The sequence below is a fragment of the Hemitrygon akajei genome, unplaced genomic scaffold, assembly GCF_048418815.1.
Source record: "Hemitrygon akajei unplaced genomic scaffold, sHemAka1.3 Scf000111, whole genome shotgun sequence".
NCBI classification, from domain to species: Eukaryota; Metazoa; Chordata; class Chondrichthyes; order Myliobatiformes; family Dasyatidae; genus Hemitrygon; species Hemitrygon akajei.
In genome coordinates this window covers 2216251-2288076 of record NW_027331997.1, presented here as the reverse complement: position 1 = coordinate 2288076, position 71826 = coordinate 2216251, and the positions used below count along the sequence as shown (strand labels likewise).

Sequence of the window (71826 nt, the reverse complement as noted above, 5' to 3'; positions counted from 1 at the left end):
ATGAGACTCACCAAACTTCCTCCTCACTGACTCACTGGGAACTCCAAGTCAGCTGATTCAGAGTTGTTCTCTCCAGTTCATGCTCTCAGTCCTCGGGCCAGTTCACTTGTTGCTATTCCCACATCTTTAGCCATGGTTTGCTTCTAGTTGGGGTTTTTCTTCCAATAAACCTCTCACCGCAGGTCTAACATTAACCAGAGAGATAATGAAGCACATAACAATGAAAAGGAGAACCAAACATTTCTGCTCAATGTTACTAAGAACAAAACCCACTGAAATTTAAACGTTGAAGCCAAATATAATAATCTCAGTGAACAATCTTTTATTGCCCCTCACACATCACAAAACAATATGGGATAAGAAGGAGCCATCATTCTGTCATGGTAATACATAAGACACAGGAACAGGATTAGGTGATTTGATCCATCTGGGCTATAAACGTGCAGGAGCAATGTGTGGTTAAGTGCCATGCTCAAGGATACAACGCACTGCCTGGCCTGAGGCTCAAACTCATGACCTTCAGATTGCTAAACCACTCGGCCACATACACATCACAGAAACCACTCTCCCCCCTAGACTTCCCAGTCCCTCGGTGAAGCAGGCAGTGAAATCAAAGATCCCCAAAACCTGGGATGTTCTCCTTTCTCACGCACCCCAGTCCGGGAGAAGACACAACAGCCAGAAAGCTCAAGGACAAATGTGAGCAGCCTCAGGAAATGAGGCGAGTTGGGGGAAGTTAACAGGACTCAGTGACCAACGTCAGATCCCCCAACACAACATAGAGGAAGCATCCTGACCCATCCGGGGACTCTGAGCACACACCACGTCATCTTGCATCACAAAGTGAAGGGTAGGGCAGATCTGCAGTAAACAGCCTCACGTGACCTGTTGGTGGGTCTCCCATTTCAACTCTGCGGAAATAGACTGCTTGGGCTCCAGGTTTGGATCATTCAATGCAGATTAAGCAAAGTCTACACATTTTTGACCAGCCCGGATAATCGGAAAATAAATGAGTAATTGGTCCTCAGTTTGGGGCTCACGGCCCACATCGGAACACCCTGCTTGGGATCGGTCTCAATACTCACCGATGGGAACGCGATATCTTCGGCCCACAGACAGTGATCCCGACCCCTAGCTCCCCCACCCAGGAGGTGAGGACCCTTCCCTCGATCCTACAGATGATGCACTTCAGCACTGAGCGGAAAAGAAAACACCGCCCGGCCGGAGACAGTGAACATGCGCAAAGTGAGTGTCACATCATCCAGAGGGCAGGGCCTCGGAAACAGATGCACAGGTGCTGCCCATCTGCTGTTAAATGGGAGGGGCAAACGGGATCACGTGACCAGTCGGGTCTCCCACCCCAGGCAGAGTTTTCCAGCTACCCACCGTTCTGTGTAAAGAAACAAACATGCTGCTTACATCTCCTCTCACCTTAAATATATTAGACATTTCAACCCCCAGGAAAAATAGATTGTCTGTCCACTCAGAATCAGAATCAGGTTTATTATCACCGGTGTGTGTCATGAAATTTGAAAACCGTGCAGCAGCAGTTCAATGCAATACATATTATAGAAGGAAAAAAAAACAAAATAATAAAAATAAACAACTAAATCATTTATAGTGTATCTGGGACCATTACTCTTTGTGATTTTGATAAATGACCTGGATGAGGAAGTGGAGGGATGGGTTAGCAAGTTTGCTGATGACACAAAGGTTGGGGGAGTTGTGGATAGTGTGGAGGGCTATCAGAGCTTACAGCGGGACATTGATAGGATGCAAAAATGGGCTGAAAAGTGGCAGATGGAGTTCAACCAAGATAAGTGTGAAGTGGTTCATTTTGTTAGGTCAAACATGATGGCAGAATATAACATTAATGGTAAGACTCTTGGCAGTGTGGAGGATCAGAGGGATCCTGGGGTCCCAGTCCATAGGACACTCAAAGTTGCTACGCAGGTTGACTCTGTGGTTAAGAAGCCATATGATACATTGACCTTCATCAATCGTGGGATTGAATTTAGGAGCCAAGAGGTAATGTTGCAGCTATATGTGATGCTGGTCACACCCCACTGTGCTCAATTCTGGTTGCCTCACTACACGAAGCATGTGGAAACCATAGAAATGGTGCAGAGGATATTTACACAGATGTTGCCTGGATTGGGGAGCATGCCTTATTAGAATAGTTTGAGTGAACTCGGCCTTTTCTACTTGGAGCAACGGAGGATGAAAGGTGACCTGATAGAAGTGTATAAGATGATGAGGCATTGATCGTGTGGATAGTCAGAGACTTTTTCCCAGGTCTGAAATGGTTATGAAAAGACAGCACAGGTTTAAGGTGCTGGGGAGTAGTTGCAGAGGAAATGTTATGGATAAGTTTTTTTACTCAGAGAGTGGTGAGTGTGTGGAATTGGCTACCAGCAACGGTGGTAGAGGTGGGTAGAATATGGTCTTTTGGATAGGTACTTGGAGACACTGGAGAAAAATAAAGAAATTCTAGCTTAGAAAAATAGAGGGCTATGGGTAACCATAGTAATTCCTAAGGTATGGACATGTTGGCACAACTTTGTGGGCCGAAGGTTTTGTATTGTGCTGTAGGTTTTCTATGTTTCTGTGAATAAATAAAAAATCGTGCAACAAACAGAAATACTATATATTTTAAATGTGAGGTAGTGTTCAAGGGTTCAATATCCATTTAGCAATCGGATGGCAGAGGGGAAGAAACTGTTCCTGAATCACTGAGTGTGAGCCTTCAGACTTCTGCACCTCCTTACCTGCTGGTAACATTGAGAAAACCACATGCCCTGGGTGCTGGAGGTCCTTGCTAATGGACGCTGCCTTTCTGAGACATGGCTTCTAATCCTCTGTTAATCTTATAAACGTCTATCCAGTCTCACCCCAGCCGGCAAGGCTCCGGAGAAAACGACACAATTTTGTCCAACCTCTCGTTATAGCTCAGGCCCTCTAATCCAGGCAATATCCAGGTAAACCTTTCTGCGCCCACTCCAAAGCCCCGATATCCTTCCGAGAATGGGAGCGACCAGAACTGTATGAAACACTCCAGATGTGGTCTATCTAGTTTTATAAAGCTGCAACGCAACTTCCCGACTTTTGAACTCAATGCTTCAACTAATAAAGACAACCATGCCATTTGCCTTCTTAACCACCCGATCAATCTGTGCTGTCTCTTTCAGGGAGCGATGAACTTGGAGTCTAAGATCCCTCTGATTATCAACACTGTTCATGGTTTTGCATTTAACAGTGTACTGTCTCATACATTCGACCTACCGAGCTGCCAAGATGATCATCACTAATCAAATCTCACCGAGATTTCTCAGGTCCTGTTGAATTTATTGCCAAGTGCACAAGTACGGGAAGGTACAGGTACAGAGAAACACTGACTTGTGGCAGCATCAAAGGCAAGTATATTCAGATAACACACGGGACACAAATTATACAATTCTTTGTCAGTAACAAGATAGAAACATGTTTTACTTCCTCCGGCTAATAGGACCAGAACAACAGGGGCTGAGCAGCGGCTCATCTCAGACGGTTCGGTGTGAAGGTCTCACAACCCGGACCGACCCCGGCAGATTCTGTGAAGGAAGCGAGGCGAGGCCGCCAGTTCGGGAAAGTTCATCCCCTCCCCCTTCAGGTTTCACCGATCTCCTTGTGTTTCTCTCTCCCTTCCCCACCCCCACCTTTTATTCTCCAGTCCTGCCGAAGGGTTTCGGCCGCTAATGTCGACTGTTCTCTTTTCCTGGATTCTGCCCGGCCTACTGAGTTCCTCCAGCATTTTGTGCGCGTTGCTCGCATTTCCAGCATCTGCAGATTTTCTCTTGTTTGAGTTCGGGAAAGTTAACTCACTACTCAACGTCAGACCTCCCCGCTCGCGACCGGCTTCAATACTCACCGAAGGAAATTGTTGATGTCGCCCCGCAGAGAATAATCCGTCTCCGGCTCCCCGTCCAAGGGGGTGAGGACCCCCTCCCGATCCCGATCCCGATCCCGAACCCGGACCCGCCGCTGACCCACTTCCACAAAGAACGAAAAAAACATCACTGCCTGGCTCGGGCCTGTGCGCACGCGCAATGTGCTTCTTTTTGCGTCACAGGCGGTGGGCGGGGCCACGGAAACAACCCCGCAAATGCTGCCGATCTGCGGTAAAACATCATCACGTTTCGCTGGAGGGTCTCCCATGTGACCGGTAACTGTTGCTCGCCCTTCACATATTGCCCTACCTACCGCCACATTTCCCACATTATTTCATTATTTCCCTATATCATTTCCATACGTATTTAGATTTTCCGTCCATATCTTCCTCGATCCCTTTCCCTCCAGCCCCACGTCACAGAGTTCTCAGAGTTATAGTTTCGATTCACTTCCCATCCCGACACACAATTCAGACCCACACAGAAAATGAGCAGGTTTCTTTTAAATCCGTCAACACACACAACATGCTGGTGGAACGCAGCAGGTCAGACAGCATCTATAGGGAGAAGCACTGCCGACGCTTCGGGCCGAGACCCTTCGACAGTCCTGAAACGTTCCGAAACGTGGACAGCGCTTCTCCCTATAGATGCTGCCTAACCTGCTGCGTTCCACCGGCATTTTGTGTGTGTTGCTTGAATTTCCAGCATCTGCAAATTTCCTCGTGTTTGTCATTTAAATCAGTCTATGTTCATAAACACTCATTTCTATTCACATTCCTCTGGCCTCACTGGACAGGAACACTGAAACATTAAGTGAGAAACAACAGGAAGAGGCCATTCGGCCCCTCCAACCATCAGCAAGATGGAGGCTACTCTCCCATCTCAGCCACATGCTTCTACCGATCCTCATTTTCTCGATCCCTTGTGTCTCCACAAATCTGCCAGCCTCTGTTTTATGTGAGGACGATCACCGAGTCATCACCGCCCTCTGTGGTGTGGATTTACAGACATTCACCACCCTCGGCGTGGAGACATTTCCCCTCATCTCAGTCCCGACATTTTCACTGCCATCATATTTGACCTACCAAAATAAACCACTTCACACTTACCTGGGCTGAACTCCATCTGCCACTTCTCAGCCCTGTTCTGCATCCTATCAATGTCCTGCTGTAAACTCTGACAGCCATCCACACTATCCACAAAACATCCAACCTTTGTGTCATCAGCAAACTTACCAACCCATCCCTCCACTTCTTCATCCAGGTCATTTAAAAAATCACAAATCGGTAAGGGTCCCAGAACAGATCCCTGAGACACTCCACTGGTCACCGGCCTCCATGCAGAATATGACCCGTCTACAACCATTCGTTGCCTTCAGTGGGCAAGCCAGTTCTGGATCCACAAAGCAATGTTCCCTTGGATCCCATGCCTCCTTACTTAGTAAGCCTTTCATGGGTTACCTTATCAAATGCCTTGCTGAAATCCATATACACTACATCGACTGTTCTTCCTTCATCAATGTGCTCAGTCATATCGTCAAAAAATTCAATCGGGCTCGTAAGGCACGACCTGTCCTTGACAAAGTCATGCTGACTATTACTAGTCATATTATACCTCTCCAAGTGTTCATAAATTCTGCCTCTCAGGAACTTCTCCATCAACTTACCAACCACTGAGGTAAGAATCACTGGTCTATAATTTCCTGGGCTATCTCTATACCCTTTCTTGAATAAAGGAACAACATCCGCAACCCTCCAATCCTCCGGAAACTCTCTGGTCCCCATTGATGATGCAACGATGATTGCCAGAGGCTCAGCAATCTCCCCCCTCGTCCCCCACAGTAGTCCGGGGTACATCTCATCCAGTCCCGGCGACTTATCCAACTTGATGCTTTCCAAAAGCTGCAGCACATCCTCTTTCTTAATATCTACATGCTCAAGCTTTTCAGTCTGCTGCAAGTCATCACTACAATCACTAAGATCCTTTTCCATAGTGAATACTGAAGTAAAGTATACATTAGGTACCTCTGCTCTTTCCACCGGTTCAATACACACTTTCCCACTCTCACACTTGATATTTCAGGGTGAAAGGTGAAATACTCTTGGGGAATCTGAAGGGGGATTCTTCACTCAGAGGTTGGTGCGAGTGTGGCATGAGCTGCCAGTGGAAGTGGTGGATGTGGGTTCAAGTTAGACACTAAAGAGAAATTTGGGTAAGGACATGGATGGGAGGTGTATGCGGGTAGTTGGTAGTAAAAACAAAAACGGGTCGGTATTGACTAGAAGGGCCGAAATGCCTGTTTCAGTGCTGCTGGGCTCTGTGACTCTAATAATATTCTGATTTGTAATTTCCACAGTCAGTGCTTTGCTGCTAATTACCGAAACCGGTAATTTATAGAATGGGTGTAGAGGCTGCCCAGTGACTGTTCCTGTGTTCACCCCAACCCCTTACTGTCTTCCCTCTCTGCCCCATCCTCCCTCTCACCGTGACATTGGACATACGTTCAGGGTGAAAGTGAATTATTTTGGGGAATATGAAGGGGGATTCTTCACTCAGAGGTTGGTGAGAGTGTAGAATGAGCTGCCAGTGGAAGTGGAGGATGTGGGTTTGATTTAGACACTAAAGAGGAATTTGGGTGAGGACGTGGATGGGAGGTGTATGCAGGCTCTGGTGCAGGTAGTTGGAACTAGGCAGTAACAACAAAACAGGTCAGTATTGACTAGAAGGGCCGAAGGGCCTGTTTCATTGCTGCTACTCTCTGTGACTCTAATGGTAATTTCCACATTAGTACTTTGCTGTTTATGACTGAACCCAGACATTTACCCAACCAAGAATTGAAAGACTCTTGGCTGGCTACAGAAAGCGTTTACAAGCTGTGATACTTGCCAAAGGAGGTGTTACTAAGTACTGACCATGCAGGGTGCACAAACTTTTGCTTTGGGCCCTTTTCCTTTTTTGTTATTTTGAAACTGTAAAGGATGGAAATTAAAATGTAATCTTGCTTAAAATATTAAAGAAATGTGTCATCTTTGACTTTATGCCTTTTGGAAATCAGGTCATCTTTTACTTGCTGAGCTATTCACAGTAACAGAAATTTTGACCAGGGGTGCCCAAACCTTTGCATGCCACTGCTGGACTAAGTGTGTAAATGTAGGACGGGACCACGTTGGGGAAAAAATGTGCTCGGTTTTCTAAAATTGACTCCTTCCACCTGAGGCCACGGACATATCAATCACCCCTCCTATATATTTTTATCAAAACATGAAGAGGATTCAGCACTCCATGTGTGTATATGCAATTTCGATAAGAAATACAGACCAGAACACGTACATGAGAGGCCAACTCAGAAAAATGAATCATCACTCTGGAAGAAAACATGAACCAGTGGAATGAGTATGACCCTCCATGTGAGACATCCCAACAATCTGAGCAGACGAGACGGTGACAAATGAGCCCTGAATAAGGACGTTCACTCCCAATGTCATTCTTCCGCAGCCAGAGATCTGAGGGGCGAAGAACATCTCAGACTGAACTGCAGTCAGCTCAACTTCTTCAGGAAATTCAAGGGACACCTCTTCACCCAGATTGATGACAATTTGGAACCCATCACCACAGGGAGAGTGAGAGGTGAACAACAGGGGAGGATTTGAAAGATCTGTTGTGGAACAGAATCAGGTCCAGCCGGCCTGAGTTGACTCTCTACTGTACACTAGGTGTGTTATAAATTCACTAAGTACCAGAGACAGTGTTTAAAGTAGAGCTGATTTATTTGTCACAGATCTAGTCCCATTAAAGGTGAATATGCAGCAGAAGAAACTCCTTCTCTGCCCAGTGACCAGGGTGCAGAACTGGGTGTGGTGAGCAGCAGCGATAAATGCAGAGTTCAGCACTGACAACTGCTACGAAGGATGAACAGCTCTGATGGGCAGAAGGGTGCAGAGTTGCCCATGTCCCCCCCCGGGGAGAATCACAAACTGTTACTGTTACCACGCTGCTAATGAGAGAGAAAGAGAGACAAAGGGAAAACATACTGGGACTGGAACATCTGCTTCAGATAAGGGAGAGATAACACCGGGAGAGAGAGACGTGACCCACCATATTATGACTCCTGTAAGACTTATGGCTCTGGAGACGGCTGTTTACTTGGTACCATTCTGTTAATTAAAATTCCTCAGTGGACAGCCGGAGTGGGCTGGTTTGATGGGCTAAGCCATTCAAAATTGATTGACACCTGAGACCCAGTGAGTAGGGATAAAAGTGAGGCCTGGGGAGACACACCAGGAGGCACACTAGTGAGCACTGCTTGAGTGTTGGAACCCACGAGAAGGTGTGGGGCATCGGGGACCGAACAAAGGATCGGTCAGTTGAACTCAGTTTATAGCAGGGCTGGTGGGGGCTTGTGTGTGTGTCCACCCTTGCCTGGGTGACGAGTCCACCACAGAAGAACGGTCTAGCTAAAGGACAGAGGGGTCATACCTGAATGGCCACAACACATCGACGGATCAAGAATGTAAAGGAAGGTTTGACTGACTGTTGTTATCACTGTTCGCTCGCTCTCTCTCTCCAATGATTAAAACACAAGAACCAACAACTACCTCAGCACGTATGAACTGAACTGAACTTTATATTCACATAGATAGATAGATAGATACTTTATTCATCCCCATGGGGAAATTCAACATTTTTTCCAATGTCCCATACACTTGTTGTAGCAAAAACTCATTACATACAATACTTAACTCAGTAATAATATATGCATCTAAAATCACTAACTCAAAAAAGCATTAACAATAGCTTTAGAAAAAGTTCTTAAGTCCTGGCAGCTGAATTGTAAAGCCTAATGGCATTGGGGAGTATTGACCTCTTCATCCTGTCTGAGGAGCATATGACAATTCATTATCCCCTAGACATCGATAGAGCTTGTTTATTATTGATTATTATTATATCCACACTTTTAGGTTTAGTATTGCTAACATGTATTATCTATATATTTGCATTGTTGATATTGATTTGTATATTTTTACTAATAAACACTGTTTGAAAATAGTACCACCAGACTCCAAAGGATTCTTCTATCTTTGCTGGTCAGACACCCAGTTACGGAGTACGTAACACAACCACTCTCGACATTGCATTCAGCAACGGTGATGGACAAATATCCAGCATGCAGCTCATTGAAACTTTCTCCCCAGTGTGAACCCGGTAGTGTGTCACAAGTGTAACACGCTGTAAGGTTTCACTGCTGATGCAGTGGACTCTCTGCAATGTTTCACTGCTGAGGTAATGGCTTCTCTGCAGCAGCAGTGTTTAGGGTAAGACTAGAGATAACAGGGTTTTGGAGTGCTGGGCTATCCAATGACAGAAATGTTCTTCCTTGTGAGTCTGGAAGCGAGACTTTTGTGGTCTTTTGCTGGGGAGAGATGAGAAGAAGAGAGAGTGGGCCCTTTTTCTTTCTTTTTCATTACTTCCCTAACCATCTAGTCAAAGTATGAATTATACATCTTAGTCGTTTAATCACATGTTGTGTATCGTTTGTTACTGCGGGTGTACTGATTTGTAACAGGGGATACATCACACAGCATCCACCCAAACAAGATTTCTTAAGTTTGGCTGGGCTGGGGGGTTAACACCCCCTATATTTAGCTGCTAGCCGAAGCAAGAGTTGCATAGGGTTAGATTACTGAGTGAATTGCTTCTGAAATACACAGCAGGTGAACGGTCTCTCCCCAGTGTGAACTCAATGCTGCACATTAGGTTGATTTTGCTGAAGGAATATCTTCCCAAAGTCTGAGCATGAGATCGGTCTGTCCCCAGTGTGAACTCGCTGGTGTCTCTGCAGTTGAGATGTCCGAGTGAATCCCTTCCCACACACTGAAGCCTGAATTATGCTTCACCGTGTAAGCTACGCCGTACGCTCTGCGTAGCCATGTACCCGACGTGGCACCCTAGGCCATACCGTATGCCATAGCCTAATGCGCACCTTACGAAAAAGTAACTGTGCGTCACAGACCGCGAGAACTGTAATCGGTCTGCTTGTTAGCAGCACATTTCCTCCGAGGGATTTCCTGTTGCTTCGAAGTTGGAAAATGGAGGAGAGGAGAGGTTAAGTGAGGAAGTCAGAAAATATCTACATTTCTAGGACTCTTCATTGGTATACTATAAAGTCTTGCAAATGACATGAAATTTGTGCAAAGAAATTTCCACAAACATCGGTTTGGACGTCACGGACTGCACAAAGAAATGGAAAAACTTCTCTCTTTTCTGCGCTGCAGTAATTTCAATAAAAGTAACTCTTGTTCAACATCAATTAGCTCCAACTCCAACAAGATGTACTCAGCAGTCGCCATCGTTCCCAACTCCACTCGAGACAATTCAACACAGTGCCATAGAACCTCAACACCAACTAGCGGTTTGCCAGAGCAACGCAGACACACAAACTCACAAGTAAAAATGCACACAACGGTAGAGGCCACTTGCGTGGGCTACTGTGTATGCTACACTGTAGCGTCTACACAGAGGGATAATTCAGGCTTGAGTCTGCCTCTCCCCAGTGTGAACTCGCTGGTGACTCTGTAGGTGGGATGACTGAGTGAATCCCTTCCCACAGTCTAAGCAGGTGAATGGCCTCTCTCCAGTGTGAAGTCGCTGATGCACCTTCAGTTGAGATGACTTAGTGAATCCCTTCCCACAGTCTGAACAGGTGAATGGCCGCTCCCCTGTGTGAACTCGCTGGTGTGCCAATAGGTGGGATGACTGAGTGAATCGCTTCCCACAGTCTGAGCATGTGAATGGCCGCTCCCCTGTGTGAACTCGCTGATGTATCTTCAGTTGGGATGAGTAGGTGAATCCCTTCCCACAGTCTGAGCATCTGAACGGCTGTTCCCCAGTGTGAACTCGCTGATGTATCTTCAGTTGGGATGAGTAGGTGAATCCCTTCCCACAGTCTGAGCATGTGAACGGCCGTTCCCCAGTGTGAACTCTCTGATGTACCTTCAGGTCAGGTGAACAAGTGAATCCCATCCCACAGACGGAGCAGGTGAACGGCCGCTCCCCAGTGTGAACTCGCTGGTGAGCCATTAGGGTGGATGACTGAGTGAATCCCTTCCCACACACTGAGCAGTTGAATGGCCACTCCCCAGTGTGAACTGACTGGTGTCTCAGTAGCTGCGATGACAAAGTGAATCCCTCCCCACAGTATGAGCAGGTGAACGGCCTCTCCCCAGTGTGAACTCGCTGATGTACCTTCAGTTTAGATGACAGAGTGAATCCCTTCCCACAGACTGAGCAGGTGAACGGCCTCTCCCCAGTGTGAACTCTCTGATGTACCTTCACTTGAGATGACCGAGTGAATCCCTTACCACAGTCTGAACAGGTGAATGGTCTCTCTCCAGTGTGAATTCGCTGGTGTGCCAATAGGTTGGATGACCGAGTGAATCCCTTACCACAGTCTGAGCATGTGAACGGCCGCTCCCCAGTGTGAGCTCGCTGATGAGCCATTAGGAGAGATGACTGAGTGAATCCCTTCCCACAGTCTGAGCAGGTGAACGGCCGCTCCCCAGTGTGAACTGACTGGTGTCTCAGTAGCTGCGATGACAAAGTGAATCCCTCCCCACAGTATGAGCAGGTGAAAGGCCACTCCCCAGTGTGAACTGACCTGTGTGCTTGTAGCTGGGCTGACTGAGTGAATCCTTTCCCACAGTCCAAGCAGGTAAATGGTCTCTCCCCAGTGTGAACTCTCTGATGTAGCTTCAGTTTAGATGACTTCGTGAATCCCTTCCCACAGTCTGAGCAGGTGAACGGCCACTCCTCAGTGTGGACTTGCTGGTGAACCATTTGGTCAGATGACCGAGTAAAACCTTCCACACAAACTCAGTAAATGACCAGCCTTTGCCCCAGTGTGAACTAACTGGTGTGTCCACAGGTGGGAAGACCAACTGAATCCTTTCTCACACACAGAACGGGTGGATGGCCTTGTCCCAGTGTGAACTTATTGATGTCCCTTCAGTTGAAATGTCCATCTGAATCCATTCCCACTGTCTGAGCAGATGAATGGGCACCCCCTACCCGTTCAAAATGACAGGTTTGCCAGTCGATCAGATGATAGAGTGAATCCCTCTCCACAGTCTGAGCAGGAATGATGATCGAGTGAATCGCTTGCTCCACTTCTTAAATATCTGGACAGAGACAGCAAAACTGGTGTGTTGTGTTTTAGATTCCCGTAGAGAAATTCCTTGTGATTTGTAACCTGTAAAAAGATATACAAAATCCATTAGAGGGTGTAGGACAACATTTCAGATGAGATCACTGAGTTGTCAAGGTGTGATCTGACATCACACTGTTACAGTGAGGTTCAACACAAGTTGGAGAGAGAGATCATCTTCTAACTGGGCACAATGCAGGTATCTGGAATGACCCTCAAACTCTCTGATGCTCTTCCTGTCTCTATAAGAATGGAGCATTTCTGCCATCTCCAATCTGTGACCTGGCTCAGTTTGACTCTCTCCATTGGTATTATTCCCTGTTCCCACTGAGCTGCATGGGTCCCTGGCCCCACAGTAACTGAAACACGCTCACCAAAAAAGCCAGCAGTGCATTCCACACATTTCAGCCCTGGGAAAACAAACCTCTGGCTATGCACACGATCAATGCCCCTCATCATCTTATACACCTAAAAAAGGCTCTAAACATAAACAAGGAAATTATACATTGCTTTGAGAATTTGTCAGAAGTCTACAAAATCATGAGGGAGAAGATTGGGTAAATAAATGCAAGCAGCTTTTTCCACTGAGTTTGGGTGACAACTAGACGGCATGGGTAAGTGGGGAAGGTGAAAATTTAACGGGAACATTTGGAAAAGCTCTTTACTGAAATGGTTGTGAGAGTGTGGAATGAGATGCCAGCACAAGTGGTGAATATGAGCTCGGTTTCACCATTTAAAAGAAGTTTGGATGGGAGCCTGGATAGTAAAGGATATTGGGGACTCAGTTCACCACAACCACAAACTGTTCCTGCTGCTACCATCCAGGAAACGGTACCACAGCAAAAGGAGCAACAGGCTCCGGGACATCACCTTCCACCAGGCCATCAGACTGATTAATTGATTTCTGTTTCCTTGACTGTCCTATGTACAAACTAAATATCATAAGTTAATTTCAATTACACATTGCACATTTAGACAGTAATGTAAATATTTCTACTCCTCATCCATATGAAGGATATTTGTAATAAAGTCAATTCAATTCAATTCACCCTCTCCACTATCTGTTCTGTCAATCTAGCTCCCATTCCCCCTACAACTTATTTAAACCACATCACCCCCCCCCCCCCCGCACTACCTCTAGCAAGCCTTATCACTGGGATATTAGTTGCCTGTTGGTCTGTTCCCCTAACTAACAAATCTCCTATCACCCCTTTGACTTTCCTCTGTCAGGTAATTGCCCCCAACAGTGTCTAAAGTGGTCCACCTGCTGTTGTGCGGGATAGCAACAAAGTACTCTGCGATGGCTATTTAACCTCATTCACCTGCCTGACTCTCACACTGTTTCCTGTGTCCTGCACCTTGGGTGTAACTCACCTCTCTTCATGTCATATCTATCACCCCCTCCAACTGCTGGATGATCCAAAATTCATCCATTTCAAGTTCCAACTCGTTAAAGTGCCGGGTTACAAGCTGCAGCTGGATGCACATCTTGTAGGTGAGGGCATCAGGGACACTGGAGGTCTCCCCTCCTTCCCTCCAATATCCCCTCTAATTTGTAATATCCAGTGTGCAGATAAATATTGTACTGTGCATTTTTTACCCAGTGACAAGATGTGCACAATGAATTTTATATAGAGAGGTATTCATTTTCACAGCTAGCAAATCACGGTCAATAGGAACTTTGATCTCCTCTGGGTTCGTAATGGGTAATGAAGGATTTTCTCACCAAAGCTTTTGCACATTGTCCATATGTGATTTGCTTGCTAAACTATGCTTTAAAAAGTCTGATTTCCAAATATCACTTCACTTCTTCCCACTTGCAAATTCTCCAGCAACTTTTGCATCACCACAATACACACAGGTAACACCAGTTTCTGTATTCTACATAATTATTCCCCCTGAACCCTCCCCCAATGACTGACGGTGGTGAACTCAGTGAATGCAATGCCAATGAATATGAAGGGAAGGGCAGTAGTCTGTCTCATTGGAGTCTGGCACATTTGTGATCTGAAAGCTACTTGTTGCCCAGGGCAAAAGTGTTTGATATCACTAGGTACCTAGACAGAATTGGACAAAACATGTTCTCACCGCTAGAAAAGTCCATTACAAGAACACACACAAAATGCTGGAGGAACTCAGCAGGCCAGGCATCATCTATGGAACAGAGTACTAATGCTGAGTTCCGCCGGCATTTTGTGTATGTTGCTTGGATTTCCAGCATCTGCAGATGTTCTCTTGTTTGTGATTGGTAATAGAACAAACGTGATTTTCTCAACTGGTGATATAAACGATTTTGTTCCCTTTCTCCGAGTTCCTAATCCTTGCATTTAGATAGCTGGAGCTCAGCTCTGTCTGAGAGATCCATCGGTTCCCATTCCCTCATCAGCCGGAAGCTCCCCGGGGCCCGTGTACGGATCGCGGGGCTGAGAGAGAGGGGAGAGAGCAGGACGGTCCCGGGATTGCGGACTACGGTGCCCGCAGTTCACAGGAATCGTCCCTCAGTCGGTGTTTAAGATAAAAACACAGAGAATCGATCTTACCTGCAGACGCTATTTCCAAGGCCTTCTGTGTACTGTGCGCATGCGTGATACCTGGGGACGTCATCAGCCCTAACGCCTGCGCATCTGTTCGGTGCTTCAGCGCCAGCGAAATTTTAAACGCACGGCCTTATGGGTAATCACGGTGCCATTAAATATTTCTGCAGACTCTGTTTCAATATTCATACCTCATTTTTTTCGTGTGTGTATAGAAAAATCTGCAGCTGTTTTAACGCCGAAAGCTCCCATAAACAGTATACTCGATATCAACGTGTATCCAATGCCAAAGTAAAATGCAGATATAAAACACATGAGATTCTGCAGTTGCTGGGAATACAGAGACGCACACACACAAAATGCTACATTTTCGAGTGGATTTACAAACCTCTCCTCTCACTCACTTATTCCGTGGATTACTGAACTTTTCCACTTTACCATCTTACGACTTTAAGCATTGTTTCCCAAGCTTGATAGTTTGGGAGCTATATATATGCACAACACTTTGAACTTCTGTTTATTTCGTTTAATCTTTTATATTTGGAGTAGATACAGATAAAGCTAGTGGTTTTCACATCGAAACCAGACTCCATTAATGATCTATTGCTGCTGGTACGTAACAATTGCAACAACATATCTGTCTGAGCCACAGTCCTTTAAAATTGGTGAAAATGACCCAAAACGTTGAAAAGAGCGGAGAAGAAGGAGTTTAACCAACTTCGTCCAGAACCCTGAAGAACGTCACAACCACAGTGAGCTCATCGTCTTATTCAGTCTGGAGAAATTCATGCAGGTGTATAAGATGATGAGAGGCATTGGTCGTGTGGATAGCCAGAGGCTTTTTCCCAGGGCAGAAACGGCTAACACGAGGGGGAATAGGTTTAAGCTGCTTGAAAGTAGGTACAGAGGAGAAGTCAGAGCTAAGTTTTTTTTAAGTAAAGAGTGATATGTGTGTGGAACGCACTGCCAGCTACGGTGGTAGAGGCGGATACAATAGAGTCTTTTAAGAGACTCTTAGATAGGTACAGGGAGCTCAGGAAAATAGGTGGCTATGCGGTAGGGTAATTCTAAGCAGTTTCTAGAGTAAGTTACATGGTCGGCACAACATTGTGGGCCAAAGGGTCTGTAATGTGTTGTAGATTTCTATGATTCTATGGAATTCAAGGGAAATCTCCTATCCCACGGAGTGGTGACTAGTTGCAACCTGTCATCTCAGGGAGAGTGATAGGGGAATGGTAGGGATAGATTTTGATATTTGATATGGAACAGAAACATGGGCCAGGACCAGATGGGCCGAGTGGCCTCTCTAGCGTACACAGTGAGTGTGGTAGAGACTGAAAGTACCTGACACACGGGATTTGATACAGACTGCTTTATGTTTCACATATACACAATATTAAGCACTAGTCCAGTTTAAGGCTAACATCAGCAGAACAGACTCCTCCAATGCTCAGTGACCAGGGTTCAGCCTGGGTGCGATGAGCAGCCGCAAGAACGGCAGAATCTGACAGTAACAGTCCCTCATGAACCTGCAGCTCCCTTCAGTCACCGTGATGGTTAAACATTTAACACGGAGCTGATTTGAACTTCCTCCCTGATGTGAAGTTGCTGGTGTTGCAGCAGCTGGGATGATTGAGTAAAACTCTTTGCTCACTCCGGACAGAAATGTAGCCTCTATTTATTGTGAACTCACCGGAGCATCACAAGGTGGGTTAACTGAATGAGTCTCTTCGCACACACGGACAGGTGAACGGCCGCTTCCCAGTGCGAAGCTTTTAGTGTATCTGCGATAGCCGATTGAATCCCTTCCAAAATCAGAGCCAGTGAATGACGTCACACTACTATCAACGTCATGGCAGTGTATCCAATCAGATCACGGACATGGACACATGTTCGTGCTCTCCTTGTCGCAAGAGGGACCGTTGTCTTCTCCGCCATCTCCGCCTCCACCTTCAAGGATTGGCGGCATTCAAGCACTGGAGAACTGACAGATACAGCGGAACTAACGTGCTGTTGTGTTTGTGATTCCCATAGACAAATCCTTTGACTTTTCAACACTGTTAAAAGTTTACAAACCACTCAGATTACTTAGCTTCCATGGTGCCTTCTGAGAAAAACACTGTCACAACTCAAAACAATTTGGGGGGACAAGACTTCATCTTCTAACTGGCCACAGTTCCGGCATCAGGCACAATATCAAACTCTCTGCTTCCCTCTCTGTGTCAAAATGGATCATTCCTCCCCTTCATCAGACTGTGACTTGGCTCAGTTTGTCTGTCTCCTTCGCATTCTGAGCAAGCGCCACACACCTACTGAGATCACATTTTATTTACACGGCTGTGACTAGAGACTTTCTGATTATTATGTCCCTCCCGGCATTTGACGGTGGTAAACTCAGAGTCAGCAATGGTATTGATCCTCAGGATTAGGTGATTAGGCTTTTTCGTTGGAGATCGATAAACTGCCGGTAGTGTGTGTCTGGATGAGTGGGTCGTTTTCAGACTGGAGGTAGGTAGCGTTTGGAGTACCCCAGAGATCAGTCCCTGACCACAGTTGTTCACAGTTTAATGTCCTGGCGGAGGCAGCGAGATGTGAGATGCCCCAGTCTGCTGGTGACGCAGAAAGAGTGGAGTTGGGGGAGGGGAGGCTATTCACATGCAATTTCGTAGCTTTGCAATCAGTACATAGTGCACTGTGGGGCTGCAGTGGCGGGTTCCAATCTGCTAATTAGATTTGCTGACGGCACTACATTGATCCACCGGATCCCAAATAATAACGAGGCAGCCTACAGAGTAGAAGTCATCACCCGACACAGCGGTGTCAAGAGAACAACCTCTCACTCATTCCGTCAAAAACAAAGGAGCTGGTTGTGGATTAAGGAGGAATGGAGACAGGGACCAAATTCAACATTTCCAAGACTGTTATTGACACAAAACGCACATTTTAATATTGATCATGACACAATGTATTTTTCATACCGTTAATGACATAAAACATATTTATGGATTGTTACTGACAGAGAATAGTATAACTTGTGTTCCGTGTGTTATCTGAATGTACTTGCCTGTGATGCTGCCACAAGTCAGTGTTTCTCTGTCCCTGTACGTTCCCCTACTTGTGCACTTGGCAATAAATTCAACAGGACCTGATAAATCTCAGTGAGATTTGATTAGTGATGATCATCTTGGCAGCTCGGTAGGTCGAATGTATGCGACAGTACACTGTTAAATGCAAAACCCTGAACAGTGTTGATGATCAGAGGGATCTTAGACTCCAAGTTCATCGCTCACTGAGAGGGACTGCACAGATTGATCGGGTGGTTAAGAAGGCAAATAGCATGGTTATCTTTATTAGTTGAAGCATTGAGTTCAAAAGTCGGGAAGTTGTGTTGCGGCTGTTACGAGCCTGCGGTCGTACTGTGACTGTTTCTTTAAGAGCGCCGGCGTGAGGAGGCGGGGCTATGACGTCAGTCACAGAATGACAGCGGTAACTGTTGACTGAACCATAAGAGAGAGAGAGCGATCTAGATAGATACTTTATTCATCCCCATGGGGAAATTCTACATTTTTTTCCAATGTCCCATACACTTGTTGTAGCAAAACTAATTACATACAATACTTAACTCAGTAAAAATATGATATGCATCTAAATCACTCTCTCAAAAAGCATTAATAATAGCTTTTAAAAAGTCCTTAAGTAGTTTACTTAAATACATTGAGTCTTAGCCCGGCACTTTAACATATCTTACTCCTGGCGGTTGAATTGTAAAGCCGAATGGCCTTGGGGAGTATTGATCTCTTCATCCTGTCTGAGGAGCATTGCATCGATAGCAACCTGTCGCTGAAACTGCTTCTCTGTCTCTGGATGGTGCTATGTAGAGGATGTTCAGGGTTTTCCATAATTGACCGTAGCCTACTCAGCGGCCTTCGCTCTGCTACCGATGTTATACTCTCCAGTACTTTGCCCACGACAGAGCCCGCCCTCCTTACCAGCTTATTAAGACGTGAGGCATCCCTCTTCTTAAAGCTGCCTCCCCAACACGCCACCACAAAGAAGAGGGCGCTCTCCACAACTGACCTATAGAACATCTTCAGCATCTCACTACAGACATTGAATGACACCAACCTTCTAAGGAAGTACAGTCGACTCTGTGCCTTCCTGCACAAGGCATCTGTGTTGGCAGTCCAGTCTAGCTTCTCGTCTAACTGTACTCCCAGATACTTGTAGGTCTTAACCTGCTCCACACATTCTCCATTAATGATCACTGGCTCCATATGAGGCCTAGATCTCCTAAAGTCCACCACCATCTCCTTGGTATTGGTGATTTTGAGACGCAGGTAGTTTGAGTTGCACCATATCACAAAGTCCTGTATCAGTTTCCTATACTCTTCCTCCTGTCCATTCCTGACACACCCCACTATGGCCGTGTCATCAGCGAACTTCTGCACATGGCAGGACTCCGAGTTGTATTGGAAGTCTGATGTGTACAGGGTGAACAGGACCGGAGAGAGCACGGTCCCCTGCGGCGCTCCTGTGCTGCTGACCACCGTGTCAGACCTACAGTCTCCCAACCGCACATACTGAGGTCTATCTGTCAAGTAGTCCACTATTCAATCCACCATGTGAGAGTCTACTCCCATCTCCGTTAGTTTGTGCCTTAAGATCTTGGGCTGGATGGTGTTAAAGGCACTAGAGAAGTCCAGGAATGTAATCCTCACAGCACCACTGACCCCATCTAGGTGAGAGAGGGATTTGTGCAGCAAATACGTGATAGCATCCTCCACTCCCACCTTCTCCTTATACGCAAACTGAAGAGGATCCCGGGCGTGCCTGGTTTGTGGCCTCAGATTCTGTATTATCAGCCGCTCCATGGTCTTCATCACGTGCGACGTCAAGGCAACAGGTCTGAAGTCATTCAACTCCTTTGGTTGTGGTTTCTTCGGTACCGGGACAATACAGGATGTTTTCCACTGTCTGGGTACTCTTCTCTGCTCCAGGCTCATGTTGAAGATGCGCTGTAGTGGTTCTCCCAGCTCAGTCGCACAGGCCCTCAGTAATCGTGGGGAAACTCCATCCGGTCCAGCCGCCTTGCTGGTACAGATCTTCCTCAGTTGACCTTCCACCTGTGCAGCCGTAATCCTGGGCGTGGGCAAGGTCTCCTGTGAGTGGCTATTTTCCTGTGAGGGAAGTAAGAGGGAGGACGAGTAGAAAGACAAGCCTGGTGTGGAGTTCTGCGGTGAGGATGAGATTGTGCTGTCGAACCTATTGAAGAAGTTGTTCAGCTGGTTCGCTTTCTCCACATCTCCACTTATGTTTACCCCCGCTTTGCACCGCATCCGGTGATGATCTTCATCCCATCCCACACCTCCTTCATGCTTTTTTTCTGCAGCTTTTGTTCTAGCTTCAGACAGGCAGTCGGACAGTCTAAAGAGAGAGAGAGAGAGACTGGAAAAGCTGATAACTTCAGTTAGTCGCAGCTGAGGCTTGGAACTCTCCTATGCCCACAAGAGAGGGTTGATCATCGGTACACGGAACCACAACGAATGTGTGTGGCTGTCACTTCGTATAATCCATAGGAATGGATTTTGGAATATCTTGTGTTAACCCTTGCCTGTGTATGTTGTGTGGTAACCCCTGGGAGACGGTATTCCTGTGACAGGTCACTTTCGCTGATAACTCGTATGTGGACGGATTCAACGGATAAGAACTTCGTCGACGGTTATTTTGATGTAACGACCTTTTCTCTACGTTTCACCCTGGATTACAAATATCTCTCTCCCATCATTTATTCCGTGTATTACTGAACTTTCCTACTTTACCATCTCAAGATTCTGAGCTTTGTTCCGTCAGGCTCGATAGTCTGGGAGCAATATTTACACAAATATACACTTAACACTGCTAACTTTCCTTTATTTCGTTAAGTTACTATGTTATAAGTAGAGACCAATAAAGAGAGTGGTATTAACATCAAAACCAGACTCCAGTGTGAACTCTATTGCTGCTGGTTCATTTCTAAAACGTTACAGTTCGTAACACAGTTTTATAAAACTATTTAGACCACATCTGGAGTGTTTCATACAGTTCTGGTCGCCCCCATTCTCGGAAGGATGTCGGGGCTTTGGAGAGGGCGGGGAAGAGGTTTACCAGGACACTGCCTGGATTAGAGGGCATGAGCTATAACGAGAGGCTGGACAAACTTGTGTTGTTTTCTCCAGAGCGGTGGAGGCTGGGGTGAGACTGGATGGATGTTTTTCAGATTACGAGAGGAGTAGACCGAGTGGACAGACAATATATTTTTCCTGGGGGTTGAAATGTCTAATACATTTAAGGTGAGAGGAGATGTGAGCGGCAAGTTTGCTTCTTTCCACAAAGTGGTGGGTAACTGGACATCTGGCTGGGGGTCACGTGATCCAGTTAACACACCCCCCCCCCATTAAACCGCAGGAGGGCAACATCGCGCAACCGTTTCTGAGGCCCCGCCCTCTTGATGACGTAACACACAATTCGCGCATGCTCACTGTCTCCGGGTGTGTGCTGTTTTCCCTAACGCTCAGTGCTGAAGTCTGCGGGATCGAGAAAGGCTTCGCGTCTCCTATATTGGGGAGCCGGGGATCCCGATTACTGTCTCCAGGCTAAAGATATCACTTTTCTATTTGTGAGTATTGAGACCGATCCCGAGCGGGGAGATCCGATGTTGGCCGAGAGCCCCGAACTGAGGGCCAGTTACTCATTTATTTTCCAGTTAAATGGGCTCGGCATAAATGTGTCGACTTCACTTAATCTGCATTGAACGATTCAAACCAGGAGTCCAGGCTGTCTATTTCCGCAGGGTTGAAATGGGAGACCCACGAACAGGTCACGTAAGGCTGTGTGCCGGAGATCTTCCCCGCCCTCCGCTTTGTGACGCAAGATCACGTGGCGTGTTGATAACAAGGTTGACATGAATAATATCAGGAACGATCGGCTTTATGTATGAGGAGCATTTGATGGCTCCGGACCTGTGCTCGATGGAGTTCAGAGGGACGGTGGGGGGATGTGGGGCGGATGTATGGTTAGGTAAGCCTACCGAATGCTGAAAAGCCTGGATACAGTGGACATGGAGAGGTGTTTCTATTAAACGGAGAGTCTGTGATCTAACAGCATGGTCTCAGAATACAAATGCTTCCTGTTAAAATTCAGTTGAGAAAAATCTTTTGGCCAAAAGGTGTCTGAAGTGTGGAATTTGTTGCCGCAGAGTTTGGTTGAGGCTGCCGTTTGGATATATTTATGACGGAGATTAATACATTCAAGATTGCTAAGTAGCTACAGGGTTACAGGAGGAAGGCAGGAATATGGTGTCGGAATAAAAATCAGCCATGGTTGAATGGTGGAGCAGATCAGATGGATTGAATCATCTGATTCTGTTGCTTATGTCTCACCATGACTGAATGATGGCTCCTTCTTATCCCATATCGTTTTGTGACGTGTGTGGGACAATAAACGATTGTTCATTGAGATCATTACTGTATGTTTGCCTTCAATATTTAAATTTCAGTGAATTTTGTTCTTAATAACATTAAGCAGAAATGTTTGGTTCTCTTTTTTGTTGTTAATTTGCGTCATTATCTTTCAATTTAAAGTTAGACCTGCAGTGAGAGATTTATTGGAAGAAAAACCCCAACTGGAAGCAAACCACGACTGAAGACGAGGGAACAGCAACAAGTGAACCAACCCGTGGATTGTGAGCATCAACTGGAGAGAACTCAACTGGCTTGGAGATTCCAGTGATTCAGTCAGGAGAAAGTTTGGTGAGTCTCATTTACTGTTCTTTAGACATTACATACCTGTACAAAGGAAGGTAGGAAATAGCTGGGGTGAGACTGAACATGCCCAGAAGAACCAGTTATGCCTCTGTCAGACCCAGTTGCAATCACTCCAGGTCTGGTAATGTGCATCCAGCAGCCCAGCCCTTTGAAACCACTCCCATTATGTGGAAGTCGAATCCGGATAAAGTCACTGAGAGACTGTATAAGTACAAACTCTTTATTCCAAGCATCGGGCTTACTCAGTTAGTCGCTCAAACAGGCACAGTCGATGACTGTTCCCGCCCAATCCACTAACTGACTAACAATTCCCCTTACACCACAGATATATCCGTTCAGATACCCCCCACACAAGACAGGTTGGAGCTAAAGTTATTTACTACATGACAAGCTGGAGCCCCTAAAGACAGATTACAAAACAGTCATAATGGCTTACACACACAGAACAGACCGAAGCTATCCTATCTCTAGATGTGAATGCGCAAGGAGATAAGCATCTTGAAACCCTAGCTAGCTACCCGCAAGAAGAAATATGGCTCAGCATGGCTTAGAACATCTGTTGATTATCAGCAGTTTCTTTCAGAAAAACAGGCTGCTATTTTTTAACAAAGTGTTAACCCTTTTACACATTTTATCATACCCTCCTTTTGATCATTACATAATCAACAAAGCAGTAATTTTTTGCAGGGAAAGCAAACGAGTACTACATTGACTTAACAGTGGGAAAAAAACAGTGTACAACAGTATTTATAACAATGTTATGGACAATTATTAGGCCGTAATGCAATATCCTGCTCCATGTATTACTGAACTGACCTACAAAGACCACCATTTTAACCCTTCAGTGAACCGGTGTAAATCCTGCCCTACTTTCTAGATGCTGTCAATCTCCTAGGCAGTGTGCTTGGAGAGGGATGTAACGTTAGTAGCCTCATCAGGGATATAGGTGCAGCATTCTGTGTCAATAATACCACAGGTTCCCCCTTTCTCAGCTAGGATAAAATCTAAAGCCATACAATTCTGCATGACTGTTTGCCAGATTGCAATCATTTCAGTAGATATTTCTGTTACTTGGGCCTGTGTTTCTGTCAGGGCCCCTGCAGTGTTGTGGCCAGCTCCTCAAGTGCTGTAGCCAAATTGATTATCTCTCGTGAATTCCTGGCTACTCCATAGGAGAGAAAAGTGATTATCCAAAAGCACTCAATCTGTTATTCCTCTCCGCTGCTGGGCACCTTGCAAGTAAGACCAGGATGCATGTTTCCCAGTGTAGGAAGTTCCATTTGATGGGAACTTGAGATACCATCCCTCAAAACACTGACAGTCACAGTCATCTCTGACTGGACCACAGTTACTCACCTCACTTCCCTGGATGTTATTTGAGAAAGCCCAGGCTGAGAGTTCCTCACTCTGGTTGAGCGGGATTACTGACATTGGAATCATAGTTTTATCATGCTGTGCAATTGCAGCACAAACCCAGCAGGCCCCTAGTTCTGCCTGTTTGGCATAGGTGTGACAGAGAGACAGAAAGGTGTAAACATGGGGGCCCACGGATGTTGTTTGAGCAATAAGACAAAACACAAAGACCACTATCAACGAATACATTTTCCTTAAGTCCAAGAGAGCCCTTCTACTCAGTTCCTTCTGTAACACATTTTCAGTCTGTTCATTGTATCCATCGAGATTGCCCCTTCGGTTTCACAGCTGTGAGAGTGGTCAGTAACACCTGATATGTTCCTCTCCACTGAGGTCAGAGTTTCCCTCAATCCCAGTTCTGGATTAGGACAAAATTCCCATGTTTTGTGGTGGGATAGTCACTCCTCTCTGCGGGGTAGTTCTCTTCCTTGTAAGCCTGTCGTACCTATGAATTTAATGCTTGGAAAATTTTGGTTAGTTGGCATACATATTTCCCAATCTCTTCCCTTCGGGTATGCATATCCAATTTTGCTGGTAGACTTTCTGGGAGCAATGGTACACAAGGTCTTAGTCCCCAGGGTGTCTTCATGGGCCGTCCAGAAATGATTTCAGCTGGTGACAACCCTGTTTTCCCCTGTGGGGTAACCCTCATGTGGAATCGGGCCAATGGTCGGACCTTCAACCAAGTGAGTCCAGTCTCCGCTGTTAGTCTGGCCAGTTTACTCTTCAGAATGCCATTGACTCTTTCCACTCTGCCTGCGGCCCGTGGGTGGTGTACACAATGGAATTGTTGCTTGATAGCTAGTTTGTTACGTACCCCTTTGTTTACTTTCACCACAAAGTGTGGGCCATTGTGAGAGCTCAGCTTCTTTGGCAGGCCGTACATGGGAAATATTTCCCATAATAATAACTTCACAACAGACATAGCAGTATTATTTGTAGTTGCAATAGCTTCAGTCCATCTACTAAACACATCGATAATAACTAAGCAGTATCTATAGCAATGTACTCTAGGCAATTCAATAAAATCAACTTGTAGACACAAAAAGGGTCCACCTGGCAAGGAGTCTTACCCGATGTGCAGGGTACAGGTTACCAACTACTCCCTCCTTTCCCAGGTGTGTTAAATCATGTATATGATTGACCAATATTGGTAAAAACTGTGTAGGAACACAAACCTGTCCCGCTGGGTAATCCAAAAAGCTAGGTTGGGTTCTTTCTGGCACCCCATCTGGGACCACAATTTGCGCTCCTCCTCAGAGACGTCCCCCTGAAAAGTACGTACCTCCCACATGTCCGGCAAACCCGTTCTGCATAAGTCACGGAGGGTTGCTTGACGGGAACCCGAGGGGACTACAACTACTGAGGATTGTGACGCACTTTTCGCTGTCTCATCCACTAAAGCATTGCATTTAGTGACTCAGTCGACATGTGGGTGTGGGCTGCTCATTTAATAATAGCCAAAACTCGAGGAGGCTGTAGAGCGCTGTGTAGGTTGTTTACAAAGGTGGCATTACTAATGGGGTGGCCAGAAGAAGTCAGGAATCCCCATGTTCCCAGAGAGCCCCGTAGTCATGTACAATTCCAAATGCATAATGGGAGTCTGTGTAAATGTTCCCACTTTAGTCTGTTGCTGGGATACAGGCACGAGTCAGAGCAAACAGCTCAGCCTTCTGGGCGGAGACAGCTGCTTCAAAAGAGGCCTGTTCAATTACTTCACTGTCCGTCACTATCGCATAGTCAGAATGTCGTTTTCCTGATGGATCCACAAAAGAGCTTCCATCCTCAAGAAACTTTACCTCGGGCTAGAGTGGGTATTGCGGAATGGATGGGAGAGTCTGTCCTCCTTTCATGGTGATCTGGATGGGGGGCAGTTGGTGCAGTCAACTTCATTGCCTGAAATTGAGCAGAGATTGTGTGCAATGTCTTGGGTTCAGTCAATATTAAAAGAGCGTCTTACCAGATGTCCTGTCTTCACCTCACAGTCCTTCCAGTATCGGAGTTGGCCCGCGGCCAAGTCTTGCCAGTCTCCCTCGGTGCTGGAGGCTTGTTTCCTCAGGGTGTAGGCAATGAACTCTAGGCTCTTTGACTTGAACCCAGGGCAAACCCTAACGATGGTATGGGGAGCCACCAGTCCTGTCTGTCACCAAAGGAAATCCGGAACTTCGGCCAGTAATGCACTGCCCTCTTTTCCTTAATCCTGTCCAATCACCATGACTGGGAACCTCTCTCGCTCGAGGGGTGCATAATATTGGCTTTCCTCAATGAGCACCCCGGAGGGTCATAGCACAGAGTCACATGAGGGTCGGCCGCTGGCGGAAGGGGTTCAAAAGTGGTGGAGTCCAGATTAAATGCCCACCACTGGGGATTCGGAAACTGGGGAAGCTGTCGGTTGTTCACTAGTCCCAGGGTGATGCCCTTATCTGTGTCTCCATCCCTCCTGTCCTCCACAATCAGCTCCTTTGTTTTTGTGATAATGAGGGAGAGTTTGTTTTCTTGATACCAGTCAGATATTGTTCAGACCTCAGACAGGGTCAGCAATCAAATGGTTGAGCATGGTGCGATGAATGTGCTGAGCTGTGTATATCACAATGCAAGAAGCACCGTAGGAAAGCCAGATGACCTCAGGACAGGGAATTATGATATTGTAGCCATTATTGGGGCTTGGTTGCACCCAACAGTCTGAGGGATTTAGAGGAACAAATTTGCAGAGCGGTCACGGACCATGCCAAGAAACAATGATTGAGATTGTAAGCGATTTTAACTTTCCATATATTGACTGGGACTCCCATACTGTAAAAGGACTAGATGGGGTAGAGTTTGTCAAATGTGCCCTTAATTGGTACATAAAATTCCCAATGTAGAAGTGTGCAATAAGCTGTTAGGAAATGATCAGGGCTGGTGACAGACATTAGTGATCATAATGCCATGAGATTCAAAATAAAGATGAAAAAAGAGAGGTCTGGACCATGGGTTGAGATTCTATATTGGAAAGAGGTCAATTTTGATGGTATCAGAAAGGATCTGACAAGTGTGGATTGGGACTGGCTGTTTTCTGCAAAGGAGTACTTAGTAAGAGGGAGGCCTTCAGAAGTGAAATTTTGAGGGTGTAGAGTTTGTATGTGCCTAACAACGTAAAAGTTGAAACGTAACTGGTGCAAGGAATCTTGGCTTTCTGGAGATACTGAAGCCCCGGATATTTTGTTCCTTTAAATGCCTCAGACTTTTGGGTGCTACCAAGACTCATTAATCATCATCCATGCCCTGAGCTCATCTGAACATTTTCTTTCATCGTCTTCTGTTGGTTTCTAGCTTCCCAATAGCTTTTGCTCTTTTGTTTGCCCTCTCTTTGGCTTTTATGTTGGCTTTAGCTTCTCAATTCAACCATGGTTGTGTCCTACTGCCTTTCCAATGCTTTCACTTCTTTGGGATGTGTCAATCACTCAGCTCCCGAATTGCTCCCAGAAACTCCAGCCATTGCTGCTCCGTTGTCACTCCAACCTTTTCCCTTCCAAACAAGTTTGGCCAGCTTCTCTGTCATAGAATAATGGAGACGTTCAATACGGAAACAGGCCATTTGGCCCATCTAGTCAATGCCAAAAAAACATTTAAGCTGTCTATTGCAACTACCTGCACCGAGACCATCGCCCTCCATACCCCTACCATCCAGGCTTCCATCAAAACCTCTTTGAAATGGTGAAAATGAGCTCATATTCACCACTTGTGCTGACATGTCATTCCACACTCTCACGACCATTTCAGTAAAGAGTTTTTCCAAATGTTCTTGTTAAATTTTCACCTTCCCCACTTACCCATGACCTCTGGTTGTCATCCCACACAACCTCAGTGGAAAAAGCTGCTTGTATTTACCCTATCTATACCCTCATAATCTTGTATACTTCTAACAATTTCCCAAAGCACTGTATAACTTCCTTGTTTATGTTTAGAGCCTTTTTTACGTGTATAAGATGATGAGGGGCATTGAGCGTGTGGATAGCCAGAGGTTTATTCCCAGGGCTGAAATGGCTAACACGAGGGGGCATAGTTTTATGGTGCTTGGAAATAGATACCGAGGGGATGTCAGGGGTAAGATTTTTACCCAGAGAGTGGTGGGTGCGTGGAATGCACTGCAGGCTATTTGTGTGAGAGTATTTCAGTTACTGTGGGTCCAGGAGCCCGTGCTGCTCAGTGGGAACAGGGACCAATACCAATGGCGAGTGTCAAACTGAGCCAGGTCACAGATTGGAGATGGCAGAGATGCCCCATTCTTATAGAGACAGGAAGAGCATCAGAGAGTTTGATGGTCATTCCAGATACCAGCACTGTGCCCAGTTAGATGATTTCTCTCTCCAACTTGGGATGAACTTCAAGGTAAGAGTGTGTTGCCAGATCACACCTTGACAACTCAAGTGATCTCATATGAAAAGTTGCCCTACATACATTGATGGATTTTGTAAATCTTTTTACAGGCTAAAAACAAGGAATTTATCTACGGGAATCTCGAGCACAACACGCCAATTTTGCTGTCTCTGTCCAGATATTTAATAAGTGGAGCAAGGGATTCACGATCATCCTTCCTGCTCAGACTGTGGGGAGGGATTCACTTGGTCATCTGACCCACTGGCACAGCGGTCATTTTACACAGGGGAGAGGCCGTTCATCTGCTGTGACTGTGAGAATGGATTCAGTGGGTCTTCTCAACTGAATGTACATCAGCAAGTTCACACTGGACAAGGCCATTCACCTGTTCTGTGGGTGAGAAGGGATTCAGTTGTCTTCCCACCTGTGGACACACCAGTCAGTTCATACTGGGCAGAGGCTGGTCATCTGCTAAAGTTGTGGGGCAGGATTCACTTGGTCTTCTGACCTAATGGCTCACCAGCAAGTTCACACTGGGGAGAGGCCATTCACCTGTTCGGAATGTGGGAAGGGATTCACCTACTCATCCCAACTGAAGATACATCAGCGAGTTCACACTGGGGAGAGGCCATTCACCTGCTCAGACTGTGGGAAGGGATTCACACAATTAGCTGGCCTACAAGCACACCAGTCAGTTCACACTGGGGAGAAGCCGTTCACTTGCTCAGACTGTGGGAAGGGATTCACTTCGTCATCTCAACTGAAGGTACATCAGCGAGTTCACACTGGGGAGAGGCCGTTCAACTGCTCAGACTGTGGGAAGGGATTCACACAGTTAGCTAACCTACAAGCACACCAGTCAGTTCACACTGGGGAGAGGCCGTTCACTTGCTCAGACTGTGGGAAGGGATTCACTTCATCATCTAAACTGAAGGTACATCAGCGAGTTCACACTGGGGAGAGGCTGTTCAACTGCTCAGACTGTGGTAAGGGATTCACACAGTTAGCTAACCTACGAGAACACCAGTCATTTCACACTGGAGAGTGTCCATTCACCTGCTCAGAAAGTGGGAAGCGGTTCATTCGGTCATCTCAACTGAAGGTACACCGGTCAGTTCACTCTGGGGAGAGGCCATTCACCTGCTCAGACTGTGGGAAGGGATTCACTTTGTCATCTCAACTGAAGGTACATCAGCGAGTTCACACCGGAGAGAGGCCATTCACCTGCTCAGACTGTGGGAAGGGATTCACACAGTTCTCTGGCCTGCAAGCACACCAGTCAGTTCACACTGGGGAGAGGCCGTTCAACTGCTCAGTCTGTGGGAAGGGATTCACACAGTTATCTAGCCTGCAAGCACACCAGTCAGTTCACTCTGGCAAGAGGCCGTTCACCTGCTCAGACTGTGGGAAGGGATTCACTCTGTCATCTTGCCTACTGACACACCAGTCAGTTCACACTGGAGAGTGGCCATTCACCTGCTCGGAGTGTGAGAAGGGATTCACTCGGTCATCTCAACTGAAGGTACATCAGCGAGTTCACACTGGGGAGAGGCCATTCACCTGCTCGGACTGTGGGAAGGGATTCACTTCGTCATCTCAACTGAAGGTACATCAGCGAGTTCACACTGGGGAGAGGCCGTTCATCTGCTCAGACTGTGGGAAGGGATTCACACAGTTAGCTACCCTACAAGCACACCATTTAGTTCACACTGGGGAGAGGCCGTTCAACTGCTCAGACTGTGGGAAGGGATTCACTCGGTCATCTCAACTGAAGGTACATCAGCGAGTTCACAATGGGGAGCGGCCGTTCACCTGCTCAGACTGTGGGAAGGGATTCACTCAATCATCTCAATTGAAGGTACATGAGCGAATTCACACAGGGGAGAGGCCATTCACCTGCTCAGACTGTGGGAAGGGATTCACGCGGTCATCTCGCCTACTGACACACCAGTCAGTTCACACTGGGGAGAGGCCGTTCTCCTCCTGTTAATGTGGGAATGTATTCACTCAGTCATCTAACCTTATGTAACTCTCACTCCGGCTAGCAGCTTAATATAGGGGGTGATAGCCCCCTGGTTCGGCCAAATGTGGGTGGATGCTGTGCCGTGTCCCCTGTTACAAATCAGTACCACAAAATAACAAACAGTACACAATATGTGATTGATAATTCTTACTTTGACTATAGGGTTAGTGAAGTAAATAAAAACAGGGCCCACTCTCCCCATTTGTGGCTTCTCATCTCTCCCCAGAAAATGCCCATGAAATTCTCTCATCCAGACTCACAGGAAAGAACATTTCAGTCATTGGATAGCCCAGCACTCCAAAACCCTGTTATCTCTAGTTGTAACCTCGACATTGCTGCTACAGAGAAACCACTACCTCAGCAGTGAAACATTACAGAGAGGCCATTACATTACAGTGAAACCTTACAGCGTGTTACACTTACGACACACTACCGGGTTCACACTGGGGAGAAAGTTTCAATAAGCTGCATGCTGGATATTTGTCCATCACCGTTGCTGAATGCAATTTCGAGAGTGATTGTCGGTGCTGAACTCTGCAATTATTGCTGCTGCTCACCAGGCATGGGAGGAGTTTCTTCTGCTGCATATTCACCTTTAATGGGACTAGATCTGTGACAAATGAATCAGCTCTATTTTAATCACTGTCTCCCATACTTAGTGAATTTATAACACACCTAGTATACAGTAGAGAGTCAACTCAGGCCGGCTGAACCCTGCCAGTGATTCTGTTACACAACAGATCTTTCAAATCCTCCCCTGTTGTTCACCTCTCACTCTCCCTGGGATGAGGTCCAAATAGTCACCACTGTGTGGGCAAAGAAGTTTCCCTTGAATTTTCTGCAGACTGAAGAAGTGGAGCTGACTGCACATCTGTCTGAGATATTTTTTGCCCCTCTAGTCTCTGGGCTGAGGAAGAATGACATTGGGAGTTAACCTCCTTAATCACGACTCATGTCCACATTATGGGTCACTTTCCCCACTTCTAAAGTGTTGTTAGCGAACACCACTGTCCTCTAAAGACTGAAAGCAGAGTGGGAAACCATCAATTGGATTTTCAACGAAGCTGGGTCAGAAACCAGAGGCGAGTCTGCACAGAGCAGAGTTTGGGGCTCTAAACGATGGTCGAGGTAAGAACGTATGATGAGGAGAAGGGATTCAGCAGCGGGGCATGGCAACGAATGACATTTGGAAGCAGATTAACAGAGAAAGTAATTAGGTTATCTGACTGATGACACAAACACTACCTGTGGTGAGGTGCTCCATTGGTTGAGGAACACGTGTGTTGGGAATGGTTTTATCTATTGGGGGAGTTGTTCCTGCTTGTTTATCCTGTAATATAACCAGATGGATTGACCTATCTGAAATAATGTATTGATGATCATATAATTTGTAAGATTTTGACTCTAAAACTGGATCAGGCTTGAATTTATGGTGCCTTCATGAGGTGATGGAGGGCATTCGTGAGTTTGTGTTTTAAAGCAAGATTTTGGTGAATGATATTTGCCACTTAATTGTACCTTTGTAAGTAATCAGATTGAGTTAAACTGCTGCAGGATCCTGGAAAGTGTTGGATTGTGTCTGGTTTCACTTGGCCTTTTCTGCACTTACTGCCTTGTTTGTTTATATTTCAAGTATTCTGCATTTTTTTCTTTTGTTAACTACTTTGTCCTGTATTTGGACGCTAATTGGCAGACGAAATAATTTGGTTATCTGACTGACGAACAATGCCTGTGGTGGAGGCACATGTGTGTGTTGAGAATGGTTATACCTATTGAGGGAGATATTCCTGCTTGTTTATCCTGTAATATTATATCCAAATGGTTATTTGAGATGATCCTATCTGAAATAATGTATTGATTATCATATAAATTGGTGGATTATGTCCTTAACTGAATCAGGCTTGAATTTAGGGTGCCTTAATGAAGTTACCGTGGTCATTCATCCATTTGTATTTTAAAGCAAGATTTTGGTGAATGATATTTGCCACTTGATTGTACCTGCGTAAGTAATCAGATTGAGTTAAACTGCTGCAGGATCCTGGAATGTGTTGGACTGTGTCTGGTTTCTCTTGGCCTTTTCTGCACTTACTGCCTTGTTTGTTTGTATTTCATGAAGTTTTGATTTGTTTTACTTTTGTTACCCACCTCGTCCTGTATTTCCGCAAGGAACTCCTCTGTTTTTGGGAAGAGGTCTCCAACACTCAGTTAGGTGCTCGATGCTTCCTTGTCACCATCTTATCTGCTCAGATCATTGGGATGTCTCCCATGGAGGGTCATACTCATTTCACTGGTTAATGTTTTCTTCCAGAGTGATGATTTATTTTTCTGAGCCAGCTTCTCATTTAAGTTTTCTGGTCTGTATTTCTTATCATAATTGCATATACACACATGGAGTCTGTTCAGTTCCTCCGCCATATCCTTATCTCCATTTACAATTTCTCCAGCATCATTTTCTTTTGGTCCTATATCTACTCTCACCTGTCTTTTACTCTTTATATACTTGAAAAAGCTTTTAGTATCCTTTTTGATATTATTTGTTATCTTTCTTTCATAGTTCTTCTTTTCTCTATTAATGACCTTCATACTTTCCTTTCATAAGTTTTTTAAAAAACTTCCCAATCCTCTGTCTTCACACTAAGTTTTGCTTCCTTGTATGCCCTCTGCTTTGCTTTTACTTTGACTTCTCTTGTCAGCCACGGTTACATCCTTTATCCATTTGAAAACTTCTTTTTCTTTGGAATATATCTGTCTTGCACTTTCCTCACTTCTTGCATAAACTCCAGCCACTGCTGCTCTGCCGTCCTTCCTGCTAGTGTCCCTTTCCAGTCAACCTTGGCCAGTTCCTCTCTCATGCCACTGTAATTTCCTTTACTCCACTGAAATATCGACACATCTGATTTCAGCTTCTCTTTCTCAAATTTCACAGTGAACTCAATCATGTTGTCATCAATAAGGGTTCCTTCACTTCCATCTCTCTAATTACCTCTGGTTCATTACACAATACCCAATCCAGTACAGACGATCCCCTAGTGGGCTCAACAACAAGCTGTTCTAAAAAGCCGTCTCGTAGACATTCTAGAAATTCACTCTCTTGAGATCCATTGCCGACCTGATTTTCCCAATCCACTCTTCCAGTAGCGATCTGATTTTCCCAATGATTTTCCTTGATTTTGACCCCTTGTCAAAATGTCTGCTACTGTGAATAGATCAGCGAGTAAAAGACGACCTGATTTCCAAAAGGCATAAAGTTAGAGATGACACATTTCTTTAATATTTAAGGAAGATTACATTTTTATTTCAATCTATTACAGTTTGAAAATAACAAAAAAAGGAAAAGGGCCAGAAGCAAATGTTTGGGTACCCTACATGTTCAGTAGCACCCCCTTCGGCAAGTATCACAGCTTGTAGACACTTTTTGTAGCCTTTCAATTCCTGTTTGGGCAAATTTCTGGGTTCAGATATTAGTAGCAATGTACTTACTGTGGAAATTACAAATCACAATATTATTAGAATCACAGAGCCAAGCAGCAATGAAACAGGCCTATCAGCCCTTCTAGTCAATGCCGACCTGTTTTTGTTGTTACTGCCCATTTCCAGCTACCTGCACCAGAGCCCCCATACACTTCCCATCCAAGTCCTCACCCAAATTCCTCTTTAGTGTCTAAACCAAACCCACATCGTCCACTTCCACTGGCAGCTCATTCCACCCTCTCACCAACCTCCCAGTGAAGAATTCCCCTTCAGATTCCCTGAAAATAATTCACTTTCACCCTGAACTTTTGTCCAATGTTAGGGTGAGAGGGAGGACGGGGCAGAGAGGGAAGACAGTAAAGGGAGGGGTGGTCGAGTGTGGAGAGGGAAACAGAGCAGAGAGATTATACATAATATTTTTGAGAAAAACTAATTGTTTGAACTTGCTGCAAACCTACTCTCCATATCCTGTATATTCTTAACCAGATTATTGATCGAGATGTCAAGTAGCAATGGTTGATGTTCAATGTAAATGTTATTATCAGAGTACAGAAATTTTATATAGTCACATACCACATAAAACCCTGACATAGTTTTTCCTACAGGAACACTTAGCAAATTTTTAGAATAATAACAGGATCAATGAAAGATCAAGTGAAGCGTAGAATTCAACTGTGCAAATGGAAATATATTTAAATATCAATGAATAATGAGAGCAATGGGGTGTAACCCTGGGGAACCTCACTAGGCCGGGGCCTCGAGCCCAATAAACAGCCTCCCACCATCACTCTCTGCTTCCTACCATCAAGACAACTGTGCATCCAGTGAGCCAGCTCTCCCTGGATCCCATGTGATCTGACTTTCCACAGCAACTTACCATGTGAACCTTATCAAAGGCCTCACTGATGCCCATATCGGCCCCGATCCTGGGACAGAGGTGTCACAGATCAGAGGGCATGGATTTAAACAGAGGATGAAGAAGTTTAGAGGTATCTGAGGAAGAGATTTCTCACTCAGAGGGTAGCTGAAAACTGGAACACACTGCCCGAGGTGGTGGTGGAGGCAGGTCCCTTCACAACATTTACGAAGAGGATGAGCATTGAAACTGCCGAGATACAGTCGGCTGTGAACCAAGTTCTGATAAATGGGACCAGTGTAGACAGTGAGTGGATGGTCAGAACAGGTATGGCTGGCCAAAGGCTTGTTTCCATGCTGTGTGATCCTCCACTCCGGACTCCACACCCCTCTCCAACCTGAAATAAACCAGACTGTACCCCTTTGTCACCACTGTCAGTATCAGTTTCTGTCAAGGTAGCATAGAGATTGATCACTTCTGCTAAACAACTGGCAATTGATGAAGTTTCTGTGTCTTCTTCCATTAATGTTGCTGCCTCACAGCAAAACTAACCCTCTCACTGTGTCAGAATCAGTGATTAAATCAGACTCCAAACACTGTGCTTTCATCCCTGCACGTTATAACTGGAGCCATCTCACTGAGGGTCTGATGGAGACATGGGATCACATCTCCCCTGCTTCTGACATTTCAAATACCCTCAGAATGGTTTTCTGATTCAGTCTGAAGGTTATGGTACTTTCAGCTCGTCGTCAGACCTGACAAACCATGTCCTCCCACAGCTGGTTCCACCTGTTGGTGTGTCCTCTTTCCTCCACCTCCAGGGAAGCCGCATCTCCACACAAACTCCTCACTTGAGACGACTGTCTGTACCCGTGACACAGGAAATCACATCACTGTCAGTCTCCTGATACCGTGTCTGACCTGCTCACCTCTGGGTATCCTCCACCAACAAGCCTCTTCCTCAGTCACCGTCTGTGAGATTATTTAAAAATACAATCACTGTAAAACGATCTATCAGACAGCTCCTGTACCCCTCCATCCCGGACGATGGTTTGCTAATTAAAACTCTCTCTCCTCAGCCTCTTCCCTATTCCCTTTCCCTTTGCAAACTCCAGATATGCCAGCTGAACCGAATCCACTGTGAGGACATTTATATCTCACAGGAGGATGTAGAAACCCGTGTTGTTCTCTGATACAGAGGTCACTGACACCACCACTCAGCATCTATCAGAGAGAAAAACCACACTCCCACCCCACCCCCCGCATAAAACAATGCAATCAGAGGTTTATGATCATTTTCAATATTAAAAGATTTCCCTGACACAAACTGATGAAATGCCTCACAAGGAAACAAAATGCTGAGCAATTCTTTTTCAATCTGGGCACAACGTGTTTCTGGATCAGATAATGAACGAGTTGCATGTGCCACTTGTAGCCGTTCCTTATCATGTTATGATCATTTTCAACATCAATAGATTCCCCAGTGGGAATCGGAATGAAAATGTTTGGACACCAGGAAGTCCCGCTCGGAGCGGATAGTTCAAAGGTTAATTTATTATCAAAGCAGGTATCCGTAAACAATTCTTGAGCTTTTTTTTCTTCTCCGGAAAACCACGAAACAAAGAAAGAGCATGAAAGTCGTTCAGAGAGAAAAATCAAACTCCCACCTCAACCCCCGCATCAAAAAGACAGCATCCCGATCATCAAACCCCCAAAATCCACCCCTCCCGCACAAAAGGGAACAATATCGTCGACAGCCCTCCCCCCCCAAAAAAAACAACCCTACCCCACACAACTGCGGAGGAGCCGGTGTCACCAGTGTCGAGGCGGCCACGTCGGGAGCAGCGGACACAACGGGCGACCCCGGAAGATTCACAGGTGAAGTGTCGCCTCACCTGGAAGGATGTTTGGACAACGGAGAGAGTTCGACCGTCCGGCCCTTTCACTGTGACACCCCGAACTCCACATCAAATCCGTCCAAACGAATCTGGGTGAACTTTAATGACCAATAAATATAAATCCTCTCAGCGATCAGCTGTCTGAATGATTCCCTGACTCTGAGAGGAAGGGGTATCTATGGTCCACACTGTCAGGGTGTTGAGTTTACCAGGAGACAAAGACTGCAGGGACGAGAGGTTTTCTGTTGACTAATACACTGTGTGTGGACCCCGCTGGCAATTCTGGTGTTGTGACCCGAATCGAGACAAACACCACGCTGCCCACTCCACCAACAACACGGCACAGCCGGACACATAACAGGGGACTTCACATCCCACAACACGGGATTCAGTGATGAAACCCGTGATTAATGTTGTTGTCCCACCGAAAAATCCATTAAAGTGCTTTTAAATACGAGCGCTCCCCCACAGGTGACGTCACACAGCTCCCCCCCACTCGCCTGACGTCACACATGGGCTTCCCACACCGGGATCTGCCCTGACGGGTGCGGTGTGTTACGTCACCCACGTGCTGCTGTGCTCGAGCTTTATCGGTTTAACGGCTGGGCTAATAAATTAAGTGTTTATAAACATCGACTGATTTAACTGAAATCTGCACATTTCCTGTGTGGGTCTGAATTGTGTGTCGGTATGGGATGGGAATCGAAATTATAACCCTGAGAACTCTGTGACCTGGGGCTGGAGGGAAAGGGATCGGGGAAGATATGGAGGGAAAAACTAAATACGTGTCTGGTGTAAATATGGAAATAATATAGGGAAATAATGAAATAATTTGGGAAATGCGGCCGTGGGTCGGGCAATATGTGAAGGGGGAGGAACAGTCACCGAGTCACTGACGTGATCCTGTTTTACCGCAGATCGTCAGCATTTTCCGAGGCTCCGCCCAACGCCCGTGACGCAATAAGCACATTGCGCATGCTCACATTCCCGGGAAAGGCGGTGTTTTTTTTCGTTCTTTGTGAAAGCGGGACGGCGGTGAGATCGGGATGGGGAGGGGGTTCTCGCCCCCTTGGACGGGGAGCCGGAGGCGGATTATTCTCTGCGGGGCAACACCAACAATTTCCCTTCGGTGAGTATTGAAGCCGGTCCCGAGCGGGGAGGTCTGACGTTGGGTAGTGAGTTCACTTTCCCGAACTCAAACAAGGGCAAATCTGCAGTTGCTGGAAATGCGAGCAACGCGCACAAAATGCTGGAGGAACTCAGCAGGCCGGGCAGAATCCAGGAAAAGAGTACAGTCGACATTAGCGGCCGAAACCCTTCGGCAGCACTGGAAAATAAAAGGTAGGGGTGGGGGAGGGAGAGAGAAACACAAGGTGATCGGTGAAACCTGAAGGGGGAGGGGATGAACTTTCCCGAACTGGCGGCCTCGCCTCGCTTCCTTCACAGAATCTGCCGGGGTCGGTCCGGGTTGTGATATCTTCACACCGAACCGTCTGAGATGAGCCGCCACTCAGCCCGATGTTCTGGTCCTATTAGCAGGATGAAGTAAAACATGTTTCTATATTGTTACTGACAGAGAATTGTACAATTTATGCTCCATGTGTTATCTGAATGTACTTGCCTGTGATGCTGCCACAGGTCAGTGTTTCTCTGTACCTGCACCTTCCCGTACTTGTGCACTTGGCAATAAATTCAACAGGACCTGAAAAATCACAGTGAGATTTGATTAGTGATGATCATCTTGGCAGCTCGGTAGGTCGAATGTATGAGACAGTACACTGTTAAATGCGAAACCCTGAACAGTGTTGATGATCAGAGGGATATTAGACTCCAAGTTCATCGCTCCCTGAAAGAGACTGCACAGATTGATCGGGTGGTTAAGAAGGCAAATGGCATGGTTGTCTTTATTAGTTGAAGCACTGAGTTCAAAACTCATGAAGTTGTGTTGCAGCTTTGAAAAACTAGTTAGCCCACATCTGGAGTGTTTCATACAGTTCTGGTCGCCCCCATTCTCGGAAGGATGTCGGGGCTTTGGAGAGGGCGCAGAAGAGGTTTACCAGGATACTGCCTGGATTAGAGGGCATGAGCTATAACGGGACTTTGGACAATATTATGTTGTTTTCTCTGGAGTGAAACTGGATAGATGTTTATAAGATTACCGGAGGATTAGAAGCAGTGTCTCAGAAGGCAGCGTCCATTGTTCAGGAACTCCGGCACCCAGGGCTGCCCTTTTCTCAATGTTACCATCAGATAGCGAGGTACAGAAGCCTGAAGGCACACACTCAGTGATTCAGAAACAGTTTCTTCCCCTCTGCCATCTGATTTCCAAATGGACATTGAACCCTTGAACACGACCTATGCCTCTCATAATCTTATACACGTCTATCAGGTCACCTCTTATCCTCCATCACTCCAAGGAGAAAAGGCTGAGTTCACTCACCTATTCTCATGAGGCATGCTCCCCAATCCAGGCAACATCCTTGTAAACCTCCTCTGCACTCTTTCGAAGGTTTCCACATTCTTCCGGTAGTGAGGTGACCAGAATTGAGCACAGTGGAGTGTGACCAGGGTCCTGTATAGCTGCAACATTACCTCTCAGCTTCTAAGCTCATTCCCACGATTAATAAAGGTCAATGCACCATACGTCATCTTAACCAGAGAGTCAACCTGCGTAGCAGCTTTGAGTGTCCTATGGACTTAGGCCCCAAGATCCCGCTGATCCTCCACACTGCCATGAGTCTTATCATTAATGCTATATCCTGCCATCATGTTTGACCAAACAAAATGAACAACTTCAAACTTATCCGGGTTGAACTCCAATTGCGACCTGTCAGCCCAGTTTTGCATCCTTTCGGTGTCCCGCTGTAACCTCTAACACCCTCCACACTATCCACAACACCCCCAAGCTTTGTGTCATCAGCAAATTTACTAACACATCCCTTCACTTCCTCATCCAGGTCATTTTATAAAAATCACGACAAGCAATGGTCCCAGATATATGTATACTGTAATTGATTTAGTTATTTATTTTTATTATTTTATTTTTTCTTCTATATTATGTATTGCATTGAACTGCTGCTGCAAAATTAACAAATTTCATGACGCATGCCAGTGATAATAAACCTGAATCTGAGTGGACAGATGGTATATTTTTTCTGGGGGTTGAAATGTCTAATACATTTAAAGTGAGATGAGATGTAAGTGGTAAGGTTGTCTCTTTCCACAAAGTGGTGGGTAGCTAGACACTCTGCCTGGGGTGGGAGATCCCACCAGTCACGTGATCCTGTTTGCCCCTCCCATTTAACCGCCGATGTAACAATCCCTTTGCTCATGTTCACAGACTCCGGCTGGGCGGTGTTTTCCTTTCCGCTCAGTGCTGAAGTGGATTGTCTGTGGGATCGGGGAAGGTGTCCTCGCCTCCTGGGTGGGGGAGCCAGGGGTCGGATCACAGTCTGTGGGCCAAAGATATCGCTTTCCCATCGGTGAGTATTGAGACCGATCCCGAGCGGGGAGATCTGATGTTGGCCGTGAGCCCCAAACTGAGGACCAATTACTCATTATTTTCTGATTATTTGGGCTGGTCAGAAATGTGTCGACTTCACTTAATCTGCATTGAACGATCCAGAACTGGAGCCCAGGCTGTCTATTTCTGCAGAGTTGAAATGGGTGACCCACGGACAGGTCACATAAGGCTTTCTCCTGCAGAACTCTCCCGCCCTCCGGTTTGTGATGCAAGATCACATGTTGTGTTGGGGAAATCTGATGTTGGCCACTGAGTCCCGTTAACTTCCCCCAACTCGTCTCGTTTCCTGAGGCTCCTCACATTTGTCCGTGAGCTTTGTGGCTGTTGTGTCTTCTCCCGGACTGGGGTGGGTGAGAAAGGAGAATGTCCCAGGTTGTGGGCATCTTTGATTTAAATGCCTGCTTTACCAAGGGACTGGGAAGTCTAGGGGGGAGAGTGGTTTCTGTGATGTGCTGATCTGGATCCAAAGGTCTCTGCAGATCCTCACAGTCATGAGCAGAGTAGTTACCATAAAAAGCATGAAGTGTCCAGATGGAAAGCTTGTTGATAAAAATATGGTGAGGATCAAAGTATATCTGGCAAAGTTCTTACTGTTTGTTCTAACTTTGTCATTTTAGAATCCTTTATACAGTAGTATGTACCATTAATTCAGTATCTGCATATTGCTGGAGAACCATCAGTGATTGTCCTTGATCTCTTCTCCCATCTGGTTCCATCTGCTCATTCCCTGCCCATCTTGTTCAACCTCTGTCCAGTCTCTCTCCCCCCAGCTTCAGTGATATGCATCAACTATCTGGGTCAACCTTGGTCCACCCTGTATCACACCTTTTCAGTGATATATATCAGCAGTCCTTCTAACCATAGTCTTCATTGTGAACTATTCTTTTACACCTTCGACCTCACTGAGTTATTTCCAAAATCACTTTTTGTTAGCTGGAATGGCAGAGGGTCATCAGGTACCAGTTCTGTTGTGTATTGGTGTGGAGGTGCTAGTTTATGAACAGTGACGGGCTGACACACTTCATCATATTACAGTCAGCAAAGAGTACTGGGAGAGTTGGTGCTTGGACTCTAGTCCTGTGATGGCTTTGACTTTGGTTAGTGTTTCTACAGAAGGGGCTGGATGGTCATCCTTCTGCAATGAAGCAGAAATTTCGAGCAGCTGCACATTGGTTGTGGGGAAATCCCGGACTGCACTACCCAGTGTGAGATTCAGGGATGATGTGTGAAACTCTCAGGGTCGGTGAGCAGCAGATTCAGCTGTGTGATTGTGAGGTTTGGTCCTGGGATAACACAGTTTTTGATCCAGGTAAAATGGACCCAGGATTGAGCTGCTTGGGCTTATGAGGTGTTAAGTGTGTACTTCTGTTGTAGGATCAGGTGTTTGTTTCTGGAGTTCCTTTGGAAGCATTGATTACTAATCTGAGGAGTGGCTATGAGTAAATGGGCTTTTCTGTGTTTACAGCAGTTTGGTGTTCAAACTGTGTTTAGAAATCCCCCCTCTCACTGTCACCTGTTGGCCACTCGGTGCAAGTCAAGCAGAATCTCAAGTTGCGGGAGATCTGCACTAAAAACTGAAAATGTTTGAAGTCATTCTGACAAAACGTTATTAACCTGAATTGTAATGTTTGTTCCTCTCCCCACAGCTGTCCCTTACCTGCCGAGCATTTCTGGTAATTGCAGCTTCTTTTTATTACATTCACCCTGGACTGGTTGATATTTCCTGAAATTGACCTGATTTAACCTGGGAATGGAAATGGCTCGTTCTGTGCTGGTACAACAGTGAAGAAAGCACAACTTTCCCTATAAATTAACCTGGTACCACTTTGTCTGTTTTTCCTGGAAATGTGTTCAGTACAATAGTTGCTAACAAGGTTCACATGAATAATCTCAGGAATGATTGAATTTATGTGTGAGGAGCATTTGATGGTTCTGGACCTATGGTCAATGGAGTTCAGAGGGACGGTGGAGGGATGTATTGTTAAGTAAACCTACCAAATGCTGAAAAGCCTGGTTACAGTGGACATGGAGAAGTGGTTTCCATTAGACAGAGAGTCTGTGATATGAGAGCACAATCTCAGAATAAAGATGAGAAACTTTAAAACTGAGAAAAAACGTGTTGTCCAAAAGATGTCTGATCTCTGGAGTTTGTTGCAGCAGAGGTTGGTTGAGGCTGCCATTTGGGTATATTTATGACAGAGATTAATATATTCCAGATTGCTAAGTAGCTGCAGGGTTACAGGAGGAAGGCAGGAATATTGTGTTGGAATAAAAATCAACCATGGTTGAATGGTGGGGCAGACCAGATGGATTGAATCATCTAATTCTGTTCCTGACTGAATGATGGCTCCTTATCCCATATTATTTTGTGACATGTGACGGACAATAAAAGATTGTTTACTGAGATCATTATATCTGCATTCAACTTTTAACTTCCAGCGAGTTTTGTTCTTAGTAACATTAAGCAGAAATGTTTGGTTCTCCTTTTTATTGTTAATGTGCTTTATTATCTCTCTGGTTAAAGTTAGACCTGCGGTGAGAAGAAATACCCCAACTGGAAGCAAACCACAGCTGAAGAAGGGAACAGCAACAAGTGAACCAGCCCGAGGATTGAGAGCATCAACGGGAGAGAACCCTTCTGACTTAGAATTTCCATTGACTCAGTCAGGAGAAAGATTGGTGAGTCTCATTTAGACAAACATTGAAGTCATGGTTGAGCATGGTACGATGAATGTGCTGAGTTGTGTATGTCACAATGCAAGAAGCATCGTAGGAAAGCCAGATGAGCTCAGGAAAGGGAATTATGATATTGTAGACATTATTGGAACTTGTTTACACCCAACAGTCTTAGGGATGTAGAGGAACAAATTTGTAGAGAGATTGCAGACCATGCCGAGAAACAAAAGTTGATTCAGTAAGTGATTTTAACTTTCCATATACAGGCAGTCCCTGGGTTACATATGAGTTCCGTACCTGAGTCAATCTTTAAGACAGATTTGTACGTATGTCGGAACAAGTACATCCGATATTATTTAGCGTCAGTTAGTCAAACATTTGTCTTAGTATATAGTATATATTTTACTTTTCTATGCATATAAAACAGTTAAGAAATGTAAGTATTCCAATAATTAAACTATCGTGTTGCTTAGTAATAATTGTAGCTTTCATCATGGCAGGGACTTTCACATGCTCCATTATTCTCAATTTATCCATTATCATTTAGATGTGTTACGATAGTTGACCGTCTGTAGCCTAACGCTTTTCCAATGACAGATGGCATTTCACCTCTTTCCAAACGCTTTATTATTCGCACTTTATTTTCAAATGCGATCGCTTCCTGTCAATGGAACAGAAACACTGCAGGTGGTGGGTGCCGACCTGCGCCAGCTCCCGAGCTCCACTGGGTCCTAAGAACTGCAGCACTAAATTCCCCAGGTCCTGAACTGCACCGCACTGAGACAGGTTAAATGGGACTGGGGGTTGTGCTGGGTTTGGGTATTTGATCTTCCACAATATTCTGTGTGGGAATTTAAACTGGAGGTGGCAGTGTTTTTTTTTTACGAGGTTGAGTTGCGAGCTCGACACCAACCCTGCATGGAGGGTACGGGAGTCACTGGATCGACATCAACCCGGCACGGGAGCAGTCTGTCACTAAAACAAACTCGGGAACCTCCGTTCTCTAGCCCGGTGCTGAGCTGACTGTGCCACCAGCTGACAGGAATGGCGGGAGGGGGGTGTGAGGTCAGGGTAAATCTTACTAAGAAAAATTTAAGCCCAATACAAAGTTAAACACTCAACACAGTGTCAATGGCAATGACTTAAAATGGCGGACTGCATTCTCCTTCCTCGGTTCGTAAGTACAAGTTGTCCGTAAGTCAGACTTCGTAACTCAGGGACTACCTGTATTGACTGCGACTCGAATAGTGTAAAAGGGGTAGATGGGGTAGAGTTTCTCAAATGTGCCCTTAATCAGTATGTAAAATTCCTGATGTAGAAGTGTGCAATAAGCTGTTAGGAAATGATCAGGGCTGGTGACAGAAATTAGTGATCATAATGCCATGAAATTCAGAATAAAGATGGAAAAAGAGAGGTCTGGACCACGGGTTGAGATTCTAAATTGGAGAAAGGTCAATTTTGATAGTATCAGGAAGGATCTGACAAGTGTGGTTTGGGACAGGCTGTTTCCTGGAAAAGGAGTACTTGGTAAGTGGGAGGCTTTGAGAAGTGAAATTTTGAGAGTGCAGAGTTTGTATGTGCCTAACAACATAAAAGTTGAAACGTAACCAGTGCAGAAAACTTGACTTTCAGGAAATATTGAGGCCCCGGATATTTTGTTCCTCTAAATGCCTCAGACTGTTGGGTGCTGCCAAGACGCATTAATGACTACAATATTATAATTCCACATCCTGCGTTCATCTGAGATTTTTTTAGTTGTCTTCTGTTAGGTTCTAAAAGCTTCAAAATAGTGTTTGCTCTTTTGTTTCCCCTCTCTTTGGCTTTTATGTTGTCTTTGGCTTCTCATTTCAGCCACGGTTGTGTCCTCCTGCCTTTCCAATGCTTCCACTTTTTTGGGATGCATCGATCACTCAGCTTCCGAATTGCTCCCAGAAACTCCAGCCATTGCTGCTCCATTGTCACTCCTACCTTTTCCCTTCCAAACAAGTTTGGCCAGCTTCTCCGACATAGAAACATGGAGAAGTTCAGTACAGAAAGAGGCTATTTGGCCCATCTAGTCAATGCTGAAAAAAACCATTTAAGCTGTGCAACTACCTGCACCATCACCCTCCATACCCCTACCACCAGCCTCCCATCCAAACTTCTTTTAAATTGTGAAACCAAGCTCATATTCACCACTGGTGCTGACATCTCATTCCACACTCTCACAACCATTTCAGTAAAGAGCTTTTCCAAATGTTCCCATTAAATTTTCAACTTTTCCACTTACTTCTGGTTCTGGTTCTGGTTATCATTGCACCCAACCTCAGTGGAAAATCCTCCTTCCATTTACCCTATCTTTACCCTTATAATGTTGTATACTTCTGACAAATACTCAAAGCAATGTATAATTTCATTCTTTATGTTTAGAGCATTTTTAAGTGTATAAGATGATGAGGGGTATTGATCGTGTGGACAGCCAGATGTTTATTCCCAGGGCTGAAATGGCTAACACGAGGGGACATAGTTTTAAGGTGCTTGGAAATAGATACCGAGTGGATGTCAGGGGTAAGTTTTTCACACAGAGAGTGGTGGGTGTTTGGAATGCTCTGCCGGCTATTTGTGTGAGAGTGTTTCAGTTACTGTGGGGCCAGCACCCATGCAGCTCAGTGGGAACAGGGAATAATACCAATGGAGAGAGTCAAACTGAGCCAAGGCACAGATTGGAGATGGCAGAAATGCCGCATTCTTATAGAGACAGGAAGAACATCAGAGAGTTTGATGGTCATTCCAGATACCAGCACTGTGCCCAGTTAGAAGGTCATTTCTCTCTCCAAATTGGGTTGAACTTCACTGTAACAGTGTGATGTCAGATCACACCTTGACAACTCAAGTGATCTCAGCTGAAATGTTGTTCTAAACCAATTGATGGATTTTGTAAATCTTTTTACAGTTTAAAAATGACAAGGAATTCGTCTACGGGAATGTCTAACACAACACACACGTTTTGCTGCCTCTTTTGATATTTAAGATGTGGAGCAAGGGATTCACTCGATTATCCTTCCTGCTCAGACTGCGGGGAAGGATTCACTCGGTCATTTCAACTGAAGGTACATCAGCAAGTTCACACTGGGACAAGGCCATTCACCTGTTCTGTTTGTGAGAAGGGATTCAGTCGTCTTCCCACCTGTGACACACTAGTCAGATCACACTGGGCAGAAGCTGGTCATCTGCTGAATTTGTGGGGAAAGATTCATTTTGTCATCTAACCTAATGGCTCACCAGCGAGTTCACACCGGGGAGCGGCCATTCACCTGCTCAGACTGTGGGAAGGGATTCACTCGGTCATCCCAACTGAAGGTACATCAGAGAGTTCACACTGGAGAGAGACCATTCACTTGCTCAGACTGTGGAAAGGGATTCATTCAGTCATCCGACCTACTCACACACCAGTCAGTTCACACTGGCGAAAGGCCATTCACCTGCTCAGACTGTGGGAAGGGATTCACTCAGTCATCCGCCCTAATGGCACACCGGCGAGTTCACACCGGCGAGCGGCCGTTCACCTGCTCGAACTGTGGGAAGAGATTCACTCGGTCATCCCAACTGAAGGTACATCAGCGAGTTCACACCGGGGAGAGGCCATTCACCTGCTCAGACTGTGGGAAGGGATTCACTCGGTCATCTAACCTAGTGGTACACCAGCGAATTCACACCGGGGAGCGGCCGTTCACCTGCTCAGACTGTGGGAAGGGATTCACTTGCTCACCCCAACTGAAGGTACATCAGCGAGTTCACACCAGGGAGAGGCCATTCACCTGCTCAGACTGTGGGAAGAGATTCACTTGGTCATCCCAAATGAAGGTACATCAGAGAGTTCACACTGGAGAGAGGCCGTTCATCTGCTCAGACTGTGGGAAGGGATTCATTTGCTCATCCCAGCTGAAGGTACACCAGTCAGTTCACACTGGGGAGAGGCTGTACACTTGCTTAGTCTGTAGGAAGGGATTCACCCGGTCATCTCAGTTACTGAGACACCAGTCAGTTCACACTGGTGAGTGGCTGTTCACCTGCTCAGACTGTGGGAAGGGATTCACTGAATCATCTCAACTGAAGGTACATCAGAGAGTTCACACTGTAGAGAGGCCATTCACCTGCTCAGACTGTGGGAAGGGATTCACTCGGTCATCCGACCTACTGGCACACCAGCGAATTCATACCGAGGAGCGGCCATTCACCTGCTCAGACTGTGGGAAGGGATTCACTCGATCATCTAAACTGAAGGTACATCAGCGAGTTCACACTGGGTAGAGGCTGATCACCTGCTCGGACTTTGGGAAGAGATTCTCTCAGCCAAATCAACCAAATGTGCATCACTGACTTTACACTGGGGAGAGGCTGATCACCTACTGTGAATGTGGTAAGCAATTGACTCAGTAATCAGACACAGACATACTTTATTGTTCCCGAGGGAAATTGGGTTTCGTTACAGTCGCACCAACCAAGAATAGGAAATATAGCAATATGAAACCATAAATAATTAAATAATACTAAGTAAATTATGCTGTTACGTACCCCGTAACTGGGTTAACAGACCAGCAGAAATGGAAGGATACGTTGGAGTCTGGTGGTACTTTAACTAAAGGTGTTTGTTAGTAAAATAAGCAAAACAGTATCAATAATGCAAATATACATATAAAATAGGTTAGCAATAATATACATAGAAGTGTTGGAATAATAATCAATAATAATAAACAAGCTCTATGAATGTCTAGGGGTAAATGAATAGTCATAAGAGAATATAAAGTTCAGTTCAGTTCGTCCATGCTGAGGTACCATTGCTGTGCTGCAATTGTTGGAGAGAGAGAGGAGAGAGAGAGAGAGAGAGGGAGTGAGAGAGAGCGAGCATGAGATTGAGCAGCTGCAGGAGGCAAACCTTCTGTTGTCTTCTTGTACCATTGTACCATTGTGGACATTCGGTTATGACCCCTCCGTTCTCAGCTGGACTGTTCTTCTGTGGTGGACTCGTCACTCTGGCATGAGTGGACACACACACAAGCCCCCACCAGCCCTGCCGTCACACTGTGAGCTTTTGTGACCGATCTCCTGATTCGGTCCTCGAAGCCCCCACCTTCCTGTGGGTGCACAACACTCTTTCAGTGACCACTGGTGTGTCTGAGGGTGTCTCCCCAGACCCGTCTTTTATCCCCACTGACAGGGTATCAGCCATCCATCAACTCAATATGTCTATGTCCATCAAACTAGGCCACTCCTGATGTCTCCTCAGGAATGTTAACGAGGAAAGAAGTGTCCCTGCAGCAAAAGGTTTTGTTTACCTTTCCATCAGTGAAGAAGCCATAATACATAAATCAGTCGTCTCTCTCTCTCTTATCTGTAGCAGATGTCTTTACCTCTGTTCTTCATCTCTCTCTCTCTCTCTCTCTCTTTAGCAGCATAGTCCTCAAAGGTGGGGGGGGGGAGGGTCAGCTCTGGACCCCATTTCCATCTGGTCTGTTCAGCACACAGAACACCCCCACCCTTCAAAGAATTTTCACCGGGGTGAAGATTAACTAGTAAAGCACATTACAGAGTCTAATCTAATACAGAAGTGGTTTTTAACTACAAGGATAACACAGATATACTTTCAAATTAACACCTAGATAAACAATCAGCAATTACATTATCATTTCCCTTTACATGTTGTATTTTCATATCATATTCTTGTAACAACAGACTCCAACTTAATAACCGTCTATTTTTATTCTTCATGTTTGTCAAAAATACCAAGGGGTTGTGATCAGTATAAACTATCACTGGTTTCTGTGCTGGACAAATGCTGTAATGCTGTAATGCCAGGATAAGTGACAGTAATTCTTTTTCTACAGTGGAGTTAATTCTTAGCTTAGGTGTATATCACAAAGAGTGAACCAATACATGAGTGATTATAATGTAGTACATTACAGAAGTTTGTGCAAATAGTAATCTCTATTTTACTTCTAAACTTAACTTTCATTCAACCTACTATGATATTGTCTTTAACTTTCACAAGCTTCGTCCAGAAAACAAAGCTTATCACCAATGTTTTCTAAACTAAGCCCATTTTCTGAACTTCCACACCACTCATTAATTTTAAGCAGGTCATTAATTTTATCTTCAGGATCTTTAATTTGATTAATTTCCTTAATGACACTAGCAGATGGTCTCTCTGGGCCAAAACAACACTTCAAGTTCTGCCTCTCCAAATCACATACTTGAGCAACATCACCAAGTTGTGCATCCTAAGTTTCAAAACAAACACCTTGTTAACAAACCATTGTTTAATTAATGATCCCTTCCCTTTGCACAACAGTCCTGGAACCAAACCTGACTTTACATTTACTTTATTCAAAAGTCCAGTAACACTTTTTCCCTCAGTATCTTCAATAACATCCATCTCACCAGCTTTTATCTCATCACTAACTTTTAACACAAGTGACTGAGAATCCTCATTTTCCTCTGGTGCCAAGGTTAACCCTTTCTTCACTGAACCAAGTCCATCTGACCCAAAAGGATTGCATTCCTTTTTAACCAAATCAGACATATATGCTGCGTATGCACGTTGAGCCTTCCCTTTAAGTACACTTTGTAACAACACCACCCACTTATCTCTAGGCCACTTCTGGTTCACGGCCACTTTTTCAAAATGCAAGAAGTACCGATCAATGTCCGTCTCCTCGAATGGAGGTACTGACCTAATCTCCTGACTAACATTAAACTTTTCCCCGCGGTCTGCCCCGCTATCCACGTGTTGCCATTTCTCCCTCTCAAACTGTCGCTGTTTTACTGCCTCCTCCACCTCCAACTTAATTCTCTTCCAGACGTAACTGGACCTCCCCTTTCCCTACAGGAAAGTGTTCTAACAACTCCGCCTTGAATATCTGCATCGTGACAATGTTCAGCTATCTTACGTTGTATCTCTGCCTTCGTCATCCCTTTCTTAACCTCCTTGAGTTCCAAGGACTCCACCATTTCCCACAACTCAGACTTTTTAGCCTTCTTTAAACCCACAGGATTTAACAGAAACTCGTCAACATCCATTTCTGCTGCCTGTCTTTCTGGTTTCTCACACAACCAGATCAGATAAGGGAAATCGATCCCGATTCACCGGCCCCCCAATTTGGTAATCAAATCACTTTAGCTAAAGGTGTTTATTAGTAAAATAAGCAAAACAATATCACTAATGCAAATACACATATAAAACAGGTTAGCAATAATAAACATAGAAGTGTAGGAATAATAATCAATAATAAGAAACAAGCTCTATCAATGTCTAGGGGTAAGTGGAAATAGGTCCAGGACCAGCCTATTGGCTCAGGGTGTCTGACACTCTGAGGGAGAAGTTGTAAGGTTTGATGGACACAGGCAGGAATGACTTCCTATGACGCTCAGTGTTACATCTTGGTGGAATGAGTCTCTGGCTGAATGTACTCCTGTGCCTAACCAGTACATTATGGAGTGGATGGGAGTCATTGTCCAAGATGGCCTGCAACATGGACAGCATCCTCTTTTCAGACACCACTGTCAGAGAGTCCAGTTCCACCCCCACAACATCACTGGCCTTACGAATGAGTTTGTTGTTTCTGTTGGTGTCTGCTACCCTCAGCCTGCTGCCCCAGCACACAACAGCAAACATGATAGCACTGGCCACCACAGACTCAGCATTGTCCGGCAGATGTTAAAGGACCTCAGTCTCCTCAGGAAATAGAGACGGCTCTGACCCTTCTTGTAAACAGCCTGAGTGTCCTTTAATCTAACCTTATGTAACTCTTGCTTTGGCTTTCAGCTTAATATAGGGGGTGATAGACCCGCAGCCCGGCCAAACTGAAGAAATCTTGTCTGGGTGGGTGCTGTGTGTTGTGTCCCCTGTAACAAATCAGTACCCTGAAATAACAAACTGTACACAATATGTGATTAAATGATTGAGCTTTATAATTCTTACTTTGACTATAGGGTTAGTAAAGAAAACAAAAAAAAGAAAAAGGGCCCACTCTCTCCATTCACGTCTTCTCATCTCCCCAGCAAAAGAGCACAAAATCTCTCTTCCAAACTCACAAGAAAGAACATTTCTCTCATTGGATAGCCCCGCACTCCAAAACCCTGTTATCTCTAGTCGTAACCTAAACATTGTTATACTTGTGACAGACTACCGGGTTCACACTGGGGAGAAAGTTTCAATGAGCTGCATGCTGGATATTTGTCCATCACCGTTGCTGAATGCAATTTCTAGAGTGACTGTCGGTGCTGAACTCTGCAATTATTGCTGCTGCTCACCACACCCAGTTCTGCACCCTGGTCACTGGGCATGGGAGGAGTTTCTTCTGCTGCATATTCACCTTTAATGGGACTGGTGTTTAATATTCTGGATCTGAGAGAAATAAATCAGTTCATTTTAAACTCTGTCTTGGTGAATTTACAACACACCTAGTGTACAGTAGAGAGTTAACTCAGGCCAGCTGGACCCAGTGATTCTGTTCCACAACAGTCCTTTTAAATCCTCCCGTTTTCCCCCTCTCACTCTCCCTGTGGTGATGGGTTCTAAACAGTCACCACTCTGTGGGTGAAGAGGTTTCCCTTTAATTTTCTACTGACTGAAGAAGTCGAGCTGACTGCAGTTCTGTCTGAGATGTTCTTCACCCCTCTAATCTCTGGATGCGGAAGAATGACATTGGGAGTTAAACTCCTTAATCACGACTCATTTCCACATTATGGGTCACTTTCCCTGCTTCTAAAGTGTTGTTAGAGAACACCACTGTTCTCTAAAGACTGAAGGCAGAATGGGAAACGATTAGTTGAATGTTCAATGAAGCAGGGTCAGAAACCAGAGGCAAGTCTGCACAGGGCAGAGATTGGGGCTCTGGATGATGGTTGGGTTAAGAACGTATGATGAGGAGAAGGGAATCAGCAGCAAGATGTGGCAACGAATGACAGAGTAGCAACATTTGGAAGCTGCTTGACAGAAAATAATTTGGTTGTCTGACTGATGACACAAACAATACCTGTGGTGAGGTACTCCACTGGTTGAAGAACACTTGTGTGTTGGGAATGGTTTTATCTGTTGGGAGAGTTGTTCCTGTTTGTTTATCCTGTAATATTATATCCGGATGGTTTTTATGGATTGTACTATCTGAAATAATTTATTGATTATCATCTAATTTGCAAGATTTTGACACTAAAACTGTATCGGGCTTGTATTTATGGTACCTTTATGAAGTGATGGAGGGCATTCATGAGTTTGTATTTTAAAGCAAGATTTTGGTGAATGATATTTGCCATTTGTTTGTACCTTTGTAAGTAATCAGATTGAGTTAATCTGCAGGATCCTGGAATGTGTTGGATTGTGTCTGATTTCTCTGGCATTTTCTGCACTAACTTCCTCGTTTGTTAATATTTCATGTACTTTTGATGTTTTACCCCTTTTATCAAACATCTTGTCCTGTATTTCTGCAAGAAACCCCTTTGTTTTTTGGGAAGAGGTCTCCAACTCTCAGTCAGGTGCTCAAGGCTTCCTTGTCACCATCTAGTCTACTCAGATTGTTGGGATGTCTCCCATGGAGGGTCAGACTCATTTCACTGGTTAATGTTTTCTTCCAGAGTGATGATTTATTGTTCTGAGTTGGCCTCTCATTTAAGTTTTCTGGTCTGTATTTCTTATCACGATTGCAAATACACACATGGAGTGCTGAATTCTGTTCATTTTTGATGAAAATATATATTTAAAAGTTTTATCTGACTGTTTTTTCTTGTTTTTTTTATTGAAGTTCATCATCAAACATTTCCAGAAGATGTATTTCAGACATTGTAGATATATATCATATAATTATATGTGCCACAAATCTCTGCATAGAATTTATCTGAGGTATACACTTATAGAAAAGAGTAAAAGAAAAAACAAGCAAAAGGAAAAAATAACGTTTTTTTTTTGCAGCAAATTCATTGATTTGTGAGAATAAAATCAGGCCTATGAGGCATTACGTAGTTAAACTATTTTTCCCAGTATGAATCAAATTGTTCCAGATTATGATTATCTTCTCCAATTTGTAAATGTCCATTGTAATTTCCATCCATGCATTTAAAGTTGGGCTCTCCTGTGATAACCATTTCCTAGTAACAGTCTTTTTACCAGCCACCAACAATATATTCATTAAATATTTATCTTTTCTCAACCATTCTTGAGGTATATATCCAAAATATATGGTCTTACTCCCCAAGGGTATTTCACATTTAAAGATGCCATTGTGTATCCTCCTACAATAGTCTTTGATAACAGGGCAGTCATAAAAAATATAATAATGATTTGCATTTCGATTTCCACAGTTTCTCCAGCAAACAGGGAGGTTACAATCATAATGGAATTTCTGAGAGGGTGTAATAAAATATCTTATTAAGTTTTTCCATCCGAACTCACTCCATTTCTGAGAACTGGTACACTTCCATTGATACCTCCATATTATTGTCCATTCTTCCTCAGATATAATTATCCCTCCTTGCTTCTCCCATTTTGTTTTAATGTATGAAGTCAAATATGTTTTAAGATTTGACAAACCCTTATACATGCTTGAAATAATTCTACTACCGTTATCTGAATTATATGCTTTACTAAATAGCTCTATCATGCATGTACTTGCCTTGGTTACAATTTTAAGCATCCTATTAACATACTGTCGCATCTATAAATACTGATAAAAATCTTGTTTTTCTAAATGTTTCTCTTTCAACATTTCAAAGCTGAACAGTGTTCCTTCTTTCATTATGTTGCAAAGAACTGTTATTCCTTTAGCTGTCCAGTCCTTAAATCTAGCATCCAATTTATTTCGTGTAAAATCCGAGTCATATGCACACCATTGAAAAATTGCAGTATCTCCCTCTAGATTATATTCTTTTATAGTAGTTTGTCATATTTTAAGAGTCAATTTCACCCATGGATTATCAATAGTATTTATGTACCTTTGCAAGTTATTATCAGCCAAAATTGCTTGCATGGGGATGGGAAGTACCCACTCCTCAATGTTTTTCCACTGAGCGTCATATGATGCGTTGCTCCAGCACATCACAGCTCTCAACTGTGCTGCAAAGTAATAACCTCTAAGAGAAGTTAGGCCGCATCCACCCATTTCCTTTGCTAATTGCAAAGTTTTGAGATGAACTCTAGGCCTTTTACATTGCCAAATATACCTTGATAACATCTTGTTCCGTTCATTGAATTGACTTTGATTAATCTCTATTGGTAGGGGCTGAAAGAGCTATAACAGTATGGGCAGTATATTCATTATAATAGACTCAATCCTTGAACTGAAACTAAAAGAAAGGAATCAGGTTCCATCTTGCTATATATTCCTTAATGTTTTTTTTATATAAAGGCTGATAATTACATTCTGATAATGTTGCCTAATCTTTTGGCATAATGATGCCCAAATATTTGAAAGACTCTGTTTGCCATGCCCAGGGATATCTACTTTCAATTTCTCTTTGTGGGCTATAGTAATATGAAAGTAATTGGGTTTTATCTATGTTGATCTTGTATCCTGATAATTGACCATATTGTTCAAAGGATTGCATCAATCAGGTAAAGAGTATGTTGGTTGCCCTAGATAGATCAAAATGTCATCCACATAACAAGCCAATTTATGCCCTGTCCCTTTACCAGTAATTCCCCATTTTGTCTGATGTATTGAGCTAATGGTTCCAGATATAATGCGAAGAGTAGTGCTGACCATGCACAACCCTGTCTTGTGCCCCTTTCTAGGGTAAGACTATTTGATAAATATCCATTGATTTTAATCCTAGCGGTAGGGTTGTCATATAGTGCCTGTATAGTTTTAATCATTGTTATGGAAACCAAATCTATGTAAAACTCTGTAAAGAAAATTCCAATTAACCAAATCAAATGCCTTTTCAGCGTACACGCTTATCACTATTGCTTTGATTTTATTTTTGTATATATGATCCATAATGTGAAGTATCCTTCGTATATTGTGCAAACACGAGGAAATCTGCAGATGCTGGATATTCAAACAACAACACACACAATGTTGGTGGAACACAGCAGGCCAGGCAGCATCTATAGGGAGAAGCACTGTCGACGTCTCAGGCCGAGACCCTTCATCAGAACTAACAGAAAGGAAGGATACTAAGAGATTTGAAAGTAGGAGGGGGAGGGGGAAATGCGAAATGATAGGAGAGGACCGGAGGGGGCGGAGTGAAGCTGAGAGCTGGAAAGGTGATTGGCAAAAGTGATACAGAGCTGGAGAAGGGAAAGGATCATGGGACAGGAGGCCTAGGGAGGAAGAAAGGGGGAGGGGAGCACCAGAGGGCGATGGAGAACAGGCAGAGTGATGGGCAACTAAGTATGTCAGGGATGGGGTAAGAAGGGGAGGAGGCGCATTAATGGAAGTTAGAGAAGTCAATGTTTGTGCCTTTCTTTCTCCCTTATCACCATTGCTTTGATTTTATATGAATTTGTATACGTTCTCTCTCTTCAGCAAGAGTCATTCCTTTGCCGCCCGGCTGGCAGTTTCCGCAGCCGCAATCCCCGCATTTTGGCTCGCATGCTGCGCCAATACTATCCCACTTCCGATTTCCACGTTCGATTTCCACAGCGGTTTTCTAGAACACGGAAGATGTCATCTGCAGTTTTATAAGTATTGAGGCAAAGGTCTCTTCTGACTTTGTTGTCAAGACTGTCCAGCAGTTGAACCTTTTTCACCTCTCTTGAACCGGTCGGCTCTCCCTGCCTCTGGAGTGCTTCCCAGTCCTTTCTCCACCTGTGAAAATCACGTCTGCTGCCAGGAAACTTGGGAAGGGCCGTCGGTTTCAGTCTGATGGCTGGCGTGAGAAAATTGGAGGAAAAGCCCAATGCTGTCGGTGTTAGTCTTTCAGCGTCCTCCTTTCTCCTTGCCTGTATGAAGTGGGCCTTCTTGGAAACCAACTTGGGGACGTTGAGTTCGAGCCCCTTTAGGCGACTCTGAAGGTGCTTCCGATCCCCTGGCGGGATCCATCGTTCCCACCTCCTTTGCTGTCTTTACCAGTCCTTGCAGGTGGTTAAGCATGAAGCCATACACCTCCTGGTGGCCATCGGGTTGTACAGCAGTGACGTCTTCACATTCATCCTCTGCTGCTTGTAGTACTGTGAGCAACTCAACATTTCCAAAGTTGGTCCAAAGAGTCTCCTGGATCAGCCTTCTGATTTCCTTTAGTTTCAACTCACACTCATTTGCCGTCTTTGCCAGGTCGGCTTTTTGCTGTTCAGTTGACACAGCTACTTTCTCTGTGTTCAGCTCCGCCTCCCGTTCTGCAGTGAGTCCGGCCTCCGCATCATCATTGGCTTCCATGACTCTCTTGGCTTCTATTGTGAGTTTATTGAAACTCACTCTGAGCTCCTCTTCAGACATGTCTTCATAGGTCCTGGTGATGCTGTTGGCCAGATGAGAAAACAATCTTTTTGCTGTCATTCTCTCCAGCTTGAGTTGCTCAACCGATTTCCCAATAGCTTGATCAGCCATGTTTGATTCCGTCTGCAGGCTGTTCACAGGTGAGAGTACAACTTTTTAGTGATGTTTTGATGTTGTTTTATCTGAACTTGATTTCCTTCCTTCTTCAGGACTCCAGGTTATTGCTCTTGCTGTTCCAGCTCAAAGCTCCCAGATTTCTGTTTCCTGGTCAAACAGTTTTGTCAAGCAGTATTTTCACTGTCAACCAGTTTTTCACTGTCAAGTCGGAGTTCTTGCTCCCATGTGCAGCTTCCCCACTTGAAAGGGACTGAATACGCCTACCCGAAGGTTTTAACCGGATTCCACTCAATGAGCAAACAACTTTCCTTCTTTTTCCTTTTTTATTTTTATTTTCGCAAGTGTGGCAGTTGATAATTATTAGTCTGTAGTCATAAATAATCAGCGGTAAGTCAGTCATTAGTCTAGTCAAGGATAATCATAAGGCATTAGTCAGAAAGCAGTGGCAGTAGCATTAGCATTAGGATCAGGTGAAAAACTGGCTGCCTCTCGGACTTCGGAGACGATTTCGGACCTGCAACTCCGTTTCTCTACTGGACCATTATGGTTCCAAACTGGGTGAACTCTCTCGAACGTTTGCGAGCTCTTCTTAAGCCTCGCGCCGTTTTCAAAAAGTGCCTGCATGCGATGATCCCGATGGCGGAGTTAACCCAAACGCAGTGACAGCAGTGCTCCTTTCCCTGAAACAGTCTCAACAATTATTTAAAGTTCGGCATCTTACCACGGGTTGTGACGCTGCTCCTGGCTGCCGATGTGACGCTGTGGGTTCTGCCCAAATGTTCTGGGCAGAAACCACCCTCAGGCAGCAGGTTCCGTCCTCTCTGCCAGTGAATTCTTGCTCTTTCTTAATACCTTCCTGAAACTCAAGTATGACTTGACAATCATGCACATTTGCTGGAGGTAGCCGAGAGAATCTCTTCCCAAAGTCTGAGCAGGTGATCGGCCTCTACCCAGTGTGAACTCGCTGGTGTCTGCGTAGGGCAGATGAATCTCTGAATCCCTTCCTACATTCTGAGCAGGTGAATGGCTTCTCCCCAGTGTGAATTCGTTGGTGACTGTGTAGGCTGGATAACTGTGTGAATCCCTTTCCACAGACTGAGCAGATGAACGGCCTCTCCCCAGTGTGAACTCGTTGGTGACTGCGTAGGGTGGATGAATCACTGAATCCCTTCCCACAGTCTGAACAGATGAATGGCTTCTCCCCAGTGTGAACTCGTTGGTGACTGCGTAGGGCAGATGAATCACTGAATCCCTTCCCACAGTCTGAACAGATGAATGGCCTCTCCCCAGTGTGAACTCGTTGGTGACTGTGTAGGGTGGATAACTGAGTGAATCCCTTCCCACAGTTCGAGCAGGTGAACGGCCTCTCCCCAGTGTGAACTCGCTGGTGATTTTGTAGATCAAATAATTGAGTGAATCCCTTCCCACAGTTCGAGCAGGTGAATGGCTTCTCCCCAGTGTGAACTCGCAGATGTCTCTGTAGGGTGGATGAATGACTGAATCCCTTGCCACAGTCTGAGCAGGTGAATGGCCTCTCCCCAGTGTGAACGTGTTGGTGACTCTGTAGGTTGGATGACCGAGTGAATCCCTTCCCACATTCTGAGCAGGTGAACAGCCACACCCCAGTGTGAACACGTTGATGTACCTTCAGTGTGGATGACTGAGTGAATCCTTTCCCACATTCTGAGCAGGTGAACGGCCTCTCCCCAGTGTGAACTCGCTGATGTATCTTCAGTTGAGATGACGAAGTGAATCTTTTCCCACAGTCTGAGCAGGTGAATGGCCTCTTCCCAGTGTGAACTCGTTGATGTACCTTCAGTGTGGATGACTGAGTGAATCCTTTCCCACATTCTGAGCAGGTGAACGGCCTCTCCCCAGTGTGAACTCGCTGATGTATCTTCAGTTGAGATGACGAAGTGAATCTCTTCCCACAATCTGAGCAGGTGAACGGCCTCTTCCCAGTGTGAACTGACTGGTGTCTCAGTAGGTGAGATGACAACGCAAATCCCATCCCACAGTCTGAGCAGGTGAACGGCCTCTCTCCAGTGTGAACACGCTGGTGTACCTTCAGTGCAGATAACTGATTGAATCCCTTCCCACAGTCTGAGCAGGTGAATGGCCTCTCTCCAGTGTGAACACGTTGGTGTGCCAGTAGGTCAGATGACCGAGTGAATCCCTTCTCACAGTCTGAGCAGGTGAATGGCCTCTCTCCAGTGTGAATTCGCTGGTGTACCAGTAGGTAAGATGACTGAGTGAATCCCTTCCCACAGTCTGAGCAGGTGAATGGCCTCTCTCCAGTGTGAACACGTTGGTGTGCCAGTAGGTCAGATGACCGAGTGAATCCCTTCTCACAGTCTGAGCAGGTGAATGGCCTCTCTCCAGTGTGAACTCGCTGGTGTACCAGTAGGTAAGATGACCGAGTAAATCCCTTCCCACAGTCTGAGCAGGTGAACGGCCTCTCCCCAGTGTGAACTCGTTGGTGAGCCATTAGGTCAGATGACCGAGTGAATCCTTCCCCACAAATTCAGCAGATGACCAGCCTCTGCCCAGTGTGAACTGACTGGTGTGTCCACAGGTGGGAAGACCGACTGAATCCCTTCTCACACACAGAACAGGTGAATGGCCTTGCCCAGTGTGAACTTGCTGATGTACCTTCAGTTGAGATTACCGACTGAATCCATTCCCACTGTCTGAGCAGGTGAACGGTCTCTCCCCTGTGCAAAATGATGGACGTGCCAGTTGGTCAGATGACCGAGTGAATCCTTCCCCACAGTCTGAGCAGGAAGGATGGTTGATTGAATCCCTTGCTCCTTAAATATCTAGTCAGAGACAGCACAACTGGTGTGTTGTGTTTGAATTCCCATAGACAAATTCCTTGTCGATTTTAACCTGTAAAAAGATTTAAAAATCAATCAGTGGGTGAAGGACAACATTTCAGATGAGATCACTTGAGTTGCCAAGGTGTGATCTGACATCACACTGTTACAGTGAAGTTCAACACATTGGAGAACGAAATCTCCTTCTAACTGGGCACAGTGCTGGTATCTGGAATGACCCCCTAACTCTCCAATGCTCTGTAAGAATGGGGCACTTATGCCATTTCCAGTCTGTGACTTGGCTCTGTTTGACTCTGTCCATTTGAATTATTCCCTCTTCCCACTGAGCTGAAAGGGTGTCTGGCCCCACAGTAACAGAAACCCTCTCACACAAATAGCCTTTGTTGACGTGCAGCTGGGGTTTTCCTTTATGTAATGTTCATTTAAAGTGCCACAGTTTCAATGCCATGTCAATATCTCCTGACCTGGCTGGTGGCATAGTGGCATCAGTGCCAGACTTCGGGACGAAAGGTCCTGAGTTCGAATCCAGCTGGCTCCCCTGCACGCTTTCCATCCGTGCTGGGTTACGAGCTGGTGATCTCTTTCGAAACTCACCCGGCAGAAGTTTCCCCTCATGTTCCCCTTAACATTTCAGCTTTCACCCTTAACCCATGGCCTCTGGTTGTAGTCTCACCCCATCTCAGTGGTAAAAGCCAGCTTCCATTTACCCTATCTATAAACCTCATAATTGTAGTATACCTCCATCAAATCTCCCCTCAGTCTTCTACATTCCAAGGAATAAAGTCCGGACCTGTTCAATCTCTCCTTATAACCCAAGTCCTCCAGACCTGGCAACATCCTTGTGAATTTTCTCTGAATTCTTTCAAAATCTTTACATCTTTCCTGTAGGTTGGTGGCCAAAACTGCAAATACTCCAAATTAGGCCTCACCAATGTCTTGTGCAAAGTCAACATAACATACCATTCAGTGCATTGGTTTATGAAGGACTATATGCCAAAACCTTTCTTTCTGTCCCTATCAAACTGTGACACCACTTTCAGTGAAATATAAACCTGTATTCCCAGATCCCATTCTTCAACAACACTCCTCCATGTCTGACCAGTCACTGTGTAAGACCCACCCTGGTAGGTCCCACCAACATGCAACACCTTGCACTTGTCTGCATTGAATTCCATTTTCCATTTCTCAAGCCATATTTCCACCTGATCCCGTTCGCACTGCAAGCCATGATAGTCTTCTCGCAGTCTGCTGAATCCCCAGTCTCGGTTTCATCCACAAATTTGCTGATCATTAACCATCTTATCATCCAGATTACTGATATAGATGACAAATAACAACAGATCCAGCACTGATCCCTGTGGCAACCACTAGTTACAGGCCTCCAGTCAGAGAGGCAACCATCTGCTACCACACTCTGACTTCTCCCAAAGATGGAGTCTCGTTCAATTTACTATCTCATCTTGAATGCTGAATGACTGAGCCTTCTTGACATCAGCTGCCTTGCCTTCATCCACTTTCCTGATACCTTCCTCGAGAGACTCTATAAGACTGGTTAGACATGACCTACCATGCACAAAGCCATGCTCTCTATCCTTAATCAGTCCACATCGATCCAAATACTTATATATCCGGCTCCTGCACATATGTTCTAATAACTTTCCCACTACTGATGTCAAGCTCACTAACGTAACATTTTCTCGTTTCTCCTTAGAGCCCCTCTCGAACAGTGGAACAACATGGTCTGTCCTCCAATCCTCCAGTACCTCACCTGTCACTAAGGATTATTTCAATATCTCTGCTTGGACCCCGACAATTTTTGCACTTGTCTTCCGCAGGGTCCTAGGGAACAACTTGTCAGGCCCTGGGGATTAATCCACGCTAATTTGCCTTAAGACAGTAAACACCTCCACCTCTGTAATTTGTCCAGGGTCCCTGAAGTTGATGCTGCCTTGCCTCAACTGTATCGACTCTGTGTCCATCTCCTGAGAAAATACAGATGCAAAACTACTATTTAAAACCTCCCCCATCTATTTTGTCTCCCATATAGATTACTATTCTGATCGTCCAGAGTGGGCATGTTTCAGTTCTGACCTTCTCCATGTTTCTGTGACAGAGAAGCTGGCCAAACCTGACTGGAAGGGGAATCTGGTAGGAGTGACGACAGAGCAGCAATGGCTGGAGTTTCTGGGAGCAACTCGGGAGCTGAGTGATAGACACATCCCAAAGAAGTGGAAGAAATGGAAAGGTAGGAGGACACAACCATGGCTGAAATGAGAAGCCAAAGTCAACATAAAAGCCAAAGAGAGGACAAATAATAGAGCAAAAACTATTGGGAAGCTTTTAGAAACCAACAGAAGACAACTAAAGAAAGTCAGATGAGCTCAGGGTGTGGAAATATGATATTGTAGTCATTAATGTGTCTTGGTAGCAGCCAACAGCCTGAGGAATTTAGAGGAACAAAATATCCAGGGCCTCGATATCTCTTGAAAACAAAGGTTCCCTGCACCAGTTACCTTTCAACTTTTATTTTGGTACGCACATACAAACACTACACCCTCAAAATTTCACTTCTGAAGAACCCCCACTTACCAAGTACTCCTTTGCCAGAAAACAGCCTGTCCCAATCCACCCTTGTCAAATCCTTACAAATACCATAAAAATTGATCTTTCTCCAATTTAGAATCTCAAGAGAGGTCCAGGCCTCTGTTTTTCCGTACTTACTTGGAATCTCATGCCATTATGATCACTATGCACAAAGTGTTCCCATTCACTAATTTCTGTCACCAGCCCTGGATCGTTTCCCAACAGCTTATTGCACACTTCTACGCCGGATGTTCTACGTACTGATTAAGGCTCATTTGACAAACTCTACCCCATCTAGTCCTTTTACAGTATGGGAGTCCCAGTCAATATATGGAAAGTTAAAATCACTTACTCAACTATTGTTTCTTGGTATAGTCTGTGAACTCTCTACAAATTTGTTCCTCTAAACCCCTCAGACTGTTGGGTGCAACCAATTCCCAGTAATGCCTACGATATCATAATTCCATGCCCTGGGCTCATCTGGCTTTCCTACGATGCTTCTTGCATCGTGATTTTCACAGCTCAACACATTCATCGCACCATGCTCAAGCATTTGGTTGCTGACTCTATCTGAGCTCTGAACAACATCTGTCTGGTGTCAAGAAAACAACCTCTCCCTCAATGTCAGAAAAAGCTCTAATGCTGAATTTTGTGGTGAGGACGCAGGAAAGGTTTTCTTCTGATGACTCTTACATGAAGGTCATGTTTGTGCAGGTGTCGCTGCACAGTAGAACAGTGCACCACCACTCCAGAGGCTGCTAAATCTTCCTGAAGGTATTTTTACAGTCAAATGGGGGTTTTGGTTTGCCTTTCTAGTAAACTTTCTTGGAAAGTTTTCTTGGCCTTCCAGACATCAACTTGACCTCCACCGTTCCTGTTAACTGCCATTTCTTAAATACATTATGAACTGAGGAAACGGCTACCTGAAAACACTTTGCTATATTCTTATAGCCTTCTCCTGCTATGTGGGCATCCATTATTTTAACTTGCAGAGTGCTAGGCAGCTGCTTAGAGGAGCCCATGGCTGCTGATTGTTGGGACAAGGTTTGAGGAGTCAGGGTATTTATAAAGCTTTGCAATTTGCAATTTGCCTGTCCTAACGATGACTGTGAACAAGCCATTGTCCTAACAAGCTAATTCAGGCCCGAAATGTTGTCACTACCTCCTCCCATAGATGCTGTCTGGCCTGCTGAGTTCTGCCATCATTTTGTGTTTTTAATAATGCACTACTCTTGCTTAAAATGTTGAAAAGCATGTTTTGTCTTTAATTTTATGACTTTTGGAGACCTGTTCACCCTCTACTCACTTAACTATTCACAGTAACAGAAAGTTTGACCAGTGGTGCCTAACCATTTGCATACCACTGTATGGGATGGGGTGGAGAGTGCGGGGTGTGACGGGAGAGAGGGTGAGGAGGAGGAGGAGGAGTGGGACTGACAGGGAGCGAAGAGGGAGAACGCGTGGGGTGAGTGGTAGATTTAGAGGGTGAGAAAGAGGGGAAGACAATGTAGGATACGGGAGCCAGCAGGGAGAGTGTTTGAGAGAGGGGGGAGGGTGGGATGTAGGGAGAGAGATAGAGAGCTTGAGAGCTGGAAATGGAGGCGGTTACAGAGTGGCGGAGGTGAGTGAGAGAGACAAGTTTGTGAGAGAGGAGGAGATGGAGAGGGGAAGACAGAGGGTGAAAGAGATTGAGAGTGAGGTGGCGGGTGACGGGGTAGGGATAGGGATTGTGGGATGGGAGAGAGAATGGAAGAGTAAGAGAAACAGATGGATAGAGGGGAGAGAGTGTGAGAGAAATGAAGAGAGGTATGAGAGAGTGAGGAGATGAAGAGAGACGAGAGAGGCGGTGAGGAAGCAAGAAAGGCAAGGAGATGGTATGTATGATTAGAATTGTTAGACTAACTATTTATTCAGTCCCCAGTTGCAGGGTCATTAATCATGTACGTTCACCAGTCACCGAACAAATCCACCGTGGGATTATGGTTCCATGCTGGGAATTATGAGTGTGAGGGCAGCTTGCTGTTCTCGGTGTCGGATGTGGGAGGTCCTGGAGTCTCCCAGCCTCCCGGACGTTCACATCTGCGCCAGGTGCGCCGAGCTGCAGCTCCTAAGGGACTGTGCCAGGGAACTGGAGCTGCAGCTCGATGACCTTCGTCTGGTCAGGGAGAGTGAGGAGTTGATAGAGAGGAGTTACAGACAGGTGGTCACACCGGGGCCATGGGAGGCTGACAGGTGGGTCATGATTAGGAGGGAGAAGGGGAAGAGTAAGGTACTACAGAGTACCCCTGTGGCTGTACCCCTTGACAATAAGTACTCCTGTTTGAGTACTGTTGGGGGGGGGGGGAGACAGCCTACCTGGGGGAAACAACAGCGGCCGTGTCTCCAGCACAGAGTCCGGCCCTGTAGCTCTGAAGGGTAGGGAAAGGAAGAGGAAGGCAGTAGCAATAGGGGACTCGATAGTTAGGGGGTCAGATAGGCGATTCTGTGTATGCAGTCAGGAGACCCAGGTGGTAGTTTGCCTCCCTGGTGCCAGGGTCCTGGATGTTTCTGATCACGTCCATGATATCCTGAAGTGGGAGGGTGAGGAGCCAGAGGTCGTGGTACATATAGGTACCAATGACATAGTAGGAAAAGGGAAGAGGTCCTGAAAGGAGAATATAGGGAGCTAGGAAGGGAGTTGAGAAGAAGGTCCGCAAAGGTAGTAATCTCGGGATTACTGCCTGTGCCACGTGACAGTGACAGTAGTAATGGAATGAAGTGGAGGATAAATGCGTGGCTGAGGGATTGGAGCAGGGGGCAGGGATTCAAGTTTCTGGATCATTGTGACCTCTTTTGGGGCAGGTGTAATCTGTACAAAAAGGACGGGTTGCTCCTGAAACCGAGGTGGACCAATATCCTGGCGGGGAGATCTGCGAAGGCTACTGGGGAGACTTCAAACTAGAATGAATGGGGGGGGGGGGGGAATCAAATTGAAGAGACTAGGAGAGAGGAGGTTAGTTCAGAAATAGAGAAAGCTTGTAGACAGTGTGAGGAAATCTAGGAATAATGGTGCATATTTCCCTGAAGGTGGAATCTCCTGTGGTGGTGAAGAAAGCTTTTGGTATGCTGACCTTTATAAATCAGAGCATTGAGGATAGGAGTTGGGATGTAACGTTAAAATTGTACAAGGCATCGGTGAGGTCAGATTTGGAGTATTGTGTACAGTTCTGGTCACCAAATTATAGGAAAGATGTCAACAGAGTACAGAGAAGATTTACTAGAATGTTACCTGGGTTTCAACACCTAAGTTACAGGGAAAGGTTGAACAAGTTAGGTCTTTATTCTTTAGAGCATAGAAGGTTGAGTGGGGGCTTGATAGAGGTATTTAAAATTATGTGGGGATTGATAAAGTTGATGTGGATAGGCTTTTTCCTCTGAGTGTAGGGGAGATTCAAACAAGAGGACATGAGTTGAGAGTTAAGGGGCAAAAGTTTAGGGGTAACACGAGGGGTAACTTCTTTACTCAGTGAGTGGTAACTGTGTGGAACGAGCTTCCAGTGGAAGTGGTAGAGGCAGGTTCGATTTTGTCATTTTTAAAGAATTGGATAGGTATATGTACAGGAAAGGAATGGAGGGTTATGGGCTGAGTGCAGGTAAGTGGGACTCGGTGAGAGTAAGCGTTCGGCACAGACTAGAAGGGCTGAGATGGCCTGTTTCCGTGCTGTAATTGTTATGTGGTTTTACCGCGTACGATTCTGGTCTCCATATCCGACAGTGGGGAGTTTTAACACATATGGGGACCAACTGCAACTTGCCGTACAATATCAACCCCAGCTGATGTGGGTGTTTCTCCTGTTCAGTTGGCAGTGAGAAAGGGGTTAATCTTGGGTTTGTGTAAATCGAGGGCGGGTTGCAGTGGGAAAGGGCCGGGACCGATCCGGACAGCTGGAGGCTCCGGGCTCTCCAGTCTTGCATCCCTGGTTTTAGTTTTGCACTGAGTCGAGATTGCGGGATCAGTTTGCTCTGGTTCCCCAAGCTGGGAGGGTGGACGTGGGTGAAGGGGGCCTGTCTATGTGTCGGTGTGGGGTGAATGGTCAGATGGGTGTGGGGCCACTGGGGGGACGGAGGGTGGTTGGGGTACTGTGGGTTATCGGAAGTAACATGACCTGGGTGGATGGGCAAGGGGTAAATTACGTTGTCAACGAGGGTGGATCTGGTCCAATGAATCAGACAGCTCAGCTCACGTGTCCTTTCAGGAGACCATAATTCTCTCTTCATCTTAATCACTGACTAATCTTCCTGTTAACATTGAGTTTGTTACAGAGCCCCAGGGTCTGTGAATGGCTGAGTGGTAGGAGGCAGAGGGTGATGGTGAGAGGCTGTTTCTTGGACTCGAGTCCCGTGCTTAGTGACGTTCCCTGAGGTTACGCCCATTGCTACTTGTCATCTATGTCAATAATTTGGTTGAGAAAGTACAGGGTATGGGTAGAGAGTTTGCAGCAAGTACAAACAAATACTGTTTTTGAAAGACAGTCAGCATAAATACTCGTGTCTCTTTCCCACTCCCCACTCAGAACTGACCAACAGCTACATCAGAGGATGCAAGATCTTGAACTGAGTAACCACTGTGAGGGAATGGGAGTGGTTTCAAAGGGCTGGGCTGCTGGAAGCACATTAACAGACCTGGAGTGATTGCAACTGGGTCTGACAGAGGCATAACTGGTACTTCTGGGCACATTCAGTCTCACTCCAACTATTTCCTACCTTCCTTTGTACAGGTATGTAATGTCTAAAGGACCAGTGTTTGAGTAAATGAGACTCACCAAACTTTCTCCTGACTGAATCACTGGAATCTCCCGAGTCAGATGGGTTCTCTCCAGTTGGTGCTCTCAATCCTCGGGCTGGTTCACTTGTTGCTGTTCCCTCGTCTTCAGTCATGGTTTGCTTCCATTTGGGGTTTTTCTTCCAAGAAATCTCTCACTACATGTCTAACTTTAACATGAAAGACAATGAAGCCGATTAGCAATAAAAAGGAGAACCAAACATTTCTATTAAATGTTACTATGAACAAAACTCACTGAACATTAAACATTGAAGACTGAGCAGAAAGGAAAACACCACCCACCCGGAGACAGTGAGCATGTGTGAAGAGATTGTTACATCTGCGGATAAATGGGAGGGGCAAACAGGATCACGTGACTGGTGGGGGTCTCCCACCCCAGGCAGAGGGTCCAGCTACCCACCACTCTGTGGAAAGAGACAAATTTGTTGCTTACATCTGGTCTCACCTTAAGTGTATTAGACATTTCAATCCCCAGGAAAAATGTATCTTCTATCCACTCAGGTTCATAATCAGGTTTATTATCACCAGCATGTGGTGTACAATTTGTTAACTTTGCAGCAGCATTTCAATGTAATACATGATATAGAAGAAGAAAAAAACAAAATAATAAAAAATTACAGTATACGTATATCTGGGTCCATTGATCGTCGTGATTTTTATAAATGACCTTGACGAGGAAGTGAAGGGATGTGTTAGTAAATTTGCTGATGACACAAATGTTGGGAGTGTTGTGGATAGTGTGGAGGGCTGTCAGAGGTCACAGTGGGACACTGAAAGGATGCAAAACTGGGCTGAGAAGTCCCAAATGGAGTTCAACCCGGATAAGTTTGAAGTTGTTCAATTTGTTAGCTCAAACATGATGGCAGAATATAGCATTAATGGGAAGACTCTTCACAGTGCGGAGGATCAGAGGGATCTTGGGATCCGAGTCCATAGGACACTCAAGTCTGATATGCAGGTTGACTCTATGGTCTACGGTGCATTGACCTTTATTAATTGTGTGATTGAGTTTAGGAGCCGAGAGTTTTTGTTGCAGCTATATAGGACCCTGGTCACACTCCACTGTGCTCAATTCTGGTCACCTCACTACAGGAAGAATGTGGAAATCTTAGAAAGGGTGCAGAGGAGAGTTAAAAGTATGTTGCCTGGATTGGGGAGCAGGCCTTATGAGAATAGGTTGAGTGAACTTGGCTATTTCTCCTCAGAGTGACAGAGGATGAGACATGACCTGATAGAGGTATATAAGATTATGAGAGGCATTGATCATGTGGGTAGTCAGAGGCTTTTTCCCAGGGCTGAATTGGGACAAGAGGTTTAAGGTGCTGGGGAGTAGGTACAGAGGAGATATCAGGGGTGAGTTTTTTTAGTCAGAGAGAGGTGGAGAGTGGTGTAATGGGCTGCCAGCAATGGTTATGGAGGCGGGTATGATAGGGTCTTTTCAGAGATTTTTGGATAGGTACCTGGCGGCACTGGAGGAAAATAGAGAAAAACTAGCTTAGAAAAATAGAGGGCAATGTGTAACCATAGTAATTTCTAAGGCAGGAACATGTCAGCACAACTTTGTGGGCTGAAGGGACTGTACTGGGCTGTAGGTTTTCTATTATTCTATGAATAAAATAAAAATCATGCAAAAAACAGAAATACTATATATTTAAAAAGTGAGGTCGTGTTCAAGGGTTCAATGTCTATTCGGCAATCAGAAGGCAGAGAGAAAGAAACTGTTTCTGTGTCACTAAGTGTGTGCCTTCAGGCTTCTATATCTCCCTCTCTGATGGTAACATTGAGAAAAGGGCATGCCCTGGGTGCTGGAGTTACTTAATAATGGACGCTGCCTTTCTGAGACACTGCTTCTTATCCTTTGGTAATCTTATAAACGTCTATTCAGTCTCACCCCAGCCGGCACGGCTCCAGAGAAAAGAACATAAGATTGACCAACCTCCCATTATAGCTCAGGCCCTCTATTCCAAGCAATATCCTGGTAAACCTCTTCTGCGCCCTCTCCAAAGCCCCGATATCCTTCAGAGAATGAGAGCGACCACAACTGTATAAAATACTCCAGATGTGGCCTAATTAATCTTATAAAGCTGCAACATAACTTCCCGACTTTTGAACTCAATGATAAAGACAACCACGCCATTTGCCTTCTTAACCTGTGCAGATCAATCTGTGCGGACTCTTTCAGGGAGCGATGAACTTGGAGTCTAAGATCCCTCTGATCATCGACACTGTTCAGGGTTTTGCATTTAACAGTGTACTGTCTCATACATTCGACCTACCGAGCTGCCAAGGTGATCATCACTAATCAAATCTCACTGAGATTTCTCAGGTCCTGTTGAATTTATTGCCAAGTGCACAAGTACGGGAAGGTACAGGTACAGAGAAACACTGACTTGTGGCAGCATCACAGGCAAGTACATTCAGATAACACACGGAACACAAATTATACAATTCTCTGTCAGTAACAATATGGAAACGTGTTGTACGTCATCTTGCTAATAGGACCGGAACAACAGGGGCTGAGCGGCGGCTCATCTCAGACGGTTCGGTGTGAAGGTCTCACAACCCGGACCGACCCCGGCAGATTCTGTGAAGTAAGTGAGGCGAGGCCGCCAGTTCAGGAAAGTTCATCCCCTCCCCCTTCAGGTTTCACCGATCACCTTGTGTTTCTCTCTCCCTCCCCACCCCCTCCTTTTATTCTTCAGTCCTGCCGAAGGGTTTCGGCCGGCAATGTCGACTGTATTCTTCCTCTAGATTCTGCCCGGCCTGCTGAGTTCCTCCAGCATTTTGTGCGCGTTGCTCGCATTTCCAACATCTGCAGGCTTGATCTTGTTTGAATTCGGGAAAGTTAACTCACCACCCAACGTCAGACCTCCCCGCTCGGGACCGGCTTCAATACTCACCGAAGGGAAATTGTTGCTGCTACCCCGCAGAGAATAATCCGTCTCCGGCTCCCCATCCAAGGGGGCGAGAACCCCCTCCGGATCCCGATCTCACCGCCGTCCCGCTTTCACAAAGAACGAAAAAACAACACTGCCTTTCCCGGGAATGTGAGCATGCGCAATCTGCTTATTGCTGACGATCCGCGGTAAAACAAGATCACGTGACTCGGTGACTGTTCCTCCCCCTTCACATATTGCCCGACCCACCGCCGCATTTCCCAAATTATTTCATTATTTCCCTATATTATTTCCATATTTACACCAGACACGTATTTAGTTTTTCCTTCCATATCTTCCCCGATCCCTTTTCAGCCACCCCCTGGTCACAGAGTTCTCAGAGTTATAATTTCGATTCCCATCCCATCCCGACACACAATTCAGACCCACACAGGAAATGTGCGGGTTTCAGTTAAATCAATCTATGTTTATAAACACTTAATTATTAGCCCAGCCGTTAAACCGATAAAGCTCGAGCACAGCAGCACGTGGGTGACGACAGATCCCGGTGAGCAGAACCCATGAATGACGTCAGGCGCGTGGGGCCGCTAGTGTGACGTCCACTGTGGGGAAGCGCTTGTATTTAAAACACCTTAATGGACGTTTCTCGTGATTTCAGTGGGACAACAACATTAATCACGGGTTTCATCACTGAATCCAGTGTTGTGGGATGTAAAGTCCCCTGTTATGTGTCCGGCTGTGCCGTGTTGTTGGTGGAGTGGGCAGCGTGGTGTTCCTCTCGACATAGGTTATAAAACCCCAAATCTAGTGGGGAGGACCTTCTCGGGATGATGTGGTTTGGGGAGGCTTCCGTCAGTGAACTATCTCGTATTTTGATAAACAACTGTTTTACTCGTACAAACCGGAATTCTCAGTGGGCTCTACACGCGGTGTATTAGTCAACAGATCTCTCGTCGCTGCAATCTTTGTCACTGGTAAACTGGTCAGTCTGACAATGTAAACCATAGGTACCCCTTCCATTAAAATTCAAGGAATTATTCAGACTGCTAATTGCTGTGAGGAATTATATTTGTTTGTCATCAAATTTCGCCCTGATTCGTTTGGATGGATTTGATGTGGAGGTTGGTCGTCTCTCAGTGACAGGACCGACCGATAGCTGTACACTCCGTGTTGTCCGCCTCCAGCCACTGTTGGCGCTGTAGTTACCTTCGGCGACGGGCTGGGACGCTGCTGGAATCTCAGACGCTGGTGGCGCTGTCAACTCCGGCGACGCGCAGGGGCGCTGCGAGAACCTCGAGGCACTGATGGTTTTGCGGTAACATCCTCCAACGCGTAGGGGTGCTGCGGGGTCCTCTGGTCACTGCAAGCGCAGTGCCGAGCTCAGGGATTGCCGGCGGTTCTCCCGTTTGGGCGACGGTGAGGAAGGGGCTAATCCCTGGTTTCTGTAAATCCGCGGGCGTTTGCAGTGGGAAAGGCCTGGGAACGAGTTCTGCCGGACGCTTGGAGTGTCCGGGCTCTCCGGTCCCGCGGCGCACGTTTAGCTGTGCGCCCGAGCCCAGTCTGTGTGATGAGTTAGTTGTGGTTCCCAAAGCTGGAAAAGGGTGTGGGTGAAAGGGGATCGGTTTGTGTTTGTGGTAAGAGGTGATTGGTGGGCGTATATATGTGGGATGAGTGGTGGCAAAGGTTTGGAGCCGCAGTCGAGGAGGGCAGCGGTGCAGAAGCTGTTGGAGGATGATTGGACATTCCGTGACCCGGGAAGGATGGATACGGGACAAATTAATTTGCATAACAAAGGAGGATCCTGTCCAATGCATCATACAGTTCAGCTCGTGTGTTCTTTCAGAAAGCAACAATTCTCTGTTCATATTAGTTACTGTCTAATCTTGCTGCTAACATTGTGTTTGCTACAAAACCCCAGAGTCTGGGAAGGCTGTCACCGTCATAGGCTGCGAGTGCACATTGGGAAGGTTGGGGGGGGAGGTGGGGGTTGTCGATGTGACCTCTGCATCAGAGATGGAAACGGGTTTGTACAGCCTCGTGGGAGATATAATTGGAGAGTGCATTCGTATGTAGTGGCCAATCGGGAGTGACAAAGGGGCGGGGAAGGGGTGAGGGGAGAGAAGGTTTTACCTAGGGAAGCATGGTCTCGGGTGTGTGGGAACAGGAGCTATCGAATAGTCCATTTTCGCTGTTGTTTTAGATGATCATACACCGTATTAGGAGAGTGATGATGTGATTTCCTGTGTCACGGCTATAGGTAGTCGCCTCAAGTGAGGACTTTGTGGAGATGCAATTTTCCGTTGTTTAGCAGAACTGTTTTCATGATTATATTGTCCAGGTGATCTAAAGCCGTGTGAAGTCCATTGAGATCGCATCTGCTGTAGAGCTATTTTGGTGATAGGCAAATTGCAGTGGGTCCAGTTCCTTGCTGAGGCAGAAATTGATTCTAGCCATGACCAAATTCTCGAAGTATTTCATCACCA

The 71826-nt window shown here is 45.5% G+C and overlaps 3 protein-coding genes and 1 long non-coding RNA gene across 5 annotated transcripts in view; 2 read left to right on the top strand and 2 right to left on the bottom strand.

Annotated features, from left to right (window-relative positions):
* LOC140723384 (uncharacterized) overlaps positions 1-4029 on the bottom strand; it is a 6001-nt gene extending 1972 nt beyond the window's left edge. The window contains exons 1-2 of the long non-coding RNA XR_012097875.1: positions 3908-4029; positions 12-184 (exon numbers count right to left, since the gene is read on the bottom strand). This is a non-coding gene — a long non-coding RNA (uncharacterized lncRNA). The remainder of the gene's footprint in view (positions 1-11; positions 185-3907) is intronic.
* A 17167-nt stretch (positions 4030-21196) lies between these two features.
* LOC140723376 (uncharacterized) lies at positions 21197-61839 on the top strand. Of its 2 annotated transcripts, XM_073037957.1 has the most exons (5): positions 21197-21315; positions 22280-22447; positions 37400-37611; positions 42530-42684; positions 45614-52429. In XM_073037957.1, exon 5 carries the CDS (start codon positions 45934-45936, stop codon positions 46969-46971), a length of 1038 nt encoding a protein of 345 aa, XP_072894058.1. In that variant the 5' UTR covers positions 21197-21315; positions 22280-22447; positions 37400-37611; positions 42530-42684; positions 45614-45933; the 3' UTR covers positions 46972-52429. The 2 variants fall into 2 exon arrangements, with proteins under 2 accessions (XP_072894058.1, XP_072894057.1); XM_073037956.1 differs by lacking the exons at positions 21197-21315; positions 22280-22447; positions 37400-37611; positions 42530-42684 and adding an exon at positions 61155-61839 and having other exon boundaries at positions 45189-46944.
* LOC140723377 (uncharacterized) lies at positions 28725-30273 on the top strand. The gene is made up of 2 exons (XM_073037959.1): positions 28725-29197; positions 29366-30273. The coding sequence occupies exons 1-2, from the start codon at positions 28746-28748 to the stop codon at positions 30222-30224; spliced, it is 1311 nt and encodes a 436-aa protein (XP_072894060.1). The 5' UTR covers positions 28725-28745; the 3' UTR covers positions 30225-30273.
* LOC140723369 (uncharacterized) lies at positions 56565-58874 on the bottom strand. The gene has a single exon (XM_073037947.1). The coding sequence runs from the start codon at positions 58690-58692 to the stop codon at positions 57151-57153; it is 1542 nt and encodes a 513-aa protein (XP_072894048.1). The 5' UTR covers positions 58693-58874; the 3' UTR covers positions 56565-57150.
* Positions 61840-71826: the final 9987 nt, after the last annotated feature.

Bases quoted from the DNA above. Each gene is read 5' to 3' on its own strand.
- LOC140723377 (XM_073037959.1), top strand. From the start codon at position 28,746: ATGGCTCACCAGCAAGTTCACACTGGGGAGAGGCCATTCACCTGTTCG. The intron at 29,198-29,365 runs GCTGTTCAACTG...CTCTGGGGAGAG, and splicing joins CGAGTTCACACTGGGGAGAG to GCCATTCACCTGCTCAGACT.
- LOC140723376 (XM_073037956.1), top strand. From the start codon at position 45,934: ATGGCTCACCAGCGAGTTCACACCGGGGAGCGGCCATTCACCTGCTCA. The intron at 46,945-61,154 runs GTACATCAGCGA...TTTCTGTGACAG, and splicing joins CTCGATCATCTAAACTGAAG to AGAAGCTGGCCAAACCTGAC.
- LOC140723369 (XM_073037947.1), bottom strand. From the start codon at position 58,692: ATGGCTCACCAACGAGTTCACACTGGGGAGAGGCCGTTCACCTGCTCA.